General features: G+C 40.0%; 1 protein-coding gene across 1 annotated transcript; it reads left to right on the forward strand.

The window, feature by feature from the left end:
- Window positions 1–5677: 5677 nt before the first annotated feature.
- On the forward strand, window positions 5678–47734 carry LOC119646848 (short-chain dehydrogenase/reductase family 16C member 6). The gene is made up of 4 exons (XM_038047470.1): window positions 5678–6100; window positions 32627–32744; window positions 46814–47411; window positions 47475–47734. The coding sequence occupies exons 1-4, from the start codon at window positions 5957–5959 to the stop codon at window positions 47572–47574; spliced, it is 960 nt and encodes a 319-aa protein (XP_037903398.1). The 5' UTR covers window positions 5678–5956; the 3' UTR covers window positions 47575–47734.
- The last annotated feature ends 24355 nt before the right edge of the window (window positions 47735–72089 follow it).

The following is a 72089-nucleotide window of genomic DNA, read 5'->3' on the forward strand; positions in this document are numbered from 1 at the left end:
ATCGAGAGAGTTGCGAACACTTGCATCGTATAGCACGGTGGGGAAATTGTAATTATTTCGGACACCTTCTGGTTCCCTGATTAGCGCAATAAGAAATTCCTTCTTATCGCGGCCCATATTACGCTTCACTTCCCAAGATTTTCCGAGGTACCGCAGCACAAACGCACCACGCTCTTCCCTGCTTGCAGCAGCAGTATGTTCCGGTACATCTTATGGCGTCCCTTTGGGTTGTGGCCAACAACCTCATTTGCACCCGAAAGTAGAGCATTTTTAATGGCGACGCAGGGCTTGAAAAGTAATCTTTTTTGTCGTTTGGAACTCATTGTTAAATGATATTTGATTTATACGATACTAAGTATGCAGGGTTTCTACAGAGTCCCAATTTTCCGGGTGATAAAATTATCACCGAGTCTCTACGGATCCCCATACAAGTCGTCGACTAGATCCTGCCTGCCTTGTTTGTTTTAGCTTATCACACTGTTTAGTTTCCAGTTCGGTGATCTATATTCTGCCATTTTGGTGCATGCCTCCTCCCGGGCTTGTAAAAGTTATGCCAAACGGTGGAGTTTATGACACTCCTTTCGTGGCTCCGCAATATCCGCCTGGGTGCCAGAACGTTGCGTGGATCCGGTATTTAAAACCACAAGCCCGGTTTCCGCCGCCATTTCCGTTTTCTTTTGAAGTCTGGCTGAGGCATGTCCCATTGAAGGACCTTAGGATTGAAGTCACTTCCTACCAGGATCCCTCCCTCCGTGCCTAAAACGGCGTCCTCTAGAGCACCGTCTCATTCAGCATTAGATAAACGCTAAAAATGTTATACACACCAAATTCAAACAAAGCCATTTCCTCGGCCTTGGGCAAGAATTCAAAGTTGAGTGCCGTCCCGAAGTCAAATGGCAGTGGTATCTGATAAGTCGCAATGCCATGAAGCTGGGTTCTTGTCCTGCATTACTCGCAGATTGGCACTAGATCGGCTTTTACCTTCGTAGTGGAATGCGTTAAAAACTTGCGGCAGTTACACTCTGGTGCATGTTAATTTTTAGGATATGCATCATGCTAGCCGTGTTCCAGTTCTTTTCAGTTCGGCCCTGAAGACTGAGTGTGTGAGTTTTTGGCCTCGATAATTTTGTATGGAACACACTTCCGCTCCACTGTCTACGGGCTTTATCTTATAGCGGATTTCACTAAGAACTTCTGCAAATGTCTTGCTTTCCATCGATTTAATGAGCAATGACGACGGTCAAGACCTTTATCGTTTTTTCTTCTTTTCCATTAGTGAGTTACCATTCGTAACTGCGTCTTTCCTTGCTTTCTTTTTTTGGGTCCTGGAGACAACTTGTCTTTTCGCTTTTCCCTCACTTTACTTTGCAGAGGGTTGTTTATGATCCATTTGGTATTTTCAGCGTTCTTAGCGGGAAGCGCAATTGCTTCTGTTTTCCACGCGTTTTCCGTTCATGTCCATATTCGTCTGTAGTAGGAAAGGCCGTCCAAGAGTTCTTCCACTTTCATCAGCCCGTTTTTGATGCCTTTGCTAACGTTCTTTTACCACTGCCGCGTTTTTCCTGATGATTCTTTTCTCTTCGTCTCAAGCAATGCGTGAGTACGAATCCAAATGCTCAGGTCTAGCGATTTTGAGTTTTTTTTCGGAACACTGAATTTTCACTGCTTCTGTTGCATATACTGCAATATGTTATTCCGCCAACCAGCGTCAGTTGGCAGTATGAATGTCGACTCAGTCTTACCTTCATGGCCCGGGATGTTATCTGTTTCCTTCCCGAGATAACGATTGATGTCACTCGCGAGGATGGTATAGGCACATCACTGACTTTTTTGTCGAGTGGCGGCTGATTTGGTAACAGGTGGGGAAGAAATGAATCATGAGATCAAAAAGACTACATATAGGAGAAGCAAATCGAGTTTCTAGGTGGCGTGAAATGCCATCGCATATACGCGGGAAGGGACGAGATAGTTAATTGGCTCGTGTGTGGATGACACATAAATGGTTTGCTCGTGTTGTGTTTCCTCATCTCATGCATCACATATACGACAGTAGCACCATAGTAAATGCGTGAAATTATTTACGCGCAAGTGCTTGAAGAACGGTAACCATGCGCAATGCTTTTCTTCCATCGTACAAATTCAAACAGTTCGCTGGGAGACGAGTCTTCTGTATGTAGCCTTCTTGCGTGAGGTCAACTGTAATGATGGGGTCTTTATTAAGAGGACGTGACTTGTTCAAATTCTTTACTCTTTTAGTAAGGAGGCATATATTGTGAAGAAACTTTGCATATGCATTATCAACTGAAATACCATTGCCATTGTTGAGTATTGTAGGAATTAATTAGTACCTGAAAGGAAGTTAGAATAGTCTTCTGGAGCAGGCTTTTTTTAAAAGTGACTTTCCGGCTTGGTTAGCTGTTTTTCTCTTAGGCGAGTTCGGTGTTGGTTGCACTTCAAATGAAGTATTCGCAAACCGCACAGAAAAGTGCCCAGGTCTTATCATGGAGTTACACTATCTTTCTACTTGTCGCGTATTTCTGAAAGATGTTACCGGTATTGGATAGTGCGCCGATTGACCCAAAGGACGGCTTAAAGGCAACTCATTAGACACTGCTTTACTTCTGCCCTGAGAGTAGTGGGTTCGAAATGCTTACAGGTGGTAATCGCTCAGACATGGATGAAACTAGGGTGGAATGATTTTTTTTCTGTTTAAGGATTCAGAGAGTTCAAAGTCGGCATCCACTTAGTGACGAATTGGGCCAATTAGTAAGAACTTTCTTCCACGGACCCCCCCTTTTTGGATTAAATATCTTCAATCCTTAAACAAAAAACCATCGACCTTTTTGAGTCCAAAAATGAGGTCCGTGAGCCACAAAAGTGGATGTCCGTGAGCCACAAGTGGATGCGGACTTAGAACTGACTCTTTAATTAAACAAGTCGGAATACTGAAAGCTCGCGCTGCGGATATAAAGGTTTTGTGTTCATCTTATGTAAGAAACTTCAACGCACATTTTTCTATCCGTATATAGCTACAAATCCAAACTACAAGACATACGTACATATTACAGCCATAGATATTATACTCACCCTAAACAAATAAACTAGCTATTTCCGAATACTGCACATATATATGGACGTACCCATATTTCCGATTTACTTTGTGCACAAAAGCATACATATGTATATATGGTATATAGTAGACACTGCCCGCAATCTTCATTAGCACTCATATACTATATACCTACATACACACAGGTCTGTTTGGAGTAATTGATATTCGTGCACAAATGACTAAAAAACTAAAACAAAATAATTCTTTGCGACCCCATTCATAAGAACTCATTGTGTCGTGGTATTGATGAATTGATATGTGAGGATGACGTCATACAGGTTCAAATATGAAACCAGTTTTGAAAAGTACTAATTGAGACCTCTCATTTGACACCCCACATGGCCACATTTTCTGAAAAAAAAATTTGCACCTTCCATTCACATGTTTGGGGAACCCCCTTGAACTTAACACAAAATGGCGCCACGCTGTATGTAAAGGGGGGAACAGATCACACACTCTTACCAATTTTCGTGACAATCGGCCAAGCCTTTTTCGAATAAATCGAGTGTGACAGATAGACAGACAGACAGAGTCCGACATGCGTGTCCTAGATGCCGAATGCGTATCCATGATGGATTTCCCACAGCTACAAAAAAAAGACAGACAGACACCGAATCGATTCTAATAAGGTTTTGTTTCCCACAAAACCTTGAAAAAGTTCCTTCTCCTCTTGCCCTTTGGATCCAGTTTAGTGGACAGGCTTTAACCACATTTCTTTTTAAAACAAAACCTTATTAAAATCGGTTTACTGTGTGTCTGTCCGTTATGCGAATTTTTCTCGCAGACGGTTATAGCGATTGACACAAAATTTGGTAGAAAGATGGGAACTGTGAACGCTCACGCATACAGTGGGTTACATCGTTTTACGTCGAATTTAGGGGGGGGGGTCCCCATACATGCAAAATGCGGTGTTAACTTTTTTCATCAAATATAGTCATGTGGGGTATCAAATTAAAGGCCTCGGTTAGTACTTTTCGAAGCCTGTCTTAATTTTGACATTTGTTGGAAAAGTGGGGATTGCGGGGGGTTGAAAGTGATCCTTTCTTTAAGGGGGCCATTCCCAGAAACTACCCACACGAAAAATCTGAAAAAATCAGGGGGCTGCCACTATATAGTACCTGGGTTCCGAAATACCTTCCATACCGATATCTGTTCAAATAAAGTTAATAACAATATGTTACTTAGTAATTGGCTGCAGAACCTCCCTTAAGTTCATCCTAGCACCACGAAATGCAGTGCAGTGATGCAGGCTGTAATATAGAGCATGATCTTACCAAGTTTGGTGGAAATCGCACTATTACTAACACAGTTATAATACGTCAAATTTGTTGCTTCTTTGCGAATTCAAGACTACGAATGTCAATATCACACGAAAGCGGATACTCTCACATAATATATGGATATATTACGTGCTACGTACTAAGGAATACACAAAGCCTTTCGTACCTGAAGCGTCTAGCTTCCGCTTTCCAGACTTGTTTTACATATATAAATGGTTTTCGTGAACTTAAAGGTATTTATGGTCCACATAATCGGCGCATTCTGTCTCAATGGATACGTTGGTAAACAAACTTGCCATATGTGGACTGATGAGCAAAGAGTTTCAAGAGCTGCAACTATATCTACAGAAAATCATGGTTTGGTATGATATCTGCGTCGTTGGAATAATCGGTCCTTATTTCTTCAAAAGTCAGGTCAGGCAAAACGTAACTGTCAACGGTGATTCCTATCGAGCCATGATAATGGATTGCTTGCTATCTGAAATTGTGATGTCATGTGATCTTAGAAAGTTTTGGTTTCAATAAGATGGTGTTACTTGCTACACAGTGTGAGAAACGATGAGCTTATTGGGGGCAGTTGGACCATCAGGATGGACTGTTTAAATCTTAGTCCCAAGCAATATATAAACGAAATTGATTTTGAAAATGCCATGCATTCTTGTTTCCAATCATAATAAAATTTTGGATTCTATATCTTTGGATTTTAAAAAAACAACAAAAAACAAAAAACGACCTTCGTATCGGCGCAAAACGTTGTAATATGTACTGATATTGACACTGTTTATCTATCTATAATTATGTACTAACTAGCTTCCATGAGTTCATTACAAATGATTTATAGTCTAACGATTATAATTTTAATTGCATTTCACCTAGCCTGTAATAACCATCCAGACCACAGAAATCCATTCAAATGAAAATTTTATCGCTAATAATTTAATAGATGTTAGACTCATTGACATCTAATGCACTCTTGCTCATTATTCCGAAACAATTTACGACCGTCCAATCTGTTTTGATCATAATTTTTATAGTAGCCATTTAATCCATTTGAGGTTTTACTTTAGGCCCGTAAAACATACTAACAACCTGATAGTAGCTCGCCCGGTGCATAAAAGATCCGACTTTTCACCTTCGTCGCCATATACAATAGAAAGTCATTCCAAGTTCTGCATACTATGAAAGCTAACGACTGTGAAGTAGTAAAGCTAGTAGCCATAGTGATGATGCGGTAGCGGTACTATGCCAGCACTGTCTATGCGCGAACCCCAGTCCACCAAGCGCAAGGGATCCATTTGTGGACCCGGGGGAAACGACAGTTTTCATCCAAGATCATTTTCATTTCCAGCACTTACCCACAGTATCTTTTTAGATACCGCGGTCGGCAGAAGATAGAGTGGCTCCTAACGGCGGCAGTTCGTGTGAAGTGTTGTTCCTAAAGTTTAACCGACATTTTTATTGTTGTTTGACGGCCAAGTTTTATTGTGAAGTGGACGTGCCTTTTGAAACATTTTAAAGGTTTCTTTTCCAAACGCAAAGAGAGGACTTCTTTCAAATTCCAGACATGTCGGGTCTGTTGTACGAGAATCCAATCGAACGATTTTGGACACTATTCCTAGATACATTAGTGTTTTTCCTGAAATCTATTACCTACATTGCGGAAGCGATTTACCTTACAATTTTGCCGAGCAGTTTTCGAAAAGTGAAGGTATGTCTTCCTGCTTGATGTTGGAGATTGTTGGTTGGAAATGAGATAAATACTGGTATTCGTTGCTGATTGATGCGTGGTACCTTCGCATCACGTTTTTAGTGTAACTCAGATGCCGTTATGTTAGTATCATTGTTGTACAATGTACTTTTCAAATGCAGCTTGGCTGAGTCTATGCGATTTAGCTTCGGTCACTAACTTAAGGTAAAACGGTTCTCGTTGGTGGCTTTCTCTCTTGCATTAAGGTGTAATTAGTACCATTTCAAAAGGTTTGATGATAGACTAGTGCAGTTGATGGTTACCATAAAATGTTTGGAAATATTAATTGTTATGGTTTAATTGTCCGTAATTACTTCAGTTATGATGTTTGGAAGTGCAGTAGTCTGCATAGTTTGCTCAAGCGTCTATGGATAATATGCGGCGGGTAAATGGACGTTACCTGTCTTGAATGTAGAACAAACTCGTTTGTTTCAAAAGAGTAAAGATTTTCCAAACACCGTTGGTTTCTTGATTGCACGGGAAACTATCTGAATAAAATATTCCAACATTCTCACTAATATGGTGATAGCATGAAGGTAAGTGTATACTTCGAACTTATATGAAGGAAAATGTTTTGCAATCGATATCATAACAACCTGCTGTGAATACGCTAGGAATCCTGAAGCAGGAGATATGTTATTTTAATGAGAATCACTGCAATCCTGGTACAGTACTAGCTCGAAAATCTGAGAGAAGGGTTTGGCCAATTTTAGTTTCTTCTAATTTGTAATTTCCAAGCGTTTTCAATAATGCCAATAGTAAGGTCCTTGATCATATTTCAAAAGAATTGAGAAGATTGCCTTTTACTAGTTTTTGCCGGCGAGCTATGGTAATAATTTTGGGCCCTGATAAATAATTATGCTTAGTCCAGTTAAGTAAACTGTTAGAAATAAGTTGCCCTTATATGAGACGCTCGTATGTTCAATTACTCGCCCTCGGAATCGCAACTAGTCAGTGAATTTAACTTTTGAACAAAAGTATTGTCATTCCATTCTTTGTCCCAAGTTCCCCTTATGTCTTACAATAATCAGGAATCCTTACGTTGTGAGTTCTGCCATTTGAAAGACTCATGATCTACCTCATCCAGAAGTTTCAATCTTTCCTGCCTAAGACTCAGAATAACCATGGCCATATTCATGATAGCGCTATCTGCACAGTGATCCAAAAGTTTCTTCTCCCTTGATTGCAGTGCAGTCTGAGAAACAGAATCCCAAGTAAACTTTAAAAACAGAATAGTTTTTTGACTACATACATATATTCATACATAGCTTTCGGTTCCTTGTGATGTTAAAGAAAAGAATTTACTGTCCTCAGTTTTCTTCACCGATAATCGCCAGAATAAGCCACGGCTAACAAATCAACGTGTACCGGAGTGCAACCATTCACGAGTTGTTTCCATGGTTCTGGAGGAATAGGCCGATCTAGTGCTGATCAGACGTTCATCAGACACCAGTGTAATCTGGGTTCGAAATAGGGCTCAACTTCACGTACGGGCCTAAAATCGAGGGGATCGGGTTTTTTTTTGGATTTGGTGGTTAGGGTTAACGTTTCTCAGTGTCCATCTAACACCGAGTAAGGGGATGTCGGATTTTCGAACCATTTTTGAGGTTTTAGAGGACGCTGTGTTCAGCAAAGATTACGGATCTTAGTTGGAATGATTTCAGTCATCAGTGCTGTCGTCTCTATCTTTCGGCGTGCACCAGCCCGACGCGTGGAATGTCGCAAAGGTGAACATCGAGAGATTAGTCGAAGCTCTTGGAATAGGCAGAGCCGCGCTGGAGGACACTTCAGAGCAAGGTGGTGCTGCAACTCGCATTTTTGTTAATTCGGCAATGAACATGGTAACGAGAGCCTGCATGGTTTCCATGCCCTGATCGTGCTAAGCCTTCTTCTATACATTGATAATTAATAAACAAAAAACAAAGTTCACTGTTGGCAGGAGTTAGTCGACGAGTTGGACGGGGATTCAGTTATAAACTGTTCAGCGAACAATTGTGATCATGAGTCGAATTGTGTGGATATTATTTCCTACGGTCCCACTCCGAGTGTTAGGCGATATCCTTCATGCCCCGTGAGAACCTGGGTAAGATTATCGTGCCGTCTCTCCAACCGCGAGCTGTGTATCCACCGACCCTTTTCCGAACGTTTCCAATGCTCTTGACATCTATTAAGAGATCTCTCTCTTCAGCGTTCTTCGTCTGTAATAAAGGAGAGATAGACTCCGCATTGTATATGTTCGTCATTTCATCTGCCAATATGTCAATGGGCGGAGATTACGAATGCTGCATAATCTGAGACAGTCGTGCGGGTAGAGCCCAACCTTAAGGCTGTTTTTCTGTAGACTGCACTCAGTTTGTTAGCGTTAAATATGACCTGCAATGCTCCCCCGAAACTCCCCCGAAATCGAACTCACTGTCTTAGCTACAAGCAACCTGGAAGCATGCCGTGGCCCTCTCACGTTCGACATCATCCTGGCCAGGGCTACACTTGCGGTGGATGCTTTGTCACAAGTTTACCGCACCTGTTCCTTACAAGTGCGCTTCTCATCTACCATTACTCCCAAGTATTTGATGGCAGGTTTAGAAGTGATTATATGGTTTCCAATTGGAATACCGACATAATCTCTTTAACGGTGCTTGGTTATGAGGACCGCTTTCGTTTTTTCCTCTGCAAGCGTCAGACCAGAACTCTCTAGCCAACCGTTAACAACACTGATCGGTTTGAATGAGTATAACTCAGCATCTTCGATATCCTTTGCGACTACTAGCAGTGGCGTAACTTTCCATCGTGGCTTCCTTGAGAAGCGCAAGGTTAAGAACATTGTTGTATATGAAGTTTTACAGCAGAGGGCCCAGTATTAAACCCTGTGGGACACCTGCGGAGACAACGTACTCTTGGAGTCGGTCATCGGTGTCATACCAGATCCTCTGTTCTTGTAAATAGCTGTTAACAACATCTGAGTGTAATTCCGCGGTATTTCTAGCGACTAACAAGTCCTTGTTAGCACTGATGAAGGGAACAAGTAGTTCCTGAAATATCGGTATTTGCAAAATATAAATTAACAATAGCGAATAGGAAAAACAAGTTTTTATTATTTTAACAATAACTGCGAGATATGCGGGAATACCAATCGCTAGAGATTCCCGTATTAGATTCCAATACATTTCTCATGTCAAGGGTCACCACCAGGTAATATTTGTTAGTACTACCCTTTCCGTGAATTGCATCTTTAGCCAAGCTAGTAATTATGGAGTCCAAAAGACATATATGGTATGTCTGTAGGACTTTGGCATACCTGGAGCTTTACAAGTCGTAGGCAGTAGTATTAGCGTCTGCTGGTTCCAGGCCGCAGGAAATATCCCCCCGGACAAGCACGCTTCGCAAAACTCAGCGAACATGTCCAGTCTGGATTTCACGGCAAGCTTAAAGGCCCAATTCGGTACGCCATCCTGACCTGGAGCTTTGTTATCCTCTCTTATCATCTTCTATCTGGCGGTATTGCCATCACATTCGGAGGTCGCTAGAAGTTATCAGTGTCCTCCCTTTACTGGAGGAATAGCCCCTGGATGATCTTTAACCAGTAGGTAGAGCACGTGATCTGTAGAGATGAACGGCCTCTAAATCGCCTTATCACGATTAGCTCCTCTTTGGGTTTATCTTCGTTTCCGAAAAGAGCGTCTTAAAGGATTCCCTCGTTAGATTGCGATTTTGAGGGGTTTGCAGGCTTCCTTATAGGAGCGCTCTTTTTGCCCTTAGTCGATTTCACTTAGAGCCCTCTGTGCCGCTCTTCTGGCTCGGTAACAGGCTGGTCAGTTATTCCACCAGTTGTTTGGTATTCTATTGCTGAATGAGTACCTTCTGCTTTATTGGGTTGGTCCAGCTACATCTCTATGGAAGAAGCTTTTGCAGACCAGCCTGATATCTTTCTCGGTTTCGGGCATGATGATTCTCTACTCTGTAGGGAGTCTCTCCCCCCCCCCCCGCGCTGACGTACCAGGACATCCCACGCGCCAGTGTAGGGCTGACAAAGGTTAAGTCTACGATTAAGGCAGACCCCCTTTCCGTCTATTTGTCACACTCGATTTACTCGGAAACGACTGAACCGATTGTCACCAAAATTTGGTAAGAACTTGTAGCCTGTGTGTCCCTTTAAATATTTTACAAAATATAGCCATGTGGGGTATTAAGTGAAGGGACTCGATCAGCATTTTTCGAAATTGATCTGTGATATTGGGTGAAACACAGGGGAGTGAGGACTAAAAATGTGTGCCTCAAAAAGCGAAACAGGTCTCGTTCTCGGAACCTACCCAGCAGAAAAATCTGATCTAGGCCTCAAAATAGATCCCGTTCCGATATCTGCACAAATAAAGTTAATAATAGTATATTACCATATTTTAGAAATTTACCGGAAAACCCCCCTTAAATTCATCCTAAAAGTACAAAATTTGGTAGTATAGCAGATAATATAGGACATCATTCTGGACTGTTTGGATGCGATTTGACTATTATTAACAAAGTTATATAAGGTCAAATTTTTACGTTTAATCCAAACTTATTGATGTCTAAATGAGCGCGCCGACCAAATTGTTTAATGGAATGCAGCTTTCGGAAAAGCTTATAAAGGAAGAACTAGGAAATCATAAGTGATTGAGTTCTCATTTCTATTCGGTCAAGAACACCAACGAAGTTAGACTATAGCCAATTCAAATTCTCCTTAGATTATCAGCCTTTGGTGAGAATTTTCCACCAACATGAACATTATGCAGCTTTTTTTCATAATTCAGTCACAAATTTGAATTGGGCAGGGAACTGAACGAGATGACATCACCGACAGTTTGGGGTATAAGAGCGTTGGCCTCGCGAGTTCGTTGCTCTGGTTTCGAATCCCAGTCGTCCTGGCTGTTTTTGTTAGGCTTGCTGCTGTGAGCTTATCATTTGCATACCATTAAACGAGCGGGACCGAAAGAACACGACAGTTTTGTTAACACTTACTGGGAACTACGTCTTTTAAGGAGCCAGTGTCATAATAATGAAACTGAAGCACAGTCTCTCTGTGTGAATATCCTATACTCTGCAGAAGAGTTAAGATGAGATAAACAAATCTACAAAGATTCCATTTCTGGAGCTTTGACGTAGAGAATCGGCTCACTGGTAAACTTAAGCCGCGATGAAAATTCTGAAAGAGATGGGAGAAAGCCATCAGGTCATCATTCCGAAGAAGTTTCAAGCCTCCCTAAATAGGTTCACATAACACGTTCATGAATATACGTGTACTGGAATGAAATAGACACAGATATCGGACAAATTTTGCGAGTATGTGTAGTATGCTGAAAGGTCGAAAAATGCCCGTTCCGGGACTTCACTTTCAGAATTTGCATCATGCAATCAACTTAATCTTTCGATCGCGTGTTCCAACTTCGAAATCCGAGCAGTGATGCACTGTTTTCGTCAACAGAGTCTGGCTATCGCTTTCAGAGTTTGCCCCCCCCGGTTTTTGTTCTTCTGTTCTCTTTTCGAACACATGTCCATTGCAGCTTCGGATTTCCTATTTGCTAGTGTTGATTTTTATTTTGCAAATACCGATATTTCGGGAACCACTTGTTCCCTTCATCAGAGCTAACAAGGACTAGTGAATAGGAAAAACAAGTTTTTATTATTTCAAATAATTAATCACTAGAAATACCGCGTAATTACAATCAGAACAACTTCTTTTGCTGTTTTATCGAGCTTCATAAAAATTTCCTTTGTTGATGGGAAAGATCACGCCATGGCTTACAGAGTAGCGTGCCTTTTGTATCTACTGGCAACTTTTGTCCAATGTCAAATTGAACAGAGGTGGCAGCCGGCATTTGTCTCAAACGCATCTGTCAGGCCATTATTGATTCTAAACTGTGCTGTTTAGTGGGATATTATGCTAAGGCTTACCAGATTTCCTACAATTGTCAAGCAAGCATTACTTTGGACATTACATTTCGGCCGATACTATCGTATGCCTGCTTGAAGTCAAGGAATATTTCATGGATGCCGATATTGAACTCCTAACATTTTTCTAGCACCTGTTTGAAACTATCGAAGTAATGAGCGTCGAAGAAATCTTCAATCGGTCACGACACGGAGCAGACAATATACGTACTATAGTATTTGTGCACTATACGAACGTCTCAGAGTAGAATATAACTGCAATCCCGTTTCGACATTTGGCTAACGGTTAGTAGTCCAGTCAATTGCTTCAGACACAACAGCAGATGAGGTCAAGACCAGAGAAAAAATACACTATTTCGCATACTCCCTCGCTCCTCAAAATCCACATATCATTCTCTGATTGCGTAAGATTTTGTAGTTTTAATATGCCCACTAAATTTCGTTGCATTCTGGAGTTGGTTTCATGAATATTTCAGTTGAGGTTAAGCGTTAATTTTAGCTTTTCAAGGTGTTTGGGCCTTCTTATGTCGCTCAGCGCTTTACTCGAATGAAATGAACTACAACGGTCTGAGCGCTCAGGGGTTGAACCTGTTCTCCATTTTATACCCAATTTATTGCTATGACTCTTCACTTTACTTCTACGGACATTTACCCTTGAACTCTTGGATCGCGATAACGGCAACCTTAATCAATTCGAGCTCTGTGGCTTTCTGCTATAAGAGACTCTGCCAATAAATCCAAATTCATGACCTCAGTAAATTTTATTTAGTCTTGTTGTCCCGGTGAACGATAATGAACTGAATCAACAACAAATTATTGAAAAATCTCAATTAAAGTTGGATGGCGCCAACTTCCGTGTTAACTGGTTTCGTTGACATAGCAATTGGAGGAGTTAATTATCTGAACTGAGATTATCATTAGACAGAATTATGCGGACTTTAACCAATGTGAAGCTGGAGAAACCTGCGATAGTGAATGACTGTTTTGCTGAATGTAAAGATTTGCCTATCTTATCTGTTCCGTGAGCGTATAGATTGTGCTCTGAATGAAGTGCTCTGACATACTTCAAAGTCCTGATCGAATTGGATTGTGGCCCAACCATAACTATTACAATTGACTGTTTGACTGAAAATGGAAATACTAAAAAACAGATTACACAAAGTTCAATTAACTTCTTGGTGGTAAAGTCCAACTCTGGGCAATAAAAGCTTGATTGGAAATTCTGAATCGCAGACTTTTAGATTGGTTTGAAGAGGCTTGCCCTATTACCCGAGGTACATGTGGTAAAATAGTTCACTGTGCAAACTCAGTAAATTATTCAAACGACTTCTGAACTAACAAAAAATAGGACTCTCTCAGGAAACTAGATGGTATTTTCATAAACTCTGGGGTTGATTCCGTATAGATTCCCTTTGGAAGTATACCATCAGGGAAAACAGGTGATAGGATTAGAAAGGAGAGAGAGAGCGATGATGACAAGTGAAAATCAATTATTGTTATATTATCCTTTGATAGTTTTGAAGTGCCCGGGAGGAATGAGATTCATTCAGCGGTGATAAGGAGGATATAAAGCACCTAGACCGACTTCTAAAAAATACTTTCCTGGCGAGCTTTGCTTTGGTCTACGTGCCTATCTTTTGGTAAAAGGTTAGGATAATCCTCATACCGAAGCCTGGTAAGGATGATTATTCTTATCCAAAGGACTTCAGACAAATTAACTTAACATTATTCTTGCTGAAGAGGCTAGTTAAGGGTCATATTTTCCAGGAAGCGCTAAGGTACTCACAGAACGAAAACTGTTGCTTACCAGCCTATGGATTTATATTAGTTAGAGGTCGCATTATCTGACCTCAGAAGCAACTAAAAGTGAATAAAAGTACAATGATATAATTTACAGAAAGGAGGTAATAGAATGACATTTGCCTTCCAAAGCGGAATAAACCTTTAACTTTTAAAAAAAGTAAAATATCTTATTTTATGTAAGAAGATGGAATGAACTCTCAATTTCCAAAAAAATCTCACTGGGGTCCTCAAAGAATGGTTTACTTAGTGCGCATAGCCTGGCTTTAGCTGGAGTTAGGCAATCGTAAAAGAAATACTTGAGGGTTTCTCCCTCTTCTTCGCAGTTTCAGCAATGCGAATTGTAGGGTATGTTGAATCTGGCGGTATGGTCACCTATAGGCTAGCGCCCCGTACAGACTGCCTTAATCTTGAAGGCGTTCGTACGCGTCTGGCACATGAGTGATCGGGTCTTGTTATAGGCCGACCAAATCCTCTTTGACTCGGGGCAGGTGGTGAGCCTTCGCCATCTAAGGTTGCTAGCGGGACATAGACTGTGCCTACCTAGGGACTGCCAACGGCATGACCCGCCACCGTTTCCACTTGGAATATACTGGCGAATCCTGGGAGACCGTATGACTTGGATAAACTGTGTATCCAAGAAAGCTCCCACACTGCCTCCATGGGATATCTTTGATCAGGTAAAGAATACTGTGGCAAAACGTTGTAATACCCTGCCGGTTTTCCACTCTGCCTTTGTTAGAAAGTCCACAGCAAAGTTTCTAGTGAAGTTCGGCTTGTGTGTGACGTAGCTCGTGGGGAAACCTCAGGACTTACGGTGTACTTCGTCTATGGTTACTATGGCCGTAGGATTTCAGAAGTCATGTAGTTTGACAGCACCGCATACTATATTGTATTTAATGTGGAGGTCCAGGGGGAGGAGATGTAGGAGGACATTGAGGGCGTCTGTTGGGCAAGAATTCCAAGCCCCTGTAGTACTTGCACATGCGATTGTTTGAACCCTATTAAGCTTCATTCGATTGCACTTTTTCCTCAGCGTCTGCCATTACATAATAGAACCGCACATTAGGGTGGGACGTACCACGGCTGCGTACATTCAGAGAACAATATCGGCTGGCGACATAATTTCATTACAAAGCTCCTCTTACAGACGTAGAAGATCACATAAGTCTTTTTAGCCCTCAGTTCTATGTTCAGTCTCCAATTTAACTTAGAATCCAGGATTACATCCAGACACTTTACGTTGGAGAAAAGAACCAACTTTTGTTCATTTAGCCGCGGGAGGTGCAGTTCGGGTACCCTTGTTTGGTGGTGAATAGTATCAGCTCCGTTTTGGTTGAATTTATGGCGAGTCCGTATCTTGCGACCACTCGCCATACCTTTCCCAACGCTCCCTCCATGATATCACTCATAACGAAGGGAGACGTCCTTGGCACCAATATCACCAAGTCGTCGGCATATGCCACCACCTTCACTTTCCAATATTCGAGAAATTTCTTCCATCGCTATTAACCAGTGCAGCGCAGTGTCTGGTCAAGTGGGTACTTCCTAAATCCGCCTGGATTATCCTGGTTCTTAGCAGGAATATTATCCAATGCGTAAGATACCCCTCTAATCCTATACTCGAAAGGTTTCCTTGATGACGTGAGTACTAAGGTTATTGAATACTGCAGAAGGCCGCTAGAGTATAATGATTGTACTGTAGTGACCGCTCATGGGACTCATGGCCGCGCCTGCCCGCTTTCGGTATGAAACCTACGACTGGGGCTGCATATTCTCCAGGCAAGGCTGTGATTCACAGTCATTCCCCCTGGCGAAGCAGCAGTAGCTCCAGGGTTTTATCAGAAGATTCCGCCCAAGAGCCTTCCGACTTTTTAAGAAAGGATGCGCTCCTATGTTTCTTGGAGAGAATTTCATTGAATCTGGTAAATTCGCTTGTGCTTTCATTGTTATGACAATAGTCCAAGCAGGACCGCCTCTTGGCAGCCTTGATATCCGACTTGTACTTTATCAGGTAGTCCTGGTATGGCTGACAGTATTTGTTAAATACCTCCCTAGTCAGCTTCCTGAAGCTGGAGAGATCTTCATTCTACCACGGTGGTAATGTTTTTTTTGCAGTATTAAGCGGTGCATGAGACTTTGAAGGCGGTATCGAATTCATTTTCCACAGCCTCGACCTTTGACTACAGTTCATTTGTCGTGCCAATATTTTCATTGCGAATTTCGGAGGGTTTGTTGTTGGTAACTCGGCCACATGTCTTGGCTGGCCCATTCACTAGGATAAGGGTCTTACTTAAAATTGAAGGTGCTCAAGGTATTTAGATTCTGCATGCTAAAGACCAAGCTCCCCGTTGGTTACGCAGCTTTCACGTATGCTGTTCACCTTGGCTTGGATTCTGTCCATTTCCAATACATGGAGGACGATCCACGGGCTGTTGATTCGGCTCACCCCCCTTAGATCCGCTTGTATGACCAGATTGTCGTCAGTTCGAATAACCTACTTCCAGCACGGCCTTATATACTCTTGGCCCGTCCGGAGGAGGATTTACCGATTTATGTAACCTTGGCAAGAAGCATAATCAGAGCAGGTTGCCACAATTTACTAATTTTTTCTCTGTCAGATTCGGATAAAAATGAAAAGTAGGCTTTATTTTTGGAAGAGTATACAGCGATCTTTCGGACTGATCTAAGAGCTAAAATCGGGTTTATTGACGAACAAATGCCTTTTGATTACCTTAACAATCGTTCAGAGGTATAGGATTCGTTCGAACTGCTTTGGTCACCGTGATGTCAAGGGAAATGGCATCTCGGATACCTTAACAAAAGAAGGTGCAATGTCCCCCATGCCGGGACAGGAACTAGCAACTGGAGTGTCTGTACCTAATGTAGGCTAATGCTGCCGTCAAAAACTGGAAAGCATTTCATAAGAGCAAATGGAAGAGACTAAATGTCTCTAGACACATTTTCCTGCAGGTACACATTTTTACTGGCTATAATTCTGAAAGACAAAACACCTTCTATGAGAGTGCTGTGCTTATGGGAATATCAGACACCAGGTAGTTTTTTCCGAGTAAGGTTATTAGATTAGGTTTCGTGCTCCATCGTGGGTACAAAGTTGCGTTTTCTCTCTGGGGCCAATCCTACTCTTTGACACCCTTAGCTTTGTATATTATACAATTAATGCTATATGAATGATGAGACTAGCTTATAACGAAGAAGACAAATTCAAATATCCGTGACTGACAAGAGCCTAACTACCTGGAATTACTACATGAAAACAAAAACATATCCATGGTGGAATTTCAAAACAAAACGAGCAAAAAATAAGCCAGAAATGGCATGGATGAAGCTGTACTATAGGATCATAGGCAGATTTCATTGCTTCTGGATATGGAAGCCGGTAATTTAAAAACATCTTTTTTGTTAATTGTCAACAACGAGAATGGTAACTGAAAAATAAAAATCTCCAATATGCAAATGTATCCGTTTTTGCGATCTCTTGTGATATGTGAATATATTTTGTAGACTGTTGTGTTGAAAATAACAATGTTAATATTCAGGTCGAAAAGCATCCTCTTCTCTTCTTTTATATCTTGAGGTGTGTAAATGTCTTCAAACATTTTATACTAAAGTGACGTGAGGCAGCATATGAAGAGTTGTCTTCACCAATGATTTTAACTGTAAGTTACTGGGCCGTGCACCAAAGTGTGGGAGTCATTTTCTCCATAACTGGTGCAGTCTGCTATTAAGTTTATGGGGGCTTAGGACTAATTCAATCCCCAAACAAAATTAGTAAGGCTGTGCCCTCTTTTTAACACGATCTTACACAATTGTCAATTTCTAAATTTTGCAATAGCAACAGGTGGAGAGATTTCCAAGAAAATTGGTGTAATGAATTGCGTACGGTGTGAAGTGTTGTTAATTTTAATGATAAATACACACAGTAGTTTCACAAAGGTTTCTGGCTGTTATCAACATAGTGGAAATTTCTCCAAGTTTTCATTGCTCTATATGTATTTACAAAAATATGTATAGGAAAAGATATATCAAACCAACGTTTACCGTTTTATCCAACTGTTGTTCATTAGATTATTTAGCAGCACTTCTCGTGTTAATCGCGGCAGCAACAGCGGATATTGACCCAAGTTTTTATAATATGCCGACTAGTATGTCAACAAAGTTTCGTACATAAACGTGAACATATAATTGTGTCGCTTGATTGTTAGCGTGGAAAACACTGTAAACTAGAGAAAAGTGAAGAAAATTTTAAATGAACGAGTACTTGGCAGTCATTTCCAATTCCACTGTTAATGGTTGTTAACAAATTGCACTTAGCGAGGAAGAATGCTCACATGCAATACGGCATAGTTGGAAAGCAGCCTATTGCAGTTGGCTAATCTGTTGCAACGACTGCTTGATAAGTAGATTGTAAGTGAAATATTGGATTCCTTGAAATCTGCGAAGAAAAGTGGTTTCAATGATATTTCTTGTGCTACTCATGAGGTACAGCTGAAAGTGAAAGACGTAACTTCTTTCATCACAGATCCAATCAATCCTCAGAGGTTCTGCCATGAAAGTTTCACAAAATGCATTTGAAGTAATCAATTCCGTTGCGTTTATACGTTGATGTATTAGTGTTATATAAAAGAATATATAATAATTTGTTGTCTGGAAAATCGATTTGATGACATAAGCAACACTGCTTTTATAGATGAGCGCATAACATTTGTTGGCGCCTGCAACTGCATTAGTGTTGTTTTTTATCCTTTTTTCTTTTTCAAATATGAAATTTTTGAAAGAAATTAGGTGAGAAACATTATTTGGTAGTAATTGAATACTTATCGAGTTTCTCGCTTAAGTCTTTTGTTTTTGTTTGCAACAACTAACCAAGGCATAATAGAGTTCTAAATTTACAACTATTTTCTATAGTGAATATTTGCTTCATTTTCGCTACAAAGATTGTCTAATTATTTTTTAATTAATAATTAAATAATCAATCATCAAAACTGAGAACAACATATTGTAATGCAAAATAAGGCAACATTTATACAGAGAATTCAGTTTTCACATATAAAAATACAAAAAATCTTAGGACAGCGACTCTCTACCCTTACTAGGTCAAGATGATGATTCAGTTAATATTATTGTTTAAATAAATTTCTCCACACAAGAATACCCACGTGAATATGATAATGATTCATGGGGTTTTCTTTGAATTAATTTGATTTTCTTATAGGTTTTTTCTTGTCAATAGTGAGAAAGTTGCATTTGCGGTTTTATAGTAAAGTGGCTGAACTACTTTGAATATTGATGAGTCGCGTTCTTTTTTTAGTGTGGTATTGGATTAGGCACATATTTGATAAATGCAAAAATTTAAGCAATATCTGATGAGCGAGAAAAGATTTACTATAACGAATCATTAGCTATATAAGTTTTTTCTCTGAATTAATGGAAAATCACAGTTTGGATTTCCTTTGGTGTTACTCTATTCATTGTAGTGAAATTCAAACCCAAGATTGAGCTGTATTTTGTTACTTTTGAAGTTTTTCAAGGGTTCCGATGCAGATTTTATGCAAATTTTCGACTTATTGTCATCTATTTTGATATATTATGGACATTTTTTTGCAAATGGTAATGATGCAATTATTATACTGGCATTAACCTCTTTAAGAGCAAGTTTCAGAAGAAAATGTAACGTTTCTAACAGTGGCCATTGATTTAGATTGATAATACAATTTTTCGTCTAGATCATTTCAATATTAAAGGTACAACAATACATGTATTTTTTCAGTTCTGTTCATGCAGCAGGGAGATCAAAGACCTACTCTTTAAGTGGAAAATCTACATATTTTTTTTTATGTACATACTTATATATAGTTAACCTATCCATTTTGAACACATGGCCAACATTCATATTATTTTTGAATAAAACGATAATAATCACACCAAAAACAATGCGAGATGAAATTGTCTCAGCTCAGCATTCAGATATACAAATGCGTTGCTCTACTTAACCGCGTATCCAAAAATGCACACAAAGTAACATTGCGTAATATTACTAAGCGTGGAATCTCATATCTTTTGAGTTTATCAATGGAAATAAAAAAGAAAAGCAATTATTGTTTTTACTTTACTCACATTCAAATTTTATGAATGGAGGAATTTGATCTGAAATCGGAAACTCGATCCATATATTCCCCTAAATTTCACAAAGTATACATATATCCGCCCGTGAATGTTCAACTAATTTGATTCAATCATCTAAATTAGAAACTTGATTTGTCATGGTAGTGCGCGTGGATCTATTAACTGATGGGTTGATTTGGGAAAGATTTAATAAGTGTGAATAGGAACAGTATAGCCGGACGTGTAATATTTACCTATAATGTCAGTGTAGAAAATATTAGCATTTTTTGTTGATTTCTGCTTACAATATAATTGTGTTATGCAAATGCGTTACAATTGGGTGAAATCACATTTCAGATGCTTCGTTAAAAAAAATAAAAGGAATTTGCTGGTGACCTGACTTTCTAATTGTTAATTCCAGTTATTCCATTAAAGAAATTGAAAATAATCAATAAAATTGATATACATACAACATACAACCGATAAACAAAAATGTAAATATAAATGGATTGTGTTATCTTTGGCCCTTTCTAACCATAACCCAGTCAGTTTTTTTGATTACACTAGTCTATTTGACAAAATTTGCTATTATAATTTGTGGAAATTAGCTAATGAAATACGTAAATAAATTTTGGAGGGTATTTTTCTAAATTGTTATTTTATATAAGTAGGAATCCGAAATGTAAAGCCAGTTTTCCTGAAAGACTTACTCCTTGACCATTATTTTCATTTTTCTGAGAAATAGCTTGTAGCAACCACTGCCCTATTGATGTGTGAAATGATCATTACCGCAGTTTGGTCTCATCAGCTTCCTAGTTTATATTTTTATGCTACCATTTGCCCCCTTATACTTTAAGAACATCTAGATATTGAATTAAACCACTTCTACTTTTCATCAACATTTCTGTTTTTGTATGCCTTGTGCTGGTTTGAGTATCTATGGTATGTCGATACCTTTTTCTCAGATTTGCCTTTCCAGAAGAACTTCCTCAGATCAGTCTTTATCGCATGATTCTTGATATACTTCATTTTTCTTTTGAATCCAAATTTGATCATTATTATCCATCACATTTCACAGAAATGACACCTTTTTTACGCTTTCTCTTGTGGTTCAATCCTGCGTTCTAGATAAGACTTTTGTTTAGAAAAAAACTATTGATCTGTCTTGTTAAATAAAATTCGATGCTTTTTCGCCAATCATTTATTTATTTATTTAATTCAAACTGTACAATAAACAGAAAAAAATCCGTGGAGATATAGTATGTTTATATTTATGATGATACAAATTTTAATGGTAGATAGTATATTTGTTTGAGGTAAAGTGGCCTGGGAGTTGGTACTCTAGTTTTTACCGTTACAAAGTTATAGCGTTTTTCGTAAATAGTGTCAAAAAGCTTGAGCTATAAGTGGATATTTTTTCAATTGCAAAGGTTATCATCCCTTTGAAGATATAATTGTTTAAATTTTAAAGAAATTTAGAAATCAATTTATTATCTAAATTTCAATATGCATTATTATAACGGTATTTTAAATTTAAAAACTTGCAAAGTTGACAAAAGTTGCCTCATTATGTTAGCTTTCAAATGACATTCAAAAATGATCAGATTTTTGATGTTGATGTGCTCTAACCGCAGCGGGTAGCATCACATCCATTAACGTTAGACGAGGAATCGAGTACAATGGACTACTAGGATCTGAGTACTCAGAGGCTTTGCCTCTCCCCCACCTCAAATGCACGCATAAACACGTACATACATGTGTTTGCACCTTTAAACTTCCAAAGACAACCATATTCTGACAGATTTTTGAAAAAAATTGTAGCCTTGATCTCAGAATTCCCAGCACACATTGGGGCACCCAATATCCCCCTGGAAAGTAAAACCAAATTTTACTAACAACACTTTTGGAGTGTCCAACCATAGTTTAAAACAGTTTTGAGTTAATTTGGTACAGAGGATTCTTGGGAATCAATTCTTCATATTTTGGTTTTGGAGGGGTTTGGAACTAAACCTCTCAGTTTTCCTCAACATATTCTGTTATACTGATTAAATCAGGAGGTTCAACTTTGCCTTTTAGGTTAAATACTTTCATGAATTCGCTGGTAATAAAATGGGGCCCAATTTGTGCGATCGGTTTCAGAATTGCACTGAAAATGCCATACAGACCTAACATCGTTCTGCTCGGGAGTTTCAAACATTTCCTTTGAATTCTTACCGAAAGCTATTAATAATAATAATAATAATCGCTGGCACAACAATCCATATTGGCCTTGAAGTGTGTTAGAGTACTTCATTCAAGACCGTAACGGTACACTACAGAGCACTGTAGGAGGCAATGTGGGCAGCATTACGCTCGCCCGAGATTATTACTCTGAATTGACTCAGGTACTCATTCACAGCTGAGTCGACTGGTATCCGACGTCAAATCACGATACAAATCCTACTGCCGCCTGCGAGATTTGAACCGCGACCTTCCGTACGACAGCCTTGTGCTCTAACCACTCAGCTACCCGGGCACCGAAAGCGATTGCCAGGGTTTTATCGCTCCTCCTACGACCTTCTCGTCGGCAAAAAAATGTTCACATATTTATTTTGTTCTTACAAAGCTTCTTAATTTAGTTGGACGCAGAGGTAATAAACGGTATCTAATAGAAATGTTACTAGTTAACTTAATCCAAGGTTAAGGAGCCTAAACTATTCGAATTTTATAATAAGCAATTTATAAAAACCACCTTTACTCCCTGTGGAAAAGTTTCATTGTATGGAAGGAGTGGTACGGGGAGGGGGAAGGGATATGTTTTTGAATAGGAAGGGAGGTGTATTAGATGCGGCGCAATGCGTAGAAAACCACTCTACCTTCCCTGCGGAATAGACAGCTAATACTCTCGTAGGGAAAGAGAAATAGCCACGATTGTTTCTTTTGGAGAAAGGTTTCTTCGCCGATTTCAATACCGGCAACCGATAGAGATCTTGATTTTGCGCGGAGATTCACCAATTGGATATCCCTAAAAGCTGCTGGGCGTTCTGGGCTATGCTATCGCTTCCTTTGAGGCAGACTCTTCTTTTTCTACCACAGATGTTACCCTTGTAGACTTCCCGGGCTGGATTATCCTCATCCATACCGACTTGGTCTTGAGAGTGGTCCTGGTGCTTTTATTAGGCCTTGCCTTGGTCAGGGTCAGTCTAGTCAGTCTTATATACCGATTCATTCAGCGATTAAGGAGTTTGGATGTAACAGATATGTTTTTACGAATTTTATCGCGTATCTAGATATGTGGTATTGACGTGCGATGTTTCTGAGCCGAATCATAAAAAATCTGGTTGGAGATGTACCTCCTGGGGATGGGAGTTGAATTGATACTAAGAGCTTTTTGGGATTGGAAGTCATTTATGGAGACCTCCCCATTCTGTTTCCATGAAAGACGATCATTTGGCGCTGAATAAATATAACTGTTCAACTCCATTTATGTTATGCTTATTAATGCAAATGGGAAGAGTATGATCAATCATCAAATTGAGAATCTTAATGTTTTTGGTGTTTATCTTGATTTCGACTCTGTTTGCGGTTTTCCCCAAATTTAGAGCCATTTGACCAAGGTGAGAGAGCGGCCATATGTCAGAAGTATAATATTTGCCGAAAGATCACTTCGTCCATTGAACCCTTTTACTTCCTCGGAACAAGGCAGCAAGAAGAACGTCACAAGTAACAAGAAGAAAATGTATTGGTAATAGAATGCAACCCTGTTGCACTGGGCTTTAGTTTTCAAAGTTTTCCAAAATTTGGCCTTGATAGAGCTTGTGACATTTTGCGCCGGAATGACTTTCTTGCACAGGGCAGTTGCAATTCCTGTAGATGCCGTTGAACGCATTCTCGAAATCGATGCAGAGCATGTGAAGCTGTGAACCAGAACTGTAGACACTACTTACAATAATCCGCATAGTGTTGATCCAGGAGGATCCATAACAATACCCAGTCTGTTCTCTGCTTAACAAGCTCTCAGGTTGCTTGGTGTGCCTCCCTTCTGTTTGGAAGAGCATGTCGTATTCTCATATTAGTGTGGCTTGTTATATCGTTCTCGAAGAGTGAAACTTCATTCGGTGCTTTTTCAACTTTTGCATTTAGTTATTATGGTATATGAAGACCTCAACGTTAACACCCCTTATAAAATCTTCGATAATGTTACGAATAAGTTTTTCGCGATAGGTGGTCTCTGACCAAAGCATTGGTAGAATTTCTCAATGTTGGTATGGTTTCGGAGCACCATCGCGTCAGGCTTGCCTTCGCTCGCACGGCGACCGATAAATCCACTTCCATGTTTCTGCAGTCAGTGAAGATTTGTGGTTAGGTCTTAAAAGGATATCAACATCAATTTTCAATCATACATAGTTGTGTTGCTCAAGTGCTCTAGGGGCCGGTGTCAGCCAACTTAGAGAACAACACTTGATAAACACAAATCTTTTGCTAATCACGATGTGGTATATCTGATTGACAGGCAGTAGAAGCTATATAAATTCACAACCCTGCAACATTGACGTTATGGTCACAAATACGCCTCTACATAACATGCAACCGGAATCTTGCAGTTAAGATTTTGTCAGAAACCTAGGCTACTAGCAGTAGTTTATTACCAGATCTACCTTTACTACTGCTAGGCTTACGAGAGTACAAAAGTATAGTATCGCAGGAGGGAGAGGGAAACTCTTCAGAGCATGGCGTGATTAAAAAAGAATATTCACTCATCCAGTCAATGTTTCTCCTGTCATAGAATTTGAGGAGGCGTGGTCTTAGACTTGCATTTCCAAACTATAATAATGGAAGATATCTCTTGTATCTAGTGTGAGTTCAGTGGAAATTATGGATGAATGGGAAAAGTGGGACCGTTAATTAATAACTTTTAACAATTACAATTACTTTTTACAATTACACTTTTTTACCGAAGACATTCAGGCGTTATAGGGACCGGTGAACTTGCGCTTCATTACGGCGATCAAACCGGGCATCTGGCACCTTACCTGTTGAACACTGTAATTTCCGAATAACTGGGAATATCGAAAAATCGCTTTGACCGAATATCCTGCACTATATCTGTATATAATTGATGGCAAAAAAATCGATTTCTAGGACCTCCTTAACCTCTTTTAACAACACCCAACCCTTAACAATTATCCTATCACACTTCTACGGGGAAAATCTCACAACACAAAAATATTCTCAAGTCGTGTTTCTAACTGTTCTTTTTGGATAATTTCCAAAAATTTGGACGATTAGGACCAATTTCAATTGTGGAATCAATGGACTTTAATCCATTTGGAAAATCACTGCACAATTTAAAATGATCGCTAAGAAATGTTGTTTAAACTTGAAATATTCCTGCACTTAATTAACTACGCACTCCTCGTGAATCTGCGATGAATTACCGTTCGATCTCTAAATCATTTTTTCTAAATTTTTCTTTTTACTCGCCAAAGATAAAAATTCGCTGCACTTTCCTCTAGTAAATTATCTTCGCACCTACACAACAATAATTCTAGTGCAGCATGCGTTTAAGTATTCTGCAATTGTTTGGGACGATCCGCTGTGCAAAATGCATTTGTCAGCACACGGCATGGATATGCCTATGTAATTTGTGAAGAAAACAACGAAAGAGAAGATTAAAGATTAATGAAGATTTGTAATATTCGAAAATATTGTATAATTACCTGAATCCGGCATACGGTGTTCTGCCTGTGTAGCCTTTCCTCTTTATCAGGACGGCACTATGGTTGGTGGGGTAGAGCGATTTCGTTGCCCCGAGTTCGAATGCAATTAAAAAAATATATGTATGAGTGGCAGCAAACAATTGAATGGATTCAGCTCGTTATACGCTTCACATTCTTAATATTTTTTGAAAAGCGTTTGTTGTTACAGACCTGTGTAATTAAATTGTGAATTTTGTCACGTTTCGCACATGAATCCAATTATGCAGGCAGTACTCTACCGAAATAACTTACCATACCATAACTCTGAGAGCCATTGTACTCTTATATTATATTTTATTTTGCATTTAGTTTACAAAATATTTTTATTGGTTCCATTTATGTATCTAAGTAGCGAAGGTTTGCCAAGGAGATTTAAACTATCTGCGCATTCCTCAACAAAGGTAACCTGCCTTCGCAATACAATAACAATTTCAACAATCGACTAAAATGCGATACTTATTCACTTTTAGTTCCTCCTCACAAATCAGTAATTGTTTGTAGATATTTTACTCTGAGAATAAATAGTTCATCTACTATTGTGTTTGCACTTTTGCTTTTTATTTCTGCTCATGATGGCGTTCATGTGCCACTAAGAATGTAGAAATTTTCGATATTCAATTTTTGTAACTACAGATGACGTTAGTTGAGCGCATTTTTAAAACGCGTTATTTTAAATATTCCAATCATGTCCGCAGTTTCGGTTAACGTTCTCAGTAATCGAGTTTTCGAGGTCATTTTGTATTCGCCAGTGGTTTCCGCGAGGAAATATTTGACAGCCTCATTTCAATATTGTGCACGAAGTATGAAATGGTTCTAGGTGCAAGATTGTATCTTTTTATTCTTTGCGGACGATTGGAGCATTTTGAATGATTGTCCATGATTTTAACTTCTATGTTAGGCAGATGAGTACATACTAATTTTGGTAGCACTTCAAAATTATTGAAAAGTGAGTTTCGGTTAAGGCCTTAACCGTGGTGTGACTTCTGTATAGTGGCTTTAAAAATGAGATTGATTTACGTTCGAGCTTTAGCTTAAAGTATGCTGGCTTCCTAGAATCGATTTCACTATGGTCTGTGTATTCTGCGTAATGGTCAGAACTTCCATCAATCATTAAATTGTTAGAAACTGATCCATTAGAGTGGGTCGAAATGGGGGATAAGAACAGAATAGTGGCTATTACTGAATAAAAGCATTAATTGTAATGCGTAGATTGCCAAATGTATGTATCCAAATCTTCTTCATGGGCCGATATTTCTGAACTTTTTTGGTGGGCTCAGGTAAGTTAAATGTAAAATAAATCAGTAAGGTTGACGAAAACATGTGAGTTACTTTGCCTGTTTTTTTAAGTACGAAACTTTAAGTAGCATTACCCCCTCTCTTCTACACAGTCGGCAAATTCTTTGCCAGAACTCGGGAATATAAATATAATCAATGTGATGGAATCTCTCTCTTTATGTGATGATTTTTTTTTTGGTTAGAGAGGTGAAACGCATTTACGTACAAAGTGCCGTACTCCTGTCTCAGACAGACTACCGGCAAAAACGCCTCTCTGGAACGTTCAGGACTCTGACCTGGAATTGTTTGACACATTACCCCAGGTCACGCTTATTCAGTATAGGAGCAAAATCCCGTAGATTCCGGGAGCCTCAGCTACTCTGGCATCGTTCCTATCCATCTCCCTCTTTTTCGCCCTAACAATGCCTTGCGTAGAACACGTCACTCGGCTCCACGTATCTTCGCTTTGCATCATGGCCTCAATGATGGTGTCAGGGGACGCAAGGTACCTTTCCAAAAGGTAATGGCGATGGCGCTCCCACCTTCTGTAGAAGAAAAAAGTGGGACAGGCATCATTCACTACGTTCTTGCAATAAATGCGGTCGGGCGACGGTGATTTTCGGATTAAGTTTAGGAAAGATTGACAATACCCATGTCCGCTGAGCAGCTGAGTTGGGTAATACCTAAACTTCACCGTGCTTTTGACTGTAATACGGTCGCATTTTATAAGCTGCGCGGTCCATTACCCCTCGATATTCTTTCCTAAGATTGTTGCCATGCGCAGATTACGAGCTCTCCCTTCACAAGCGACAGCTTCCTTATTTCCTTCGCTCGGCAGCATGGAGACCGACCGGAATAACTCTCGCGATGACCATTACAGCTGGTACTGAGGCGGTACGATAGGCGGACACAACTCGAAGAGACTCTCGTCTTTGTACTTACGCTAGGTGCTTACAGTACATTTCTTTACTGAGCGAGTTGGCCCATACTTCTGAATCGCAAAGGAGGATGGACTGAACCGCACTCATCAATAAGCGACGCCTGCTGGATAAGGGACCTCCGACAATGCTTTGTCTGTTGTCTGCTGTGTTGCGAATTTGCTCGAAGAAGCTCATCTTCGTGTCTATCATGATGCCGCTTTATTTTACCAGGTTATAGGAAAAAGTGCCCGCACGATTTCTTACATTTTCGGTGCTTCCATAGAACAGGGTGTACTGATGATCACTGGCCATGAACTCTTCTAGTACCTTCCATCGTTGGACCGCTGACACTAAGGACTTTGTAGCAAAAGTAACGTCAGGGATAGTGCCTTTGCAACCAGCGCGTCGGAATGTCGGAGAGGGTTTTGCGGTGGTTAGGACAATAAGTCCTGTCTTGGCAGTCATCTGCAGAATCCGTGTGCCTCGAGAATCTGGTTGAGGCATACCCTATTCGAGGGCTCTGCCGACTAGAATTCTCTCTTCCGTGTTTCTAATTTCGTCCTACAAGGCGCCGAGCCTATTCCGAAAAGCTTGCATAGATTCACTCGGTGTGAACGAAACGCTGAAAAACGTTACTTACGCACAACGAACCCAAACGAGCCCTTTCCTCGACCATAGGCCCACACTCACAAGTTAATCGTATCTCTCGCCCAGATGCAGCAGGGCCAGATATATCGGAATATCATGATGTTGAGCTCCTATCTCGATATTATTCGCTGAGAAGCAACAAGTCAGCTCTTCATTCTTGCATCATCTGCTCCATCAGGTCGTGGGCAGTTTCTGGAGACCGCGGTCACAGGACACAGCACTTTGCAGATTCACAAGCCTTTGCTTAGTGTCCGGGTTCGCCCTATTTGCAACACAAAGTGCTTTTGTCCTGCCCCTTGCAAGCCCCTGCTATATGTCAGTATGCCCAGCACTTAAAACGGCGGATTGGAGCTGCTCTTTGCCTTATTCTACAAATAATTCACCCGATCTTCATTTTCCTGCAATGGAGAAGTTGGTTCGCGGTCTTCTCAGTGATGGTGGCAATGGTCAATTTTTGTCCTCTAGAGTTGACAGACGTAATTCCCTCCTTAAGGTTGTTCACATCCGGGTAATCCCTTTTTATCACCTCTTCCACCCCTTTCGTATTAGCGAGACAATCCAGATCCCTTGTTTCAAGGGTGCACATGGGTTCTAGGCTGGAAACTACTGTTTTCGTGCCTGGACTGTTTAGCAGAATGTACTCTTCTTACCAGTCTTCGACCCAAGCTCAATACGTTTATCGCCCAGTCCGCCGACTGGGGATTTGACGTCTTACCCAGCGTATTCTGGTTTGACGTCGTTGCGGACTTTTCGATGAACGCGCGAAAGATCTCCCTTCCTTCGGCTTGATTCTCATCAATCCGTGGTTTGCCCCTTTTTCTTCAGCGCTGATATTGCTGTTGCCGTTCAACTTGGCTACAGTGGAGCCACTGTTGTCGCTATTCAACTTAGATTGTTGTTCCTAATTTTTCCTCTTTTTTCGACGCTGTTTGACCCGTTTGGTTACCACCTCGCGGAATTCTTCTTGCTGCGTCCTTGTCGGCAGATCCACGATGTTTTCTTGTCGCTTCCTTTTGTTGATTATTTGTTCCCGCTCTGGTAGGCTGAGGGCATTGCGTTTTGTGCAATTAGGGGATGCACTAGCAATGCGCTTCGCCGTCAGCTCCTCTTTGGCTATCTTTCAGAAGTTTCGCAATTTGTGTGTGCAATAAGATCCAGCAGTTCTTTCATCGCCATTATGCCTCTTTTGACATTCATGGAGATGTTTCCCTGGATGATGGTGGCAGCCTTCATTTTTCGTAGGACCACCCCGCATTTCTTGAGAAGCCTCTCTTTCTCTATTCTTATCTTTCAGATGAGGCCCTTCCTCTCCGGAAAAATGACTTGCATTTCCACTTGATTGGGGAGTTCGCCACCATTTATTCCGGACGAAGGGGTGTCACTCAGCTCGGAATTTGTGATCTTTTCTCGTGGCCCCTTTTTCGAACTCGAGTTAGATGGCGTCCTTCCTTTCTGGCCGAGAGAACTCTTAGTCAAAACAGTGCCACTACCTTTTTCACTTCTAGTCGCCTTCGCTGTTGGAGCAGTGGGCATTCTACTTTATCTGCAGGTGAATGGTTTAACTTGCAAAGGGATTTATTATGAAATCTCCTATTTTAACCGCCAGAAGCGATGAGCTTGGTGTGTTGTTGCTTCTTCTGAAAATTATGGCTATACCCGGTTGTGTCGTCATGTTTGTTGTTGTTGTTATTCGTGTTCTTGTCATTTTAATTTGTCCCAGTCCCAGCTACAAGCCGCTATCTCCGCTAGATAGTGCGATCACCTTAAATGACCCCAGTGTTTGCCTATGCGAGCAGGAAGGTCACGCGTAGGTTGATAAGGTAACAGAATGCCACCGCTGTCAGCTGATGTGTACCATATTTTGAATCGTTTGCCAAATCATAAATCAATGTCATGCCGGGCCGTCGTCGTTGTTGCCGCTTACGTTAGCTAGTGGTTATCCAGTCGACTTGGTTCGGAAAGAACAATGATCAGTACAATCCAGCAACTTTGCCCTGTCTGTGCGAAGCCGTTTGGCCCTTGTGATCGACTTATCTGCTCCTGTATGAATTTCATTGGTGTGCATCTTGTCTTCAATTATACCAACATAGGAGTCCAGATCAGAGTTAAACCTTTGTGGAAATTGCTTAAGCATCAACTTCGATAAGTTATCCCATGGCTTCCTTCCGAGCTTCAGCTTCAAACGTCTTTTGGATTTCATATCCCTTTTCGTTAATTAAATTTTCTTTATTTCTTTTGGTTGTTCTAATTTTTGATATTTAGTTGCTTTTGAAGTTTACAAAAAAAATCGTTGTAATAAATTCGATATTTAAGCCTACTGTTCGCTTCTTTAGCATGAACATGGATAATCACTATATGGTATACATGATCTCTACCTTTTCCTTCCAGATGAAAATGTGCATTTATACTGTTTAATCAAGATGTTAATTAACCACTATTTGATTAGATTTATTACATTTACTTTGAATTGTGTGCTAAAAGTATCTGCAGCTCTCGGATTTCATTACTCACAAATAGATAAACACATAAAACTACCAGATGTAGAAAGGTCAAAAGGTCTCGCAACAACTCATAAAAACAAAAAATGAAAACAAAATCTTTGGAATTTGCAATACCAAGTGATGGAGAATGAGTGGCAGTTTGAATTTGTAATCGATTTGAATGTTTTGATTTTGGCTAATGTAACATTGAAATCAAAAGATTAAGACTACAAATATCACGCGAAAGTTTTAATTAATTTGCCTATAAACTAAATCTTTGGTTGATATAGCTTAACTTATCTTGTTTCTCGTAAATTTGCTTAGGAAAGCCCAATTTTTAGTGGCAGATCAAGTAGAGCTCAAATATTTAAAGAATGCCTTTTTGGATATGGTAATAAGCAAATAAAAATAGTCAAAGCGCGTTTTGCTTTACCTAATCTTGGGTGGACTACTTTCTTTTAAAATGTGTTTTGTGGAGGTAGTAATTTAACTTGACTAGAAACTAATATTTTTCCAATCATTTTCTTATTTTTGTATTACGACTTTTTTTTCTTTAGAAGTTATCAGTAATTCGATTACGTTGATTTTTTTTAAATATATTATATATTATTGGCCCTAGGTATGATGTACTTATTCAATGCTATTTAGCTAATAAGAATTTCTATTTGGTTGATATCGGTGATGGTTTGTAGCTCGAGAAAAATTTTCACTGAACTGTACTTGCATCATCAGACATAATTATAAAAGCTTACCTAAGAACGAATCCTTTTTTATCATAATCGATGTTTCAATAGCTAACTTTATTTCAATTTATATCTGCAGAGCATCATCATTATTTCTATTGTATATCTAAATAAAAAATATTGCCATCTTTAGGACAACCTTTTTACATCTACATCTTTTCATGCAATTTAATCATTCACAGAAGATAATAGGATGCTTTCCCATAAAAACATTTTATATTTCCTAAAAAGAGTTTAACGATTCATAAAATTACTATAATTACAAATAGATGATGATTTTCCACTTAAAAATGGGGGTTTTATGCCTCAATAAAATTCAGCAAATCACATAATCTCTTCTGCAAAAAGTACATGGTAAAACGTGCCAATTTGTGGATGCCAAATACTTTAAAAAATACCGAACTATTTTCTTCGTATAAGGTAGTTGGAATGTCTCTCTATTTTTCTCTGATTTTGAGTAAAGTATTTATCTTGTTACTTAGTTGTGTTTATAAACATTTCATGATTTATTTGATGAGTGTACCACTTCTTATTCTTTCATTTTATGTGATAATATTCATACATATCAGAGTCTTTTCAATCAAATAATATTAATATTCAAGGCTGGTCCGGGACGTCATTTAAAAGAAAATAATTAGACAGCAGAAAAGCCTTTTGAATTGTGCCTCTGTCAAGCATACATACTTTGGTTCCAGTGAAAATCAAAAGAATTAAGCCAGAAACGTGATTCTGCTTATTTGATACCTTGTTATCACTGACACTATTACAATGATTTTTATTACCATTGAACAATTACAAACTGCAATTTACTGAGTATTTTTATTTTATTTTGCAGGATGTTTCCGGACAAGTCGTACTTATTACGGGTGGAGGTGGAGGCGTTGGACGACACTTAGCATTAAATTTTGCTGAACTTGATGCCCGTGTGATTGTTTGGGATATCAACCAAGCAGGTAAGACAATTTTTTTATTTGATATTAGAGGTATGTATGCATATTAAGTTTGCGACAAGGAGAGGCTATTTCTACTTAGCTAATTTTCTAAGAATATCTAACTGTTTCATTTAAAGCTTATTTGTAAGGAGTACGTATTTAGAATGGCACGCGATTCTCTTTAGTATGATATTGGCATTGCCTAGATTACGGATGTAGAAAACGGACAACTTTTCTCCAATATATGTTAGCTCTATTGCCATCATCATCAACGGCGCAACAACCGGTAGCCGGTCTAGGCCTGCCTTAATAAGGAACTCCTGATATCCCGGTTTTGCGCCGAGGTCCACCAATTCGATATCCCTAAAAGCTGTCTGCCGTCCTGACCTACGCCATCGCTCCATCTTAGGCAGGGTCTGCCTCGTCTTCTTTTTTTTTCCATTGCCTATTGCCATACCTTATGATTATAGGAACTATTTTAAAAAGTAGTAATAGACATATATTAGCAGAAAAAGTATTTGAGGCGAAGGTATCATTTAGCGTAGTAGTTCGATGCTTTTCTAAGATTTTTCTGTTCGGTAGTTTCTGAGAATGGGTCCGTGATCCACAGGAGAAAATATCTGGATCCTCTGCATACCACAAAAGTGTGAACAGGATGCATTTAATCTCATTATATAGTCACACTTTGTTTTTTTTTTACATTAGTGATAACTGAGTCTAGAGCGTCGACTCAAATGCTTGATATCTCATCGCTCTATGAATAGGGTAATGCTTAGTTATTCGATTGTGGCCTCCGAAGTATCAACTCAGATATTTCCTTTTTCTTCAAATAATTTGGGTGCTGGTTCTGTCTGTTTCTTTCACTTTTTTTGCTTTTAAAGGTGGAAAAGTTCGAAACCTACTGCTGGTTCGTGCCATACAGTTATGTGAGGCTTTCCTATTCACTAAAATCACCTTCTTCTCCTTCCATTCTGCCCGTTGAAGTGCTTCAAGACATGGCGTCCCGGGGTTGGAGTCCTTATGGTTGGAGTCCCGTCATGGTCCTCTCCCTTCTTTCTTTTTTACAATTCTTTCTGCCTAAGCTGTTCCTGAATAGTTCCCAACACTTTTTCGTCTTGTTCCCAAGCCTCCGTTGACCTTAGTATGAACTCTAGGGTATATTCAGACGATGAGCGCATATCTGCGAAAATCTCCATTCTTGTCCGGTGCGCAGTAAACCTGGGGCAATTAAATACAACATGCTTCGTCATATTAACTCATCTTAGGAAGTATGAGGAATCGTATTGCTCAAATCTTTGTAGGTAGGCATGGATGTGAAGTATTGATTCAACTCGTAATTTAATTCCCCGTGGCTTTAGCTTATTTTTTCCCTAGCAGTTTACCATACCGCACACCTACCTTTGAAAGAAGAAGATGTCGACTTTACCTTGGCCCACCAATGTTCGGTAGTCGAGATCAGCACAGTGATGGAAGAAGCTTTGGTTCCTGCACACTTTATGTGTTTTTGAAGTTAATCCTTCTGTCGATCATCATCTCAACTATTTAAGCGCTGGTTGGGAGTAAACTATGTGTTCGCCAGCTTTACTTTTTACCGTTGCTGCCTTCCTTATCTTATCTTGCTGATTAAACTGATTCTGTTTTATTTTCAGCAAATATTAGGCTTTATGGAATTGGAAAATGATCATTTCTTTCACTGACCCATTCTCAGAAAATACCCAACCCAAAAATCTAAGAAAAAATTAAGCTGTGACTATATGGTGTCTGGCCTCTGAAATAATTTCCATACCAATATCTGCTCAAATGAACTTAATAATGGTATATTACTATACTTTTTAAAAATTGTCTGCAAAACCCTCTTAAGTTCATCTTAGAATAGTCAAATTGTAAAAATTTTGGTGGAAATCACACTACTGATAACAAAGAAATATTGACCTATTACCAAGGACGCTTTTATGCAAATGTACTGAAATGTAAGATTTTGTACGTCAGTGTTACACTAAAGTAATATTCTAACAAAAGATACGCATATATGTTACGTTAGGTACAAATGGGGCAAATGTCCATTCAAATCTTCTTATATAACAAATATATAAAATATTTCATGTTTGAAGCGCCGAGCTTCAGGTTTTCTACTTGTTTGGTATGGTTTTATTTTAATGTAGTTGCCTTTCTTTTCCCTGCTTTTCCCGGATTCACTTATGGTTGAGCGAAGATTTCGTGTTGCTGAAGAAGATCGATTTCCAGAGTTGCGTTTTGCGGTTACTGCTCACGATTGATGTAGTGTTCCTGGATTATTTTTTATTTTCTATCACTATCCCATTGATCCAACACCTGTATTGGTACCCTACTGGTTGGATGGCTTACTTTCCCGGTTTTTCGAAGATTTTCGATTAATGACATCAATAATGTTGAGCCGGATTTTATCCACGACCAGACGGTCGTGGTATCGCTCATAGGTTTCGTTGTTATGTATGCTACGGAATCTCCATCCTCATGTAGGTTGTCAAAAATTCTACGGAGGATTCTTCTCTCGAACGCGGCTAAGAGTTCGCACATCCTCTCGTTTTAGACCGTTGTTGACGTTGAAAGGTCTCGCGAGTGATATTGCTGCTTTTATCTGGCCTCGCATATTGGTCAGGGTCAGCCTAGTCATTCTTATTAATTTCTCCGGAATACCGAATTCTTTCAAGGCCGTGAGCAGTTTTACCCTCGCTATGCTGTATGACAGGCGGCTTTAAAGCCGATGGAAAGATGGTGCAACTGATGACCATATTCCAACAGTTTTTCCAACGCTTGCCGCAAAGAAAATCTGATCTGTTGCTGATTTGCATGGAGTGAAGTCTCTTTAGTATAGGCCAATGCTGATCTAAGCGTATGGGGCTATCCGGCCTAGCAAGACAGCGGAGAGTATCTTATAGATAGTACTCAGCAACGTGATATCTCTGTAAGTGGTGCACTGCGTGAAATTCCCCTTTTTATGTATGGAACAGATAATGACCCGTTGCCAGTCGTGAGGCATTGATTCGCTGCCAATGATAACGCTCTTCAGGTGGCTGTGGAGATAATTTGTTGATGCTTCATCTTTAGAACATCTGTTAGCTACAGTTATTGCGGCATCCATGTGCCCCTTATAGGTGTGATGGATGGCTGCGTTGTGGATGGCTCCAGTATTCACTCTTACTTGATTGCTAGAGGGAATTGTAGGCGGTGTTGTAATGCGAGCTCGGAGTACTATGCCAATGAGATAGTGATCCGAGTCTATATTGGCGCGCTTATATCTTCTGACATTTTATCAAGGCTGAGAGGTGGCGGCGTTCAATCAGCACGTGGTCAATTTTTTAGAGTGGTGTCGTCTGGAGAGGCCCACTTATGTTTGTGGACCGCTTTCCGCGCAAACCAGGTACTTGTAACAACCATTTCGTGTGATACTGCTAACTGAATAATCTGCAGCCCGTTATCATTGATATTCTTAGATAAGCTATGGGAGTCAACGTATCGCCTGAATCGCCTGCTGTTAAAATCTCCAAGTGTGATTTTAATATCATACCTGGGACAGGTTTCGAGCACATGGTTTACTGGATGGGCGCTATAATATGTAGTGTAGGGGCTTTTCTTTAAAAAACCGGTCCCAATCGAACGCATTTTTTGCAATGTTTTTACATTAGCCTTGTATCGGGTCAGGGTATCGGCTAGATGTTGAACAGTATTCGGTCTGTACAGGGAGCGCACGTTCCATGAGAAAGTGCGCAAATCGTTATTTCTTTTTCGTTACAGGTTTCACCGTTTTCAACTTCATCCTGTGCGAGGCCCGTAACCTCGGTATCGCTACACTTCCTACCGCCAGAGATAACACACTGTTGTTGTTGACGATTTTTGACATTTGCGGTTTATCTCAAAAAATCCCAGAGAGAGATTTTTACTGATTGTTCCCTATTAACCGTTACTCCATAGAAATTCCGCAAAAAAAAAAATGTCTCTCTTGCCTGCTTCAATCCATTAGGGATAATAGTATCTCGTCACATGCTGGCATAGACATGTATTGTACATAGCATTATGATATTAACTCTTAGACAATGTGGAAACTGGTATGAAAGGTTTTGCCGAATTAGTTCGTAGTGTATATCGGTTAAATATACTAGATATTCAATTCGATGTGGTGCTGATATTGTACTTCTTACGAACAGTAATTTGACTCCAAAGAGGCAATTTTATAACTGTGTTACTAATAGTAGGATTTCCACCAAACTTTCCAGTATGTTGCTCTATGTTAAAACCTATATTACTGGTAAGGATCTAGGATGAACTTAAGGGGGGTTTGTAGCAAATTTCGAAAATATTATAATATACTACTATTAACGGGGAGTACATGATATGTGCATGGATAAATATATTTTTTCCAGATTTTTCGAGAGAGTAGTTTCTGTGAACTGGTGCTTGAAGCAATTGACGCTTTTCGGACCCTCGTACTGCAGCGAATGTCAAAACTAGTATCTGTTTCGAAAAGTATTCCTCGAGGCCTTCATTTGTTTAAAAAAAATTTGCAAGTTCAAAGTGCAGCAATGTAATTCACCGCATACGTGAGATTTTATAGTTTCAATCTTTCTACCAAATTTGTCAATAGGTGTATTAGTTTCTGAGAAAAGTGCGTGTGACAGACATACAGACAGTAGGCAGATTTTAATAATGTTTTGTTTTCAACAAACCTATATAATTAACATATAATTTTGAGAGGTTTTCGGTAAAAATTTGGAAATGAAGTTAAGGTGATAATTTAAAATAAATATCTATAGGAGGTCCAATTTTAATATCATGGCATCGGGACGGAATGTAGGATATTGGGGATGAAGACGATTAAAAATTCTATGTTGAAAGGGAAGGGGCTTGCATACATCAAACGATTCAATCAACTCAAATCAAGGCAATGAAGAATCAAAGATGATTTGCAGGTCGTGACCCCGGCGCATACGGCACATGTTTGCGCACCTTTGTGAAGTGGTTATCTACTATACAGAAAGCGGTTCGTCTTTCACAATTCCCAGTTCTTAACATATATTAAGAATCGTCAGTTGTCATATTCAGAATCACCAAAAGTGAGGAAAACTATTACATATATAATTAAAGCTGATAGAAAGCGGCAACGTGTAAACAAACATTAGGCAATGCTTGTAGAAAGACGATTTCACTCTGGGGAGATTTAGGTCAATTAAGACCTACTTCGATAAAGACTCTAAGACGCTGGTTTGAAGTGCTTTAATTTTAGGTAAATTCGAGATGTAATCTAACATAAATGAGAAGGTCGAATAGGGGATTTTGAAAGCCTGAAATGTCCAGGAATAACATGTTGTTAAAAAAACGCACGGTTTGTTTGGAAATATACCCTTAACTGTGATTCTTAAACAGTAATGGGATATGTCCAATTACCATTTAGCAGTATGTATATTGAATAAGTTACTACTTTCCTGACAAATTGTGAATATAATTAAGATAATACTATTTTAGTCTCAAGTTCATTCACTTTCGTCACATATACTTGCTAATAAGAGCTCTCTTCAAACACTTTTCTTTAACTAGTTTTTGTAAAGTAATCTTATTGGCAACATACTTTGAAATTTTCTTGCAAGTGAGAGTAGGTAGCGCGTAAACAATATTAATAGCAAAAAAGTATCGAACATTGCTGCGTAGATTAGACCGCGAAGAAAATGGATAGTGGTAAGTTGCAAAGACTTTTTCGAGTCTTTAATTAAGATTTGAGGATATAGCAAAAAATTTAATTTGTTATGCTGCTTTTGAAATTGGTTACCGATTAAGCTGCAATGAATTTACTCCGTTAGCGGTTTGGAGTATGTTGCAAAAGATTTATAATAAAACATTCGTTAGTTTTGGGCAGTTTTTTGGGCAGATTTTTTTTTCATTTGAATTTCCTTTCGAAATACAATTCAATGGGCGAAAATGAAAATATTGGAATTTACTGTCATACGAATATGTTACTACGTAATGTGAAAAGATTGACCTTTACTTTCTCTAGACAAAGCTTCAGCGCCGCGATCTAAACTATTATACTTAGGTGTAATTACGACTTTTTGGACGTTGAGAATTGGGAAAAGTTAAACGAGAGTTTGCGAACTTATTTGGAGTGAATTCCACATTTCTGAGCACGGTACGTTCTTCATCTGAGAATCGAATACTTTCGAAAAGAAATCCTGAATCCCGGTCCTAGCCAATTTAAATATAATGTACATATATAATTGATTTATTTGTTCTGCTTAATTAAACGTTACATTTCTTACTATAAATGTAAATAAGCATTAACTGGGATTTCAATAATCCATCTTAACCCCGAAATCACATTAAAGCCATCTGTCTAGCTTTTATTTGCCCACCAACACATTTTAGGCTCTAATTAAAAATTTGCCAAAGATAAACATCATAATATTGGCTTTAAAGCAATAATTTTTATAGTTGATTGGGTAATTTTGTTGTCTTTTGCATAGGTATGCTTACTTTACTCAGGTGTAAGGTATAAGCATATTTTGACAGCGGAAAAGATAAAAAAATGTTTTCAGTGTTTATTTTGGGCACGTACAGCCTATTTATGAATTGGAGAAGACGGAAAAAACATATTTACCTTGGAGGTACGTGTCGTTCAAGTATTCAATTGAATATGCAGAGTTTCAAGTAAGGTGGATACCAATCAATTCTGTATTGAAAAGATATAGACAGCGATTGTGTAGGCCGTTTATTCCGCAGCATCTTATTCTCACCTTTCCCTACATTTACCGAAAAATTGGGTAATTTCACAATGTTTATCTGTTTGGTTTAAGCTTGAAGTTTCCTATTGTAGGTGGGTACAATAAAGAAGTCATTTTGTAAATTACCTAGGCTGAAGTTTTATTTACAGACTTGAGGAAATTCTCAGGAGGGAATATTGGTTTTTGAAATTTCGTGGCTTTTTTTCTCGTTTTCCATTTAGTCGGAATATTTTCTGGTTCAGGGAAGTGCATTGAATTTCATCAGAGCAAAGATGCAGGAGGGCGGACTCTGAAGTCCTTTGAAGAAAAGAGAACGGTTCTTTATGCATTAATGGCATCAGAACGTCAACAAATTAGTCCCGGTCACAGAAATCCGTGTATGTATGGCTTTATTGATAAGATGGTGAAATTTGCAAGAGCCCTTCGGAAGAGACATACCGGTATTTATTCTGAGAGAATTGTACTGCGCTGCCAACAGTTGCGATAAAGTACTTGAATTCGACGAAAATGGCTATAAACTCTTTTCTAATATGGTTCAATGGTTAGAGTGCTAGGTTGTCGTACGGAAATCCGCGGTTCACTGGAAGTAGTGGGATTTGTATTCGACTGGATGTCGGATACTAGTCGACTCAGTTGGAAATGAGTACCTGAGCCAAATTAGGGTAGGACTCAAGGGCGAGCGCAGTGCTGACCGTTACGGCCTTGAATGAAGTGTTCTAACACATTTCAAGGTCCAGATCCAGTTGGATTGTCGCACTAACGATTATTATTATTGCCATTTTCAACAGTTCCTCGCTATTAAAGAAGTGGAGCGATTTGATGGCCGATTGGTGAAGCACACTATTATCTCACCTGATCCCTCGATTCATTTCTATACACACCTACACGCTACAGATTGATCGACCCAATGCCGAGAACACCCTTTCTGACAGCTACTTGACATAAAGACTTGTAACGTGGCCGTCGACAACGTCGTCGTTAATGCAGATGGTCTTAATAGTCATGTGGGCGAAAAGTCAGAAGGCAGCAGGTGGCATGGAGCTAAAGCTTTAGAGCACGCAATGAGGCTGGTGAGTATATTATTGATTTTGCGGACAGTCACGATCACGTACATCATTTCACAGTTCATGTGGGAACAATAGAAGACACGTTGACTATATTTTCGTATGACGTCGTAATTTTGTCACCGCCATTGACATATAGCTTTTCCCTGCGAGACCATCAGATCTCATAATAAAATGAACCTCGGGATGGTGAAGTAAAGCCGTTTCAGTTTGTCAGAAGCTAGTATGAACCAACATTGCATATAATGATACCGTTGCAGTCCTTTTATTAAAGCGTAAAACATTGGTCAATAAAAATTGCTCCAGACTATAACTACGATTATTCGATTGGCAGTATGGAAAGACATGCATCGGATTATTCAAATTACGTTCCGATTTTGGTTGTTACCTCATAGCATGAGGATTTTTGAGCACTGAAAACCACATCAACATTATTTAAAGTGCCGTGAATCCAGTTATCCAACTAAGTTTGGGGATGCAAATAATTTACCATCTGCTACATAGAATATTTCATGTTCCGGTCCTGCAGACACCACGTGAAGAGTTGTCTAGTAGCAATTCTACCCACTGTGCTTTACCAACATTTTTTACTAACAGCAAAGTACTTCCTTCGGCTTTTTTGACATCATATCAACGATCGACCCTCTTAGGAGATGTTAACGTGAGCTATCTAGATAAGTATCTATATATTGATCGAGGATGCTTTGAGGTATGTGGAGCATACGCTGGGCGTCTGTTTGCTTGTACCAAATTAGTTAAGAACAAGGAGTCCGAGAGAGGCCGGGTTATGGGATCACATAGAATACCATACTCACATGATCTAGATGGGTTGAATCCGTCGTCGTTCTGGCTGGAGTGCCTTTTCAGCTAACATTGCAGGTATTAGAGACGTCCCAAAAATTTTGAAAGGGATAGTTGCTCTTGTCGGCACATTTTTCTTCATTAGATTATATTAACAGGGACTAAGCTGTTAAAGTTGCGGATATCTTTCGCGTGTACTATGCATAATCTCATCTGTCTCACTGAAACTTAGTTTGAAAGCAGTAGGTTGGCTAGGTTAATTTAGAGTTTTTAATTGGGTATCTAATTCTTTGTATCGGTTGCAATGTACTGATTTGGGATAAGCTTCATTGCCGTAAAATAGCATCTTCCTATTGTCCCAATTACCCAATTAAACACTCGCTTCTAAGAAGCAATCACTGCTCTCATTTCACTTTCAAACTGCGCTTTGTTCATTAATTCCTGTGTTTGTTTCCTATGTTCTTGTTCAATTTCTTCAACGGATGGATGCTCAAGTAAATACCCGAACCAGCCAGGAGGAGAGGATAGAACTATGTGGGGACGTCAATTGTCAGGATGAAAGGGTCGACCTTTGCCTGCTTACCCGTCCTTTTCAAACATATCATTCCCTTGTTACTAGCTCTTACAGCGTTCAAAAATTCCTATCTCACATACATGTCCCAAACGTCTATCACAGTCATAACATAACAACCAACTTCTTGATGTAGTTTTTCCAACATCTCTCAATATTTTATCTTTCAGTAATTTAGTGAATACAATTTTATTTTACAATCTCCCTTTGAGTTCGATTTCCATATTAATCGATTCATCACACAACCCATACCTACGATTTGAAAATTCAACTTCCACAAAGCCGATCTCCTATTCCTAACTAAGTTGCTTTTCACAGATTAATGGCCGCAACCCTCTAAAATTTATCTTGCAACCAGCGCATTATGACTTCATGAGAAAAACTCCTTTCTTGCTTTGCGCCAACTTTATGTTGTAAGCTGGTTAGATACTCGGTTTTCGTTTACAGTAGAAACTTGTTATTTTGGGCTAAACTACCGTAGTGCAGCTGATCTAGCCAATTTTAAAATTCTATTTTCGTCCACAAAAACCTTAATCAGGAACACTTATTCGGAATATTTATCAAATATTAAAGGCTCCCCCGAGCGACAGAAATTAACGCTTTCTAGACGCCCGCTTGTCCGTCTGTCTCTCACACGCTCTTTTCTTAGAAACGGTTACTTCTATTGATACGAAATTTGGTAGGAAGGTGGGAACTTTGAACTCTCATGCATTCAGTAAGTAACATTAGTCTACGTTGTAATTTGTAATTTAATTGCCGAATTTAGTCATGCAGGAGGGGGAGTGCGGGGGCTGGGAAATAATAATTTCTTTCATGGACCCCTTCTCAGAGGCTACCTGACCAAAATATCTAAAAAACATCACCAAGCTGCATACGGTGTCTAGGCTCCGAAATACCCTCCTCCTCCGATATCTGCCCAAATAAAGTTGATAATAGTGTGTTACCATCTGTTTTTAGAAATTGGTCGTAAACCCCCCTTAGGTGCGTTGTGAGTTACAATGTTGCAAATATGTGCAGTAATATAGACTATAAAATGAACCATGATACTGGCAAGGTTGGTGGAAATCGTGTTACTACTATCAAAATTATAAAAGGTCCAAATTGTTGCTTTCCAGTTTTTTGTTTTTTTTCATGTAAATAACAGATTTCTCCTCTGCTTTCGTTGATTTTAAATTGAATTCAATTAAACTATTAACGGTTTTAAGTTGAATATAATTCGTTGTCGTTTTCGATCACGCTGTTCGCAGAAAAGAGGTGAGACAGCGTCTGATGAGTTACCTCTGCCCTGGACAAAACCGGTAGTCGCCTGGTTTGAATAAAAGTTTATCTGAAGGTACCTTTCTAGATAACTCCACTTACTTCCACTTACAGGTACTTATCATTCCTTTATACAAAATGTTTTACTGGGAGGCATGGGTTTCAAAGGGGGCGCTCAACCGTAATTGCTTTATCGGAGTATACCAACTTTATTGCTAAATCCTTGAATGAAAGGAAAGCTGTGCACGCAACTTATACTGACTTCTCTAACGCTTTTGCCTCCATTGATGGCCTAGAAGTGTCCTCTTTAACAGGTGCAGCCCAACTATTTTTTGGCCATCTCTGGAGCCTCAGGTTTCCATCTTTGGTTTGTTCTCCATTCTTTTTCTTCATTGATGATCTTCCGTGTGTCCGAATGGCTCAAGTGGTTAGAGCACTGGACTGTCATTGCGGAAGGTCTCGGTTCAAATCTCACTGGTGGCAGAGGGATTTGTTATCGTGATCGGATGTCGGATACCAGTCGACTCAGCTGTGAATGAGTACCTGAGTCAAATCAGGGTAATAATCTCGGGCGAGCGCAATGCTGACCACATTGCCTCCTACAGTGCACTGTAGTGTACTGTTATGGTCTTGAATGAAGTGCTTACCCACTTCAAGGCCCTGAGCCAATATGAATTGTTTCGCCAACGATTATTATTTTCTGAGTTATCACAATCTCGGCAGATGCTGGATTTTACCTAATAATAGCACTAAGTGCCAAGCATTTAGGCTCGGACGATCTTACCTACTTAAAAACTAAAGGGGCACTGGTGGTAGTGGGGGTCAATGGGAGAATCCGTCGAGTACTCTCCGCAACATCGAGCACATATGCAGAATGGTGTACTTCTGCGAGGCTTGAACCAGACTGTGCGAAAGTCCCAGGACACCAAGGGAAGCCGTGAGGGATTTAGGTACAATACTTGTAGCTGACAATATTATGGGAACTACAACCACCCGCTGGAGACAACAATTTCTGTGAGCTACCGAACCAGTAGCTCATAGTTCACCTTCGTGGCTCTACGTATTTCCGTTCAATGTTAGAATTATGGGGGATAGCAACATCAATAATATACGCGGAGTGACCCGTCTTGTCAACTAACAGTATGTCAGGGTTGTTATGCGCTGTATGGCGATCAGTCAGAATTTGCCGGTCCCAATACATGCTGTAAGCAGAACAAGTACTGCTTCCGGCTCATATCGGTAAACCAGACATGTTCCCGTGATCAACCCATGCTTGTATGCAAGGTTTTGATGGATAATCTCACATACAGCATTATACCTGGTGATGTATTGCACCGGTGCTATAACAGTACAGCCAGAAATGAGATGGTCCAACGTCTCTAATGCCGAACCACACATTCTGCACTGGTCGTTCTTTCATGATGAGCTTTTTATAAACTTGGGTGGCGACCACGCCGTCCTGAATGGCATACATGAACCCCTCCGTCTCAGCAAAGAGCTCCCCAGCACACAGCCATCTGTTCGACAAATGCAAATCAATAAATGGGTGCCAAATACAATTCATCTGTTTACCGTGCATTGCCTTATTCAATCTTCTCGTCCTTTGTAAACTATGCCACGGTAGCTATTTAATTTTCGATATTCATTTCCGCGGCTCTTCATATGGTATCCGCCCAGCTAACGTTTACCGGGTGACTTTCGGGGAGTTTTTGAGCTACTTTCACTCAAAAGTGCCAGGAATGTTGCCGCTGTGGGCTTTCTCTTGTCCAATATTTTGTTTTTTGAAATTCCTTGTTTATTGTAAATTGGAACAATGCAGTACACGCTGGTTGGCCATTCAAGGAGAAATACCAACATTGCCTCCTTTATATATCGAACTGTCGGACCTCGGTACAAAACTGGGGTGTCTGGAGTTCCTTATTAAGGCTGGCCTAGACAGGATACCGGTTGTTGCGCCGTTGATGATGACGTATCTCGTAAAATTGTGAGAAAGGTTTGTTCGATGGTATTGTATTATCTTGTAATTCGCGCTGACGTGAACTCGCTCATTAAGATTGACCTGAATATTGAAAACGATAGGAAACAATCTCAAAGCCGACTAAAACAATGATAGCTTAATATACTAGGAGATGATTAAAGAGTCCGTCGATCCCATCTCGATCAGGCCTATGATCCAGAAAAATGATGATGCTTATCTAGATGAGCGGTCCCGGATATCGAAAGGTAGAAGGAGTTGCGGACTACGGGTCATAGAAGATTAAATCAAAATCAAGATCCGAATAACTAAACATTTACCAAAGGACGAAGTGTTGCACTTTTCTAAGTGCAGTTATAAGACGTTTGCTGCCGTAATTAAACCCTTTGAGAGATTTCCTTGATGATGACATATCATTCAACAGGGATTTCTGACGAATGCTACGAGCTGGGAATATTTTTTCACGATAAAATTTCAGAACCTCCGGAAATTCGCCCGAATAATGTTAAGCCAGTAGGGATGTTAGTGGGGTCTACACATGTTGTATAACTTTTGGAACCTTAAATACTATCCATTAATCCAATTGTTTCGGGCTTATTAATATTTGTTGACATATCCTTTTTAGTAAATATGTACACTTTATCACTTTGGAGCCAGGCCATATACTATTAAGTTCGCTTCGAGTGGTACAAGGATTCGCTCTATCAAGTTGTGACATTTGAACTCATATCGTTAGCGAAAATCTTCGTGAAGGAACTTGAGAAGATGCCATTCACTCCTTGGTGTGGTATAGTGGGTCAACCATGGCTACGCGCTATCGTTCACGACCAACAACGCTTCGGATAAAGACTGACCTCATGGCAACGGCCTTTAGCTTTTGTAAACAGTTTATGATTGTCTTGCAAGCTCGGTTAAAGGTTGCATAGCACATAGGGTAGGGCTCTGGATGTTAGGAAAATTGCTGAAAAGTGGAGAAATATTTTGAGAAAATTTGAATGCTTGTATTTCCATTAATATAGAGAATTTCGAGAAAGGAATCGAAATTAGAAATCACTAGTTTTACGGAAGAGATGGAGCAGAAAAAAGGTATATATGTAGGTTGGCCGAACCTTAGTAGGGCTTCTAATGGACACCGCTGTTATCACTTTTACCTAGAAAAAGTAAAGCTGCAAGAAGGAAGGTGATATGGCTCTGCACTTTATATACAGCTACTCGATCCCTTCAGGCCCCAGGCGGAGATATCTCGGAAGAGTTTCCTTAAAAGCGAATCTGCGTACGCTTTCTCTTTGACAGATCTCCTGAAATTCGCAAATTGCATGGAGGAAAGCGTCTGAACAGAATAAGGGATAGTAAAGTACATCTCAGTGCTTTATGTAACGACGCATCCTTTTCCGTAGTTAAGCATGAGTTCATCCTTCCCTCCTTGGTTCATTCAATTAACCACCTATTTACCTTAACATCTACTCAAGCATTGATTTGAACATTTCACTTACTGTCAAATTCTACGGCTTTTTCCAATCATTGAGTTATCAAATTTCGTGTAAAAGATATGATTTTATAAAAAATACTTGCACGAATAATTATGGCGATTGCTTGCTAATTTGTAACTATTCTTCTAATTACGTATTATCTAATCATTCTAAAAACCTATTACATGTATAACTTACTTACAGCTGTTCAAACAACCATCGACCTACTTGCCAAAAACGGTTACCATTGCAAGGGATATGTAGTGGACATCTCCAACCGTGACATGGTTTACGAAAAAGCTAAAGAAGTTAAAGCAGAGTTCGGCTGTGTCGACATCCTAATCAACAATGCAGGAATTGTTTGTTGTAAACCATTTTGGGAGCTTCCTGACCGCGTCATTGAGAACACATACTCAGTTAACATCATTTCCCATTACTGGACCGTGAAAGCATTCCTTCCTGAAATGATGCAGAGCAACTTCGGACACATTGTTACTGTAGGTTCAGTAGCTGGACTTCTTGGAACTTATGGATGTTCAGATTATAGTGCCACAAAATTTGCATGCTCCGGATTTCATGAAGCTCTATTCACGGATCTGAGGACGCATGGCTATGATAACATTCATTTGACTTTAGTTTGTCCATATTACATCAACACTGGTATGTTCTCTGGTGTCAAACCGCGACTATTCCCAATGTTGGAGCCGAAATATGTTGCGGATAGGATAACGCAATCAGTACAACGTAATGAGGTTAATTGTGTGATGCCACATTTTGTTCGATTGCTTCTGCCCCTAAAATGGTAAATTATTAAAACATATGAAAAGGATTCGTTGACAGGTAAAGAAAATTTCTCCCATTCTAGTCTTCTTCCTGCTAAAATGTGTTGGGAACTGATGGCACGTGTAATGAAAGGACCACAATCGATGATGCTCTTCGAAGGACGAAAAGTTCCAGCTGGTTAACAATTTCAGAAGCGAAATGGAGCTAGTAGTGTTAATAAAGTAGGTTTAAGGAGGAAATTGATTTATTAATGTTTATTTTTTAAATGTTTCTACAATCAAATTGTTTGTTAATGAGAATATTTTAGTTTGTATGGTTTCTTATAAAAAAAGTCTGAAATTATTTTTGTGTTTTAATGACATCATCATAACAAGACCCAGTTTTAGTCACATGGTATATAGGAACCGAAAAGAAGGATTTTATAATATTTCATTCAAAAGGATGATGGAGAGACTTCAGAAGTTATTTTTTAAAGTAGAAAATAAACCTACAACGCATTATACCGCAATTCAACTTGGTTCGTAGAAGAAGGTAGATGATTAAGGTATAGTATTACCGAATACTTTATAATTTATTGTTGATTAAAAATTTAATTTAAAATGAACATGTGCTGAATACGAATTTGTAGTAGACCGTATTTAATATTTTGAGGGTAAATTGCTTTTCTTTATTTGTTAGTAATTTTTTATGGAACCAACGAAATATTCCAGCATCATATATTTGCTATTTATGTCATCGATTTCATAGTAGTCCTTTAAATATTCTAAATTAGCAGCTACGGTCACAAAATAATCTACTTTAGTTTGGGATGATGTTTAGCCTATGTGATCGACGAATGGGACATTCATAACTCAATAGTTCTTTTATTGCATAATTTGTGACGGTATCGGACCTTGATTGAATCCCTTATGTTCATCGATCCGCCTCCACGATTTCAGGTTTTGTGATGCCCCTTCTGAACATGGCCGACGACCTGAGTAGCCTCTGAGGAAGGAACGTTTTTAACGGTGGAGCACGTAAGCGAAGGTAAGTGACCATCAAGTAATGATGATCGACCTGAAAGCTCGTTGCCGGTCAGTTGAAATGCAATTTTTGTGACTGGCTTTGTGCTCGAATAATGTACCACTAATGACGAGGTGGTAGAACTTGCTACGTTCTACAAAACTCTCATTGTTTCTCCAAGGTGTCATCAGAGCCCGCTTTGTTATTCAGATCATCCATCTTTAGGAAGCCTCCCGTGGATTGCATTTAGTTCATCATAGAAAGCAGCTTTGTCCTCTATATGAAAAATTTCCGTTGTTACGTTACACTGTAATACTCAAACGGTCTTTATTCTGAACCGGAATCTCGCAGTTAGTTTCCTGTTCGAAACCGGTTCTAGGTAACGAGGATGCGCCTTTCTATGCCATGAGCATTGCTTAAACACCAGGTTTATGGCCGCTTCCGTCAGACTTTCCGACATACGAAAGCACAGTGCCCCAAAAGAAAGCAAGGAGTACTCTCCTGTCAACTTCGCCTATCCCCAAAATGCCCAGCTTATACCTTTGGAACTATCAACCAGGACTCACAGGATAAAGGTCCTAGACAAAGGTCGTAGCCGTTAAGTATGTCCTTATATGAGCCGCGTATATCATTTTAAAAGTTAGAGGTAGAATTTAAATTTGCTTGTTGATCTCAAAAATATTCATACCAAAACGCACATCAACCGTATCTAAGTGTAAAGGGCCACATGATTATGACATCTCCGTCAAACAAGGCTGAGAAGCACTGGTAGTATGTCCTAGGCAGACATATTAAGAAAGGTGAAAGCTGACACTAACCTTCAAAGCCTTAGTGGAAAATATCAGCAGCATCCGGAGAAACCAAAAGGAGAATTTCATTCTGGAACTGAAAAGCTCTGAAGAGAACAATGCCAAAAACTTCAGCAGTCAAGTCAAAAAGCGGTAAGTGCGATGAGTTCAAAAAGGCGCTAACTATAGTGGGAAAATGAGGTTGATCCAAATTAGCCTAAATTACTGCAGAGTCGTTTAAAACCCACTCATGCAGGCAATCTATATGGATATAATAAGGGACACCTACAGAAATCCGATGCGGAAGTTCCTGGTTTAAATCTCACTGGTGGCAGAGGAATTTGTCTACGGATACCAGTCAACTCAGCTGTTAATGAGTACCTGAGTCAAATCAAGGTAAAAATCACGGGCGAGTGCAATGCGGTCTTGAATGAAGTGCTCTAATACACTTCAAGGCCCAGATTCAATTGAATTGTCGTGGCAACGATTCTTATTATTATTATACAAACCCTAACAATGACACCTGAGTAGCTGATCCTAGAGGGGCGGGGGGTCTTTGTGGGCATGCGGTTACAAACCCATAGAGGAATATAGGAATCAGCCTACAGCTGGGTTCGTATGGGTATAACCAAACGGCATATACGTGCATAGTAATATAAGTGTAATCTTTCGATGTTTTTAGCGATTAATTTATTTGAAATGTTTAGATGGTTTTTGCTTTTTCGTTGGTATTTTTTGTTTTATTCGCATATACGATATTTCGGAAACCATTTGTCCCCTTCATTAGCGCTACACGTTTGCACTCAGAGCAGTCTAACTATTTCAAACGTCTATAGTTGCTTTGCCCCTTCATGCCTGACGTTGGTTTAATTCGAGGACATGTTGGACAGACTGGTGTTATACACAAAAGGACGGAGACCAAACGTCATTGCCAGTGACTTCAATGCATTCGCCACACAATGGGAAAATTCATTGACGAATGCAAGAGGGCATTGTCACTTAGAGGCCTTCACGCAGTTAGACATCATATTCAACATCGGTATCGGGTCTAGGCCGAAGGGAAGGAGAAGGGGTCTACAGGGATCATTTTGCAGTGGTCCCGCGAGGAAGAGGATAGGAATTGGGGGGCCTGGGGGAGGGGTGGCTTTAGTTGGAAAAAGTTCTAAATGCTGGAACATAATGCCATTCCACCTCAGGAAAAAAAGACTATAGCGGCTCATCACTTAACCTTTCTTAAACGCGATTGGGATGATTCCTTGGGGAGTTACAGCTGTTGTGTATGCGCTCAGTTCACCCCGCTATCAGGTGTTGCGCATCAATATAAGTTCATTTTCATATTATTTTTCCTCTATTTAATTTTCAATGAGGCTGTGTTTTCACTATCATCACACCTAACGTTGAGTAGATAGTAAACTCACTGTTGCGGGGAAAATATGATATAAACATTCATGACGCATCGGGTTTTCAACACAGAGCAACTAGATCGATATACTAACGTTTAACTAATTCAACTTTTTGGAACCTTTGTGGAATGATCCTTCATTTAAATCTTTGAAGTCCCAAAAAATCCTTTGGTTTCAATTTATTGGTCTATATATAAAATGATGTTGCTAATGGAGTAATTTGGGGTGAGTATTTCAACTGAGGGTCAATTTTGTATATCTAAGATGGGTTCTTTCTGCCGATGACGGCTCCGAATTTGATGTTGCTCTACGCCATCGCATTCACTGTTTTGTTCCAAATTAGAAAATGCGACTATTTTAACATTAACACCAGTTTGAGGCTACTACATGCCAAGCCTCTATATGCGAGTAGTATTTGAAAAGTATTCGCCAAGTTTTCATCAATTCATGTCTGGGGTGGTCATCGGGATATTATGGCGTCTGCCAACAGCTAAAAAATAGTTTGATCAGCCTACGGACCAGATACCCATGGGCATATTGATAAGAAGGCGGAAACGGCGGTGGATAGGTCATACATTAAGGAAGGGCGGTAATTCCATTCCGGGTTATACGATACAATAGAACCCACTAGGATGGGCATTTGTGTAATATAGGCTACCGATATTTAAAGATACGACTTCCGAGGTAGATTGAAGTTAATAATTGGTGTTGAAATTAAACACAATCTTGAGCAGACAATTTTGTATGTATTGAATGTATTGTTAGACAATTTTTTTACAAGTTGAGATATAAAGATGGTACCTGGTTTTCAGGTAGGAATTGTATGGATCTGTGTTTTCGCTCACAACTGATAAGCGAACAAGGGTGGTCAAGTTTATCTGTGAATGTGTGAGAACATTTATGATAGTTGGTCAGATTATCACTTACTTTCAGTTCGTACTTACCTGGTTCCATCTGATGCGGCGATACTGGAGATAGCGGGTGTTCAACTAAAATATTTGCTGACTTTCTGTGATTGAAAAATTCGATCTCTATTTACATGGGCTACAGATTCAGATTCAGTTTTCTTCAATCCCCGTTTATATCCTCTCCATGAACTCTAAGAGGGCAATTAGATCCGGGATGGGAGTTTCATTTTTACAATCTTTAGCAATTAATGACCCCTAAAGAAACGTGGATTTTTAAATTTCATGACGACTAAATTCTTTAAATACGCAATATTACATTATCTCCACATCGAAGCTATGACCGAGACAGACTTCTACAAGTACCTAGGAATTCTGCAAGGAACCCATGTTCGAGGTGGTGATCTGAAGAATGCTCTGCTGTCCAAATTTCTGCGACGTGTGAAGCTGGTGCTGAAATCGCATCTCTCAGAGAAGAATAAGAGAAGTGCATTGAATATACGCGCGTATACGCTATCCCTTCACTGGCTTATGCATTCGGAATATTGCCGTGGACGAAGACCGATGTGGAAAACGTCCAGCCGTGGATACGGACTATTATGTCCAAATTCCGAATGAATCATGCAAAGTTTGCCGTGGAGCGGATAAACCTGCCTCTTGACATCAGAGGGATCTTCTGAGGGAGGTGAAATCCGACCAAGAGTGGGTCGATGAATGGAAGTCGAAGGCAATGCATTTGTCGAACAGATGGCTGTGTGCTGAGGAGTTTTTTGCTGAGACAGAGGGGCTCATGTGTGCCATTCAGGATGGCGTGGTCGTCACCCGAGCTTTTAAAAAGCTCGTCATTAAAGAACGGGTGGAAAATGACCAGTGAAGAATGTGTGGCTTGGCGTTAGAGACGCTGGACCATCTCTTTTCTGGCTGCGCTGTTATGGTATCGGTGCAATACATCACCAGGCATCATGCTGTATATAGGGTTATTAATCAACACCTTGCATGCAAGCACGGGCTGATCACAGGAACATGTCCGGATTACCGATAAGAGCCGCAAAGAGTACTTGATAGTTCTGCTTATAACATGTATTGGGACCGGCAAGTTCTAACTGATCGCCACATTCCACATAACAAACCTGACGTATTGTTAGTTGACAAGACGGGTCGCTCCGCATATATTATTGATTCCCCATAATTCTAACATCGAACGGAAATACGTGGAGAAAAAGATAAACTATGAGCCACTAGCTCGGGAAGTCAAAGAAATTTGGCGTCTCGAGCGGGTGGTTGTAGTTCCCATAATATTGTCAGCTACTGGTATTGTACATAAATCCCTCACGACTTTCCTTGATGTCCTGGGACTTTCGTACAGTCTGGTCCAAACCATGCAGAAGTACACCACTCTGCATACGTGCTCGATATTGCGGGGAGTTTTCCACGGATGCTCCCGTTGACCTACCACCGGCCACGACCACCAGCGCCCCTTTAGTTTTTAAGTAGGTAGGATCGCCCGAGCCTAAATGCTTGGAACTTAGTGCTAGTATTAGGTAAAATCTGGCATCTGCTGAGATTGTGACAACCCAGAAATATTAATAATCGTTAGCGCAACAAACCATATTGGATCAGGTCCTTGAAGTGTGTTAGAGCAGTTCATTCAAGACCGTAACGGTCAACCACAGTACACTGTGGAAGGCAATGTGGTCAGCATTGCGCACGCCCGAGATTATTACCCTGATTTGACTCAGGTACTCATTCACAACTCAGTCCACTGGTATTCGAGTCACGATAACAAATTCCTCTGCCCCTAGCGAGATTTGAATCGCGACTTTTCCGCTACGGCAGCCCAGCGCTCTAATCACTTGAGCCATTCGGACCTTAGGAAATTACGGTCGAGAGTTTTATATATAATGTTTGTTTACTGCTTGTACACATTTCTGCGATGCATTGATGGATGTGGTAATCAGTTTAACACCCCGTACTCCGACAGATGCCAGAGGCATAAAAATCCATAAAAGATTATGACGCTATCCTATGGGGGATCATGACGCCAGACCCTGCGTACGTTACAATGCGCTGCCGAGAAGAGGGAGAACCCCTTAGGCACTTCCTTTGTGATTGTCCAGGCTGGCTCTGAAGATCTGAGCCGGTTGGACTCTGCTCTCTTGTTCTTTCCACGGCAGTCATGGTACTAGGAGTTTGCGACATTAAAATGGCGCACCACAACACTAATTTTGCTTCTCGGAGCAGCCACTGATTTCTTCCCACCTACCCTGTTCATCCTTTGAATTTGGGTTGGTTTGTTCCCTTATTTTGTGTTTTTTGAATTGATGTTCTTTATGAATCGTTGTGGTTCATCGCTGCCTAAATTTCGGACCCGGGGGTTGCTTTACCTGCAAATCCAAAATTCTATTTAGCAGAATGGCGGAATAACTCAATTGGTACCATTTCCCTTTTGACTTATTATGCCTACCTTCTGCCCTCCCTCTTTCTTTTTCGTTCGCCTAGTGTCATAATGACTGACCTGGTACATCAAATAGTGTGCAGTTTCGTTTCGTTCCAAGCTGGTGATGGTTAAGCAAATATGTTAGAGGCGTTAGTAGGGTATTCTGGCAATTGGTTTCAATTTGTGATTTGCCCTTCTGGACAGCTTTTGGTAGTTGTTCATATTAATCGTCTCTCTCTGCCTGTCCCAGCTCATTAAACCTCTCGAAATTTAGATTGGAAAATCGCCAAACTATTCCAACATAGCATTGCGAATCATTTTTTTTTTCGTTGCCAACAACGGTATAATGTGCATTTTCGTAATTTATTTTAGGGTCAATTTATTATAATTTATTCAATTCGAATATATGCAGTATTCGAAGACTATAAGTTAGGTTGAATATGCGGCAGATACAGGGTCAAGGCTGCCATCAAAAATCGCTGATTATAATCGTTCGAAAGTTACGAATTTCATCAAATCTCATGCACTTTACTCGTGGTCTTGAAAATGTTAAGCCTATTCACAGTTTTCAGTTTGTTTTTCTTTTGTTTAATAACAAAATATTCATATTTTTTGCTCTACTACTTTCCAGGAGATTACCACAAAACGTGTTGGTTGAACCATTCGCTGCATCAAACGACATATTAATATAGTACAATAAAAAGAATAATGTGCCATAAATTAGTAGGCTCATAGCGTGCATGACAAATATTGTTAGAGCCTACAAAATAATAAGAAAGGAGATGAGATGATGTGATGAATATTAAAGATCATTTTAATTATCTGTTTTTAAATAGAACGTAGTAACTAAGCTTTGCTGATTTGTGAGGCTTCGATTAATTTGAGTCTGCTACTTGCCATGTAATCAATGAGAATGTGTGGTGGTTGGCGATTTCTGTGTAACACATTGCTTGTATATCTGCGAACTTATAATCCATCTAAAACCAAATCAGATGCATTTTTCATTGATCACCGTGGCATATTTATAGATATGTATGCTCACGAGAATGTACAGCTTTAAATTTAAAATTATATATTCTAAATGTTTGCAAGATTTTGCAGTTTATTAGATACATTTTCACTTAAGTATTCACCACTACAGACCCTCAATGAGGAAATGATTTTTTTTGTAGTTTTGTAACTAAGATTGTTTCTGCATAGATCGTTGTGGAACTTATAAGTAGCAGTAGTTTCAGGAAATGATCCTTGTGTGGTGTTCGGGCAGGTTTACTGCTTTTTTCATGATATCTTTTTTAACCTTTATTAACAACACACACCTGTGTGTGAATTTTTGATTACAAAATATTCAAATAAGAATTTACTCTGTCGTCAAATTCAAATGCTAACCTACTTAATTTTCGTTCAATGAACCATTGCATGAAAAATTGAAGTATCTCTTTTTTCTCTTTTTACAAATCATCGAATGGTAGATTTGGAAGCTGCGATTCATCAAAATTTTGAAATCAATTCAACAATATGCTCTACGAATCGGCCAAAAAACGAAGGTGGGCAAATTTAAAGGCTAAGATATTTCAAGCATCTTATGTATTAGACATATCAAGTATATAAATATATAAACGTATCAATGTATTGGAAGGTTTTTCACGAGTGGTATGAATACTTTCACTTACAACTACCTTTCAGCCATTTAATTTCATATCTAATCTAATATGAGAAGATAGTGATGTAAAGATGTTTCGTGAGGTCTCAATTCAAATTTATAGGTACATTCACTGGTGGATTGCAGAACTCAAAATGGTTGGTTGCCGAATTGTTACATTATTTTTTTCTTCTTTTGTTAAGATGCATCTTTAACATCATACATAGATACATATATTCATATAGCCCAATTTTCGATGGTGTAGATCTAATTTTTGAAGTAAACGAAAGGTAATGGTTGCTTGGAGAACGTGAGAAGATTGCAAGTGGGTTTGTAATGTAAATATTGTGTTGTTGGTTGCATGACGTTGAAACATGCAACGATTAGAAATGAGCTCATAAGACGCCTTGAATGTACTTCCTTCAGTATAATAAAATAAAATCACTCTAAACAGGAAAAATAATTCACATTCGATTTATTCAAAATAAGTGAGCATAAATCGTGCATTATGTCCGGATAGTCTAGATTGCTACCAATTCAAGAGTTGAATCTTGCAGAAGACTGTTAGACGAAAATTATAACAAAACTTTGAGTGGAATTTGTGGATAAATTTTGCAAACGTGTAGCTGGATATATTATATCATGGGCGTGTCTAGAAAGGTTTGATTATTTATTGATGCCTTGTTGCAGTGGATCTTGCTAGTCACTTCCTTATTGGCATTAGAAAACGCAAAGTCAGAGTCTTGGAAGATTTTGTGTTCTGCTCAAAATATAATAGATTTCTATTTTAATTTTATTATCATCATACTTATTTTTGCGCACGCAGTACAGTTGAACATTCGTGTCTATGAGTAATCAGGACTTGAAGGCAGTACAACGAGGTCAAGAGGCTGATGCTCTATTAACTGTTCCTATTTTCTATAGAGCTCCTTCCTGTTGGCTTTTACGAAGCCCACATGTACTTCGGCCGGATTCGCCCTCCTCTTCCGGTAGAGACAGCGTACCTCATTCGCTAGAAGATATAAGGGAATAATTCCCGTGATGGCACACACTGCCTCGCTGGGTACTGTTCTGTATGCGCTGCACACCCTCAGCGATTGGCCAGTATGCGGAGCTCATTCTTGTTTGGTACACTGTCTTGTCCAAACAGGAGCCTCCCATAGCAGGATGAATTTCACCGCGTCGATGGATTTTACCTGCGATAAGCGATTTGATTTTCATCATCACCATCATCAACGGCGCAGCAACCGGTATCCGGGCTAGGCCTGCCTTAATAAGGAACTCCAGATATCCTGGTTCTGCGCCGACGTCTACCAATTCCATATCCCTAAAAGCTGTCTGGCGTCATGAACTACGCCATCGCTCCATCTCAGGCAGGGTCTGGCTCATCTTCTTTTTCTACCATAGATATTGCCTTTATAGACTTTCCGGGCTGGATCATCCTCATCCATACGTATTAAGTGACCCGCCCACCGCAACCTATTGAGCCGGATTTTATCCACAACCGGACGGTCATGGTATCGCTCATAGATTTCGTCGTTATGTAGACTACGGAATCGTCCATCCTCATGTAGGGGGCCGAAAATTTTTCGAGAGAAGAATCCTCTCTCGAACGCGGCCAAGAGTTTGCAATTTTTCTTGCTAAGAACCCAAGTTTCCGAAGAATACATGAGGACTGGCAAGATCATTGTCTTGTACAGTAAGAGCTTTGACCCTATGGTGAGGCGTTTCCAGCGGAGCAGTTTTTGTAAGCTGAAATAGGCTCTGTTGGCTGCCAATAACTGTGAGCGGATTTCATCATCGTAGCTGTTATCGGTTGTGATTTTCGATCCTAGATAGGAGGAGTTATCAACGGTCTCAAAGTTACTATCTCCTATTTTTATTCTTCCCGTTTGACCAGTGCGGTTTGGTGTTGTTGATTGGTTGGTTTTCGATGCTGACGTTGTCACCATATACTTTGTCTTGCTTTCATTGTTGCGCAGCCCAAGATCTTGCTATACTCAGCAACGTGATACCTCTATAATTGCTGCACTGCGTGGTACCCCCTTTTTATGTATGAAACATTATCAGTTTCTCTTTACCAGTCGTCAGACATTGATTCGCTGTGCCACACTTTGAGTATAAGCTGATGAACCGCTTGGTGTAATTGGTCGCCTCCATATTTAACTAATTCGGCTGTAATTCCATCGGCTTCTGGCGACTTATGACTTTTAAGCCGATGAATTGCACGGACTGTTTCTTCTATACGTCGTCTTCAGTTTGCGGGACCTCTAATTCGATTAGATTTTGGCCCTCCTGTATTAGACTTGCTAGAGATGAGCAGCCTTTGCTGCCTTTACGCGCACATAGTCCAGTTACTGCTTGACTTTGTGTTAGCCTCGTTCATTACCCTCAGATATCCAATTGTTGTATTGTATTGTTTTTCCTGCATTTGGAAAAAGGATCGCCTCCATCTTATCTTCGGCCATGTCCATTTGGAGCCATGTTTTGATGGAGTGAATGGTTTGACTTTCATACAGGTCCACATCCTGGGGTGTGTCGCAACTACTAACATCGCCAGGTTGTCTGAAAAACCAATCAACGTTGCCTCCTTTGGCAAGCACAGGCCGAGCACGCCGTCATACATTATGTTTCATCGCAAGCGTTCCAATACGAATCCTTGAAGAACACCTACTGTCACAACATTTTCCTTCGGCCGTCAGTCACTCGTACCAAAGAAGTCTCTAAGAGAGGTAGCACTCGATTATCCGAGCTAAGTAACAAGGGACACTCAGTTTAGCCAGGGTGTCCTTAATTCAACCCCAGTTGACCGAATTAAAAGCATTCCTGACATCCAGCGTCACCATCACGCAGCACCTACCAGCCACCGATGCCTCCCGAGCCATTGCATCAATCGTAGACCGTGCTTGTAGGCAGCGCTCCACGGGTTCGTAATTGTCTTTAGAAAGATGGCCTGGAGGTCACTGTGGATGTAGTGTTCACTCAACCGTCCGATCATCTCTCTCGCCAACGGGATACTGAGGTAAGTCAGATTGACGATTTTGCCTAGCGCTTTGCCTCGGAAGGTGGCCATGCAACCAACGTTGGCAAGTACAATATTTATCACTCGACTTTCCTCGTCTAAGACCTAAGCGTTGAAATCGCTAGCAATGATTTTGGGCCTGTGGTCTCTAGCGTTCAGCACCAAGTCGTCTAGTATCTCCTCATATTGTGCTAATGTTGCACTGGGAGGAGCGTAACAGCTATAGATATAAATAGCGTTGACTTTTGCTCTTACAAAGCCGGCTCCTGAGACTATCGTCGCATTCCCAGATGAATCTTTCACCCAAGTAGCACTAACGTAATTTCTGTAAGATTCACAGATTACCTCTGGGTTCACATTTGTCTCTCGAATGGTTATGGTGATTGATTTGTATCAACCTCATTTAACCCTGCGAATCATCTTTCTCTTATATGGCGGGTGCGGGTGCCGCAATCTCGTCCGTCCTGTCGCTCTCTATGGTTCTGAGTGTTGGCCGACTATAAAAGACAATGAACGGCGTCTTGCGGCAATGGAGACGAAGATGTTGCGTTGGACTACTGGCGTGACACGTTTTGTTCACATCCGACATGAGCATATCCGCGATCGTTATGGGGTTGCATCGATCGTGGAAAAATTCGATGGTATAGTCACGCAATTCGTGCTAATGAGAATCCACTAGCCAAGGTTGGTCTGAACATCGAAGTCGATGGTAAACGACCAAAAGGCAGGCTGAAACAACGGTGACTTGACACGCTCAATGGGAATTCAAAAGCCTCGAGATTGCACCTAGATCAGGCATTCGATAGAGCCAAATGGCGAAACTGATCACGACGAGCCGACCCCGCTTGGGAACGGGACAAAGGCTGAAGAAAAATAGGAAGAAGTGCTTGTCACCACTTGCAACGTTCCGGCCATCCACTCCCTTTTTCCCTTTGCGCAACATGCATGCATCCATGTAGCCTTTAATAAGATGACCCTTTTCTCCACACTTCCTGTATATTCTCGACCCATCGACCTCGAAGTCGAAGCATCTGAAGAATCTATTGAGAGATACTGGCTCCTTAAGTCGGCACATAACCCAACCTATTCTTACCTTCCCGCGATAATCACCTTCTTAATCCTTTTGATGGCGCTTTCTTTTATTCCGCTAGGTTAGCGCAGTGAAGGTATCCTCTAGTGTTATGATCTCGTCTAGGTCTTTGCACTGGATTACAAGTTGTTGCTTTCGGGCTTTCATTTCTGCTTGGTCACCTAGCACCTTTTCCACCTGGCCGAGAAAACTATCCGCTGTCTTCCTGCTGGATTTTTTTAGCTCCAGTATCAGATCCCCCTTTTGCGCACATCTGATGCAACTGACACTGCCACCCAGGTCTGCTAATTCCGGATCAGCTTTGACTTTCCAAAGGATATTGGCGTAGGACGTGTCTCCTATCTTGGAAATAATCATTATTTCCGGACGAATCTTCTTTTTTTCTATTTCTGCGGCCTTTTGCTGCCACCTTTGTCCATTGTTCGGGTTTACGAGCTGTAGGCTCTTCCATTCTCTTGTCATAGTTAGGGTTGTAATCGAAGAACTATCCGGAAATTTCACCGGTTCGCTTTCTTCGGCGAAGAGGCTTTTTTCTTCTTGGCCGATTGTTGGGGCCAAAGGGGTTCATTTATTCTATCCCTACTCCGTTTGTCCGCATTCTCAGGCGTCATCTATGTCTCTGTCGTGGCTTTGCCACATGACGCTTGGCCATTTTTCTCGGCTACCTACATAATATAGGACAACTTAATGCTTCGCATCAGAGCCCTTTCGTTGATGAACTCACGGAGTTTACTTATGTGTTCTCTTCTAAAGGACACCTTATTACAGTTTGCTGTCTTTCACGCTCGTCTTCTACAGCTACAGCTCTACAGGTACAGTAATCATATCGATCTGGGGACTATCTAAGTTCCTTTCCGTTGATGATGATGATTATTGGGGTTTTGAGCTCTTGCGAAATTTATTCAATACGTATCTCATTTCCACTCCACTAAGATCTCTTCTAGCATTAGATGACAAAGTAACTAAGTTTCCCATTGTTGAGGCACTGCGATCGCTGAATATCGATGGTCGGGAGTCCGCTTGCCCGCTCCCAAAAACCGCCGGTACTGGATTTACGAAGCTTTGTACCCTAAAAAACTTTCTTCTTTCTCTATGTCCTCCAGTCTACAGTACATCAAATCAGTAGTATCCACACTAAATAGATCGGACTTGTGAATGTATTGGAAAAGTTTATCCGTACTTATCATGGGCACTAAACCACATGTAGATACTGCCAGATGTTGAGGGCCTATGATATGTACGTATAAGCTTCCCCAATAAATTCGCAATTCCGGTCCATTGAGAGTGGGTACTGCCTATTAGATATACTGTGGTCCAGTCATTAAAGATTTCAACTTCCGACTTCTTCCAGTCAAGATCGATTGACATGAAATTTGGAAGAGAGAGGGGGGGGGGGGAAGAAGTTCAAATAAGAAACAAAAGTTATATATCGCCGATGTGCGCCTCCGCCCCGGAGTGGCACCCCCTCCACTGGTATGGAAATTTTTAACCACAGAAATCGATTAAATGGTCAATTCTAAGCAAAAAATATTTAGTGAAAATTGTTCGTACAATTAGAAGCTTTCGAGTTATTTGTGTTCAAACATGTCGTTTTTCATCGAAAAAATGCATGTTTTAAATCGGTTTTTGGCAAATAATTCGAAAACCATGCATTTCGTATAGAAATGATATTAAGCAGAAACAAAGCAAAAAGAATGGATGTTTTCATTTTTTTTGTAAGTACAAGTAAGTAGAATATGGACAAAGTTATGGCTCGTCAAAAGTAAATTCGTAATTTAAAAGAAAGTTAATACTTTCAAGGTCAAATAACGGATTATTCAGTTAGCAGTATAGCATAGGGCTCTGGGCTCGAATTACAACACCGCCTACAATCCCCTCTCACAATCAGGTGAGAATGAATACTGAAGCCATCGCAGCTAACAGATGCCCTGGAGATGAAGCATCAACAAATGATCTATACAACCACCTGAAGAACGTTATCATTGATACGGCCACAAACATACTTGGCCCCAGCCGCAAGAAAAGCAGGAACGGTTGGTTCAACGATAAATGCAAGCTAGCAAGGGAACGGAAGAATGCTGTATTTCGAGTAATGTTGCATTCTCTAAGAACGCGGGCACACGCAGAGACTTACTAAGAACTCCGTCGAGCAGAGAAGCGACTTCATAGACGGACCAGACTGCACTAGGCGCTGAAATTTTACCAACAAGTCAGCAGGATGAAGCCTTATACACCTCGATGCTCATCTGCCGAGATAATGAGGGAAATCTGATTTCTGACAGAATGGGCATATTGGAGCGATGGGTGGCGTATTTTGATGAACTGCTCAACAACCAAAATATCGGCGAGTTGGAGGTCCCGCCAACTGAAGACGATGGACAAATGATGCCACGACCAAGCATAGAAGAAACAGTCCATGCAATCCACTGGGTTAAAAACCATAAGCCGCCAGGAGCTGACGGAATTACTTAGATATGGAGGCGACCAATTATACCAATTGGTTTACCAACTAATGTTCAAGGTGTGGGACAGCGAATCAATGCCTGACGACTGGCAACCAGACATTATCTCTCTCATACATAAAAAGGGGGTTATCACGCAGTGCAGTAATTATAGAGGTGTCATGTTGCTGAATACCATCTATAAGATATTCTTCCCTATCTTCCTAAGCCGGATTGTCCCATAAAGATAGGAGACTACAACTTAGAGACCGTTGAAAATTTCACCTATCTAGGGTCGAAAATCACAACCGATAACAGTTATGACAACTATTCCTCGAAGACTTGGGTTCTTAGCAAGAAAAATTGCGAAATCTTGGCCGCGTTCGAGAGAAGAATTCTCCGAAGAATTTTTGGACCCTACATAAGGATGGACGATGCTGTAGCGTACATAACGACGAAATCTATGAGCGATGCCACGACCGTCTGGTTGTGGATAAAATCCAACTCAACAGGTTGCGGTGTGCGGGTCACTTAATCCGTATGGATGAGGATAATACGGCCCGGAAAATCTATAAGGACAATATCTATGGTAGAAAAAGAAGACGAGGCAGACCCTGCTTGAGGTGGAGCGATGGGGTCGGGGGTCGAAAATTTGGTGGTTTTAGAATGTGTTTCAACCTCTATGGGAACGGCAAGGACAAGAACCTCATTATACATTACGTTTCATGAGAGTATCTGGCCCTGTGGTGTTTTTGCGTCGACGTTGTTCTCCTAGGCCGTTCCATTCGGAGAGATAACTTTCGATTAGTTTAGTTCAGGGCACCCGTTTCAGACTTTTTGAATCTCATCATCTCCTTCATAAAAATCCTGTACGCTGTTCCCCAGGGGTTTAGATCAACCTTTGTGTAAAGTTCTCTAAGTTATTCGTGCTTGCAGGTACGCGTAATCTGCTTTAGTCTACTTCAAAGTTTTGCGTTTACTTCCTATTTCCCGTCTAGTTACTATATTTGTTCTACATACCGTCAACATCGCGGCCTCCCAAATGGATCCCTTCAAATAGTTTGACGGACCAACCCTGATTTCCAGTTCCGCGAAAATACAGATTGCCAGATGACCCATTTTCAAAAAGGAGGAAAAATGCCTTACGATCGGTGTGAATATAATGGTTACTAACAGACGGGTCTCGCACCAAATGTTACAATTTATTTTGACTTACGAGACCTTAACAATGATTTCACTTTTCTCGCTTGTAACATTATTTTTATCGACTTTAATTATATCTTCAGGTAGGTCGTTGATCAGCGACGTGTTATTGCTTTCCATTTCCTTAATTCCATTTATTATTTTTTCAGCGGATTTTGATATTAAGGAGATAGTCGTAGTAATATTTTCTGGAGTGGTTCCTTTTCCAAAATTGCCGCATTTTTATATTAGATTAGATGATGGAATTGAAGAGGAGAAGGTGGAAAGGCTTAGACAGTTTTCAGAGACAAAGGAAAATGATTTAGTGGGCTGGTGTATGCTTAGCTAAACTTGGCAAGTATATGTATACGTATACCTTGGACCAATCTTGAAAAGGGATATTACTAGCCAGTTCTATGCTAACATCAAGATATGTTTCAATATGACGTCTAGGGAATACTATCTAGTCTCTATGCAGAAATGATGACTATGATTAACAGGGCAATTCTCAGAGAAAAGTACTTAATTTAACCTTGTAGAATTAGGGTGGTTGACGTTTAATTTCATAACTTAAAAATAAGTTTGGTATCAAGAAATAGAACTTCTTCTTGGTAGGGATTGTAGATTCTCCCCGCGACGTTAACATAGAGGACGTTTTGGTGTTTCGGTGCTTGTTGACACTTGTGTTAATATGCTATGTGCCCTATTTATAGCAAATGTCTAGCTTCTTTTTATGATCATCAATGAAACATTGGTGTTGAAAGGAAGGGACGTTCTCGAGAAGGGTGGTAAAAATTCTGATTGCCAGTATTCTCAGTTTCTTCAGTGGTACATGACGAGATTTCTAGTATTATAGGCTGCAGCTGAGGCTGAAACTGGTGAATTGCTGATTAATTGCTTTCAAGCAGAGTATTCTTGGGGGCCGAATTCCCATCTTATTTCTAGAAATGTTTTGTCTTCAAACCTGAATTCAGGATTGAAAATGTTCAAAAAATTTACTACTTATAAATGCATATTTATTTTCTGGTGTCGTATAAATTGTATGTAGCCTTACATTTCTAACAAAGTCTAATTACGTAATAATACGATAACAAAAAAAAAATTATGTTTTCATAGAAGATTCATATCCTGCCTGAAATAGGACCTTTGAGATATGATGAAGTGTGTGTGAATAAAAACCTTACATCAAAATATCTACAAAATCATCAGTTCTACCATACAAATTGTGTACAAATTTGATAAATGAGTTGAATCTATAACTACAATCATACGTTCATTTTTGTTCATCTAGAGTATTAAATAAACTTAACATAATCACTTGCCTATATTACGGAGCAATAAGGTTCCAACTGCTTTAAATAAACAAGAACTTTCAGATGTGCACCTTTAATAATACAGGTGAGCAGCATTTTATAAATATCTTTTCTACATATGAGTGCAATTGCTAGGAAAGCTTTCACTCATTTATAACTTTTCAAAAGCCTGAAAATTGTAAGCAAATTAAATTCACCACACTCTCATGCGATAAAATCAATAACTATCGAGAAATATTGGATTATTCAACTCAACTTAGATTACCAAAAACATACTTCATGGTTCGAAAGCAGTCTGCACTTTGGTATTGCTTGAAGTTGGCTTTCTCAATGCGGATGGAAGCTCAAATTTTGATCGTTTTTGTTTCTGGAGTTAAATGTTTGCATAAATGAGGTTTGGTTAGCAAAAGTAAACTTCTTCACTACAATTTATGAACTGGAAATGAAACTGCTTTTAATGTTTAATTGGAAATAAATTATGTTCTAATAATAACGGGAAATTAGTTTAATACCTATTATGTAACAATTTTAAATGTGAATATTGAGGAAAAATTAAGTAGTTAATATTTGTATGTATACATATGTTATACATACACATATATAAAATAGATTGAAGTAACCTATATAACTTAAACTTTTTCAATTCCGTAAAATTAATATTTAGAATTTTCGAGAAATATAATTTCTGAAATGTGATAGAAGGTTAGTTACTCAGTCGTGAAAAATGAGGAAGGATGTCAATTTTGTTCATATTTGTGTGGGAATGATGGTATTCTTTTGATTTTTAGTCTCAAAATTAGGAAAAATTCGAAGTTCAGTCACCCACTTAAGATTGTTCATTTTGTAAGTTTAATATATATATATATTTCTCTTCGTGATTCTGAGTAAACCCCTCGAAAATATATCTCTTTGCGGAGGATGTTTAATGTTTATTTTTCTTTTCACTTTTGAAGTACTGGTCTAATAAAACGACTGAAAAATTAATTTATTTTGAGGAGAATTTTATATGTTCGTATTTTTAAGGTATTGGAGATGACTAGAATACTTGAAATGAAAAATAAAATTCAATAAAGTTTTCTCAAAAGCAAATGTTAACAAACATCTCAACAGAATTAAATGGGGCATAAACTAGTCTTTCATGACATTTCGCTTGAGAGCTATCATGAATACCAATCTTACCACCGCAGAAGTAATAAAAGTTTCATTATCCTGCGTCACAAATACCTCGATTAAATCCTTATTCATTGTTTGACTACTAATCTGATAGCATTGGTTTGGTCATTCTCGTTTTGTTATCGATAATATAAAATTAATATTTATAGATTGACATCTGTGAGTGTATATGCTGTTTTCCTGGCTTGTAAATCTAGACCTGATGTTATGATACTTATCTAGATAAAAATTGGGTCTAATAAAATAAAAAAAGGGAAAAAAAGAATGGATCTTGCTGGATGCTTCAGGTATCGAAGTTTTTGGCGGTATTCTTCTGTTAGGAACTTTGAACGTACGTTTTCACATCATCATCATCATCAATGCGCAACAACCAGTATCCGGTCTAGGTCTGCCATAATAAGGAACTCTAGACATCCTGCCTTTGCCAGGTCCACCAATTCGATATCCCTAAAAGCTGTCTGGCGTCCTGACCTACGCCATCGCTCCATCTCAGGCAGCGTCGGCCACGTCTTCTTTTTCTACCATAGATATTGCCCTTATAAACTTTCCGGGCTGAATTATCCTCATCCATAAGTGACCCGCCCACCGAAATCTATTGAGCCGGATTTTATTCACAACTTGACTTGGCTCATAGATTTCGTCGTTATGTAGGCTACGGAATCGTTCATCCTTATGTAGGGGGCCAAAAATTCTTCCGAGGATTCTTCTCTTGAACGCGGTCAAGAGTTACCAATTCTCCTTGCTAAGAACCCAAGTTTCCAAGGAATACATGAGGACTGGCAAGATCATTGTCTTGTACAGTAAGAGCTTCGACCCTATGGTGAGACGTTTCGAGCGGAACAGTTTTTGTAAGCTGAAATAGGCTCTTTTGGCTGCCAACAACCGTGCGCGGATTTCATCATCGTAGCTGTTATCGGTTGTGATTTTCGACTCTAGATAGGAGAAATAATAAATGGTCTCAAAGTTGTTTTCTCCTATCTTTATTCTTCCCGTTTGACCAGTGCGGTTTGATGTTGTCGGTTGGTTGGTTTTTGGTGCTAACGTTGCCACCATACACTTTTTCTTGCCTTCATTATGTGCAGCCCAAGATTTCGCGCCGTCTGCTCGATCTGGATGAAGACCGTTTGTACGTCTCGGATCGTTCTTCCCATGATGTCGATAACGTCAGCATAGGCCAGTAGTTCCATTGCATTTACCTCGGCATCACGGATCACTTTCTTGAGGGCCAGGTTAAAGAGGACGCATGATAGGGCATCCCCTTGTCGTAGACCGTTTTTGATGTCGAATGGTCTTGAGAGTGATCCTGCTGCTTTTATCTGGCCTCGTACATTGGTCAGGGTCAGCCTAGTCAGTCTTATCAATTTCGTCGGAATACCGAATTCTCTCATGGGCGGGTACAGATTTACCCTGGCTATGCTTCATAGGTGGCTTTAAAGTCGATGAATAGATGCTGCGAGTGATGTCCATATTCCAACAGTTTTTCCATCGCTTGCGCAGAGAGAAAATCTAATCTGTTGCTGATTTGCCTGGAGTGAAACCTCTTTGGTATGGGCCAATGATGTTCTGGGCGTATGGGGCTATCCGGCTTAGCAAGATGTAGGAGAATATATTATAGATGGTACTCACCAACGCGATACCTCTATAATTGCTGCACTGTGTGATATCTCCCTTCTTATGTATGTGGCAGATAATGCCTACGTTGCCAATGGTCAGGCATTGGTTCGTTGTCCCACACCTTGAGCACAAGTTGATGAACCACTTGATGTAATTGTTCGCCTCCATATTTAACTAATTCGGCTGTAATTCCATCGGCTTCTGGAGACTTATGATTTTTAACCGGATGAATTACGTTTTCACATAGTCAAAAATAAAGACATAAATATTATGCTCATCCCAAACAAACAAACATTGCATCGCACGTGTCTGAATATTTCCACTTTACTTTTTATGTAGGCAAAAGCGAACATCACTCGCACTGAAAGACTATGTACAAAGGGGGGCCAAATTATTGGGCCCACTCATATTTTTCATCTGATTGTAAAAACATGGTATTTTTTGCATATTATTTTTTATTTGGCTGCTATTATTATCGTTTTTGAGAGATATGAGTTTCTACTATACTTTGTCATATTCTTTTTCAATGTAATGGTGCTAATGTTTTTTTGAACGTTGTTTGTAGTGACCACTGTAATTTTGTGATATAAAAGTGGTTTGGACGTGCTCCAGGATTTTGAGGTTGGTTTTAATTAAGTTTTGTGATTTTTACGCCGTGATATGTACCTATTTATTCATCAGTTAGTCATTTTTTTAAAATTAATTTGTGTATAACACGATTATATATATATAGTTTTTAATTTATAGGTTTTTGTTATGAAGAAAAATTAAGATTTACCCCGCAAACAATTCTTGAGATAAAAACGTTGCCTTAAACGATAAAGTAAAAGCAAACTGCCTTGAGGCAGTAAATTCATAGGAAATAGAAAACTTTGACTTAGTATAATTTTGTTGGCTAAATACCGTCAGTACAAACCACGCTTTCAATATACAAATTGATCGACGCCTTCGATGTTTCGGCCAATTATAAAGATGGGGAGAGTGCTATGAGCCGTCAGACTGAGGTCCATGCAAACAGAGCAACGTAATCAACGCGGTTAAGAAAAGATGTCATCGTCCATTGAACTCCTACAAGTCCTCCGGACGAGGATGCATGAAGAACGTCACCGATAACAAAAAGTAATAAGATCTGGCTTGATACGCTGGATGGGGATTTAAAAGCCTCGAGATTGCACCCAGATCAAGCATTCGATAGAGCCAAATGGCGAAGCCGATCACGACGAGCCGACCCCGCTTGTGAACGGGACAAAGGCTGAAGAAAAAGAAGAACAAAAAGTAATAAGATCGGTGACAGAATGCAACCCTGGTGGACTTGGCTTTCAACCTTAAATTCCCTTAAGATTTTACTTTGGTGCAGCACGTGACAACTTATGCCATCATATATCGATCTGATCACAGTTATTGATTTCTGCGGCATGCCGCTCCTGTGTAGAGCATTCTGGATACACTTCCTGTTCGCGCCATTGAAAGCCGTCTCGAAATCGATGAAGAGCAGGTGAAACGAAAATTTAAACTCAGCGCACTGTTCCAAAATGATCCGAAGGGTAATGATATGGTCAATGTAAGAGGAAGCGGAAACCAACACTCTCTCTGTTGAGCAAGCCTTCGAGGTGTTCCATAGGTAATATCTTGGTGACGGCAGGGAGCATGCTGATGTCCCTCAAATTATCACACTTAACATGGGTGCCTGAAGGAGTGGGAGTAGATATGTAAAAATTACTTTGCTCCGTTTTGCGGTGATGACCGAGATGATTTCTCTGCTATTTAGAGCAATAGTCCGAACCCGCATGTTACGATAACTAACCATTTCATTCACAAGAGGAGGGACTTCACCAGGCGTAATACGGTTAAGAGCCATGGATGAGTAGTCGACCGTCAGCGTCCCTCGCAGCACCATCGAAAGGTATGCGAGCACACCTTTCTTGATGCGGTATATACTTCTACTTCCCTAACCAGTGCACACACTTTTGAATTGGAGTTCGAGCGCATCACGCCCGGCATTACTCTCAGTGGTGAATCGAGCCTTCAATCCCACTGTTGAGTGACAGCTGGATCATATAAGCGGTCGATGTTGAACTTGGGGGCCACAGCTCTCCAAACCTGCGAGAAGTGGCGGATCCAACACTTAAGCGAAGATAAGCGACCATCAATTGGTGATTCCTCTCGGGGCCAATGTCAGTGCCCCTATTTTACGCACACCCAGAAGACAACTCCTAAACCTACTGCTGATCGCTAAGTAACTGCTTGTACAGTGTCGGTCAGTTGAAATGCAATTACCCAAATTAATTGTTCATAGAAACCAACCTTCTCGGAAATCTCTGTTGGTATATAGGCTGCATAATTGAATGCTCCCTAACCTGGAACGGAATCTTGCAGTCAGAAGTCTGTTCGAAACGCCAGATTCACGTGAGTTACCACTTGGCGTTCTAGAGTACAGAAGCACATTGCTGTAAGAGGGAGAGGAGTGCTCCCTACAGTTCCACCATTCTATTTCGCTTAGGTCCAGAATATGCAGCTTACATCGCTGGATCTCCCGCGAGTATCTTGGGGACTCTCGATACCGCTGTCGACAAGCATGCGCACATTTCACAAACCAATCATAGTTCGTTTCGAAAACTGGCCCTATCCGAGGCGTTGTTTACGTTTCGGTAGCAGTAAAATTTCAAAATTTGCAGGTTGCTAGCTCACAAATCTCTAATCCTTTTTATCACCTGCTACGGTAAGCGGTGAAGTTTTTATACTCTTACAACCTGGTTACGAGAAGATATTCATGGCTTATATGGCTCTAGTTGGATGATGCCGAATCTGGGAGAGAGTGATGAGCTCGATCTTATTTAATTTTATTTTTTAGTTTGGGGGAAAGACACTTCAAATATCATGCAATGCGCATAAATTGTGTGTGGTTTATAGAACACAGCACGAAGGGTGTGTTCTTCCTTCAGAACCGTCTCAGATGGTGCAGAATTCGGCATCTCGGGAATGATGCCAATGAACATCTTGGAATCTGAGATGATGAGCATGTACAACGTAATGTTCATTGCTCCTTCATTGCCGAAAAGCAACCCTCAAACAGGGAGATCCGTTAATAAACGGTAGTAGCGTTGGAAATGTTCTGGAAAGGGTCGGCGAAAATACAAGCTGATCCCTACTCATCAATTTCAATTTCGTCGACTTTATTCATGCTTCATAAATAAATAAACAAAAGCAGATCATTTTTTCCTTTAAATCTTAAAAGAAAGTTTTTTTGTTTATTTTGATTCCTACTATATCAAGGAGTAGTCATGGGGCAGCGGAGATTAATTATAATTTTACCCAATTCCTCATAAGACAGGATTTTGTTACTACCTCTGAAGGTTTAAATCGAACAATTCACCTGAATGTCAAAATTGCGATGGAATTTTCGAGGTACTCAGACAGCCCCAATAGCCTTGTCATTCGAAGCAGCGAAAAAAGCTATTTCTGTTGGTAAAATTCCTGTTCGTTGGGTCAGCTGGGTCAAAGGGTAGTATAGGTCCACGCTGGAGCACAAAACCAGGGAAACGCCTGCTGAACCAACACCAAAAACTTTTCTACCAAACCCTATCTCCACCTCCACGTGCTCATCGCTGGGAGTTCTTTCTAAATGAAAAACTGCAGGCGGAGAAGGATGAAGGCGAGTCTGCGGCGCATAAAAACGGGACAAATTGTACCAACTGGTGCTCCAGGTTGGGGGTTGGGTAGAGGTAACAGTCCTGCACGGAAAACCGATGTTACGAAGCCATAGAAGGAGCCTCGGACAGGATGGACTTTACAACAACGAACCCGGCAACGACAACGGAATTTCGATTTGCGGATTTTATCATAGAATGTGCGCTGCCTGTGCAGAGATGGATCTGCCAAGCAGCTAGCCGATACCCTATCTCAAAATAGGACTGATGTAACAGCGTTGCAGGAAATGCGATGAGCCGGTCCCTGTTTCCTGGAGAAGATCCACTACACCATATATTATAGTGGCTGTGGCTAAACCATGCGCCCGCAGTAGGTTTCTTAGTCAGCCAAAAAATGAAACCTGTTGCTGTCGGCTTTGAAAATATAAGGCTATGTAGTCTGCGTATGCAAGCAAATTTAGAAACATAAGCCTCATAAATGTTCAACGCAAGAGGAGATTGTGGAGTCGGAGAAGGATACCTTCTACTAGGTAGTTGAGCTGACCCTCGAAGCCTGTCCTAAGTATGATATCAAAATCATACTTGGAGATTTCAAGAGTCAAGTAGGGACGGAACCCGTAGTCAGGCAATACGTTGGCTTCCATAGCATACATAAGGATAACAATGATAACAGACGGAACCACTTTCAACTAAATTAACAACGTGCTGATTGAAAGCCGCCACATCTTAGCCTTGATGAATGTTAGAAGAAAATAATGTTGTGGAAAATAAATCCCCAAGCTTATATGGCATTCCAAAGAAAGCTCTACTAGTATCCGTTAAAACAGTTCCAAGGTGGTTCGTTGAAACATTGACGACGTGGTTCAAAGAAAGGGCTTTCCCGTAAAAGTGGCAGAAACAAAAGCTTTTCTCCTAATCATGAAGCGAAATAAACCCTTGGGGGATTCCTTATTCTTATCGGCTTATATGCCTATTAAACGAGGTCGGGAAACTTTTCGAAAGAGTCATCTAGAATAGGCTTGTAACGATCGCAGAAAAGGA

Source organism: Hermetia illucens, chromosome 1 (assembly GCF_905115235.1).
Source record: "Hermetia illucens chromosome 1, iHerIll2.2.curated.20191125, whole genome shotgun sequence".
NCBI classification, from domain to species: domain Eukaryota; kingdom Metazoa; phylum Arthropoda; class Insecta; order Diptera; family Stratiomyidae; genus Hermetia; species Hermetia illucens.

Bases quoted from the DNA above. Each gene is read 5' to 3' on its own strand.
- LOC119646848 (XM_038047470.1), top strand. From the start codon at position 5,957: ATGTCGGGTCTGTTGTACGAGAATCCAATCGAACGATTTTGGACACTA. The intron at 32,745-46,813 runs GTAAGACAATTT...ACTTACTTACAG, and splicing joins TTGGGATATCAACCAAGCAG to CTGTTCAAACAACCATCGAC. The intron at 47,412-47,474 runs GTAAATTATTAA...CTCCCATTCTAG, and splicing joins TTGCTTCTGCCCCTAAAATG to TCTTCTTCCTGCTAAAATGT.